General features: G+C 31.9%; 1 protein-coding gene across 1 annotated transcript; it reads right to left on the bottom strand.

Annotated features, from left to right (window-relative positions):
- Window positions 1–17,266: 17,266 nt before the first annotated feature.
- On the bottom strand, window positions 17,267–61,285 carry LOC139510325 (ceramide synthase 6-like). The gene is made up of 10 exons (XM_071296843.1): window positions 61,089–61,285; window positions 54,776–54,902; window positions 41,638–41,744; window positions 40,833–40,890; window positions 40,175–40,225; window positions 39,718–39,810; window positions 38,622–38,750; window positions 38,010–38,116; window positions 37,241–37,400; window positions 17,267–20,851 (listed from the first exon to the last, which is right to left on the bottom strand). The coding sequence occupies exons 1-10, from the start codon at window positions 61,250–61,252 to the stop codon at window positions 20,639–20,641; spliced, it is 1,209 nt and encodes a 402-aa protein (XP_071152944.1). The 5' UTR covers window positions 61,253–61,285; the 3' UTR covers window positions 17,267–20,638.
- Between the last annotated feature and the right edge of the window lie 10,804 nt (window positions 61,286–72,089).

Here is a 72,089-nt window from a genome sequence, read left to right as displayed (position 1 = left end):
ATGGCTAAAAATAGAATACAGGGGTAAAATGCAGTTTTTGGCTTATAACTCAAAAACCAAAGCATTTAGAGCAAATTTGACGGGGTAAATTGTTTATCAGGTCAAGATCTCTCTGCCCTCGAATTTTCAGATGAATCCGACAACCCGTTGTTGGGTTGCTGCCCCTGAATTGGTAATTTTAGGGATTTTTTGCTGTTTTTGGTAATTGTCTTGAATATTATTATAGATAGAGATAAACTGTAAACAGCAATAATGTTCAGCAAAGTTAGATTTACAAATAAGTCAACAGGACCAAAATGGTCAGTTGACGCCTTTAGGAGTAATTGACCTTTATAGTCAATTTTTAACCATTTTTCGTAAATCTTAGAAATCTTTTACAAAAATCTTTTCCTCTGAAACTACTGGGCAAAATTAATCCAAACTTGGCCACAATCATCATTGGGGTGTCTAGTTTAACACATGTGTGGCGTGACTTGGCCAACCAACCAAGATGGCCGCCATGGCTAAAAATAGAACATAGGGGTAAAATGCAGTTTTTGGCTTATAACTCAAAAACCAAAGCATTTAGAGCAAATCTGACAGGGTTAAAAGTGTTTATCAGGTCAAGATCTATTTGTCCTGAAATTTTCAGATGAATCGGACAAACTGTTGTTGGGTTGCTGCCCCTGAATTGGTATTTTTAAGGAAATTTTGCTGTTTTTGGTTATTATCTTGAGTATTATTATAGATAGAGATAAACTGTAAACAGCAATAATGTTCAGAAAAGTAAGATTTACAAATACGTCAACCAGAACGAAATGGTCAGTTGACCCCTTTAGGAGTTATTGCTCTTTATAGTCAAATTTTAAACATTTTTTCGTAAATCTTAGTAATCTTTTACAAAAATCTTCTCCTCTGAAACTACTGGGCCAAATTGAACCAAACTTGGCCACAATCATCATTGGGGTATCTAGTTTAACAAATGTGTGGCATGACCCGGCCAACCAATCAAGATGGCCGCCATGGCTAAAAATAGAAAACAGGGGTAAAATGCAGTTTTTGGCTTATAACTCAAAAACCAAAGCATTTAGAGCAAATTTGACGGGGTAAATTGTTTATCAGGTCAAGATCTTTCTGCCCTCGAATTTTCAGATGAATCCGACAACCCGTTGTTGGGTTGCTGCCCCTGAATTGGTAATTTTAGGGATTTTTTGCTGTTTTTGGTAATTGTCTTGAATATTATTATAGATAGAGATAAACTGTAAACAGCAATAATGTTCAGCAAAGTTAGATTTACAAATAAGTCAACAGGACCAAAATGGTCAGTTGACCCCTTTAGGAGTAATTGACCTTTATAGTCAATTTTTAACCATTTTTCGTAAATCTTAGAAATCTTTTACAAAAATCTTTTCCTCTGAAACTACTGGGCAAAATTAATCCAAACTTGGCCACAATCATCATTGGGGTGTCTAGTTTAACAAATGTGTGGCGTGACTTGGCCAACCAACCAAGATGACCGCCATGGCTAAAAATAGAACATAGGGGTAAAATGCAGTTTTTGGCTTATAACTCAAAAACCAAAGCATTTAGAGCAAATCTGACATGGTTAAAATTGTTTATCAGGTCAAGATCTTTCTGCCCTCGAATTTTCAGATGAATCCGACAACCCGTTGTTGGGTTGCTGCCCCTGAATTGGTAATTTTAGGGAATTTTTGCTGTTTTTGGTTATTATCTTGAATATTATTATAGATAGAGATAAACTGTAAACAGCAATAATGTTCATCAAAGCTAGATTTACAAATAAGTCAACATGACCAAAATGGTCAGTTGACCCCTTTAGGAGTTATTGACCTTTATAGTCAATTTTTAACCATTTTTCGTAAATCTTAGAAAAAATCTTTTACAAAAATCTTCTCCTATGAAACTACTGGGCCAAATTAATCCAAACTTGGCCATAATCATCTTTGGGCTATTTAACTTGAATTATCTTGAATATTATAATAGATAAACCCACTGTGTCTAAACCACACCGGCAAAATTTGCTCGGACTCGATGGTATCTAACATCCGGCACAATGACGGAACACCAATAGACAAAAGAAAGGTAGGTTTCTCCTTATTTTTTTACTTTTTTTTATGATATCGAAGAATATATATACATATACAACTATTTTCTATTGTGAGATGCAATATTTTCTACAACCGTTCTATATTAACGGAGAAATAAGTCAAAATGCATGTCAAAATGACGAATTGAGTGAACCTTGCCTCGAAATTGTTTAATTTCTCGTTAAATTGTTCACATTGTACGGAAAGAAAGGTACGGGAAGATAGATATTGACACGGAGATTGCAAATTTAGTTATTATGAGCATCTCCGTAATTGTATCTCTGTGTATGGAACGAAAGAAATGGGTCATGTCAAAATGAAACTGGCCGGTTTCGTCAATGTATACAACCCGGTTTCGTCATAGATTTCAAAATGCATAACCCGGTTTGGTCAAATAAAAAAAATCATAATCGCATTACATTATAATTGATTATTTAACTTCAGCGTTCAAAAGGAGTGTTGTGGGTCGTTGGAAATCAAGTTTGTTCACCGGACAACGGCTTATTATTTATATGAGTCTCAGATTCAAATAAATAATAAGCAAACACTTGAATTCCTACTCTTATAGAACACAAATATTTTAATTTACTTTGCATTCCGAAATTTTTTAACAGCATATTGAGATTAAAGCTCTCTAAATATGCGTTTTCTATATGAGTTATGGGAAAATATGTTGAACATGTTTAAACTTGAAATTAAAGTTTACGGTCTTAAAAATCGAAACACACAACTTTGATATGTGATTTTCTCGCACAAAAGGATGGACACCTTTATAAGTAATCTAATCATTCTATGTATGTAATCTTTTCTACAATCGTTAAGGGATAATTTTAACTATGATACATGTACATCGCGCATTTACTATACAGGCTCTGTCATCGGACGAGTTACTCATTTTTTTATTATTTGTACTTTTGTTGTACTGTTTGTGTCAGCGACAACACTTTGACTCAGTCCATTCCCGAATCACACGCTTGTAATTCCATGGTTGTCTTTGGTTGCTTTATACCATAGGCGTTTTGAACATAAAATAGGCAGGTAGTTTTCTTGTTTGAATTGTTTTACATTTATAATTTAGGGCCCTGTTATAGCTTGCTTTCATGCAGTTTGTGTGTTTTTCTCATTGTTTAAGGCATACGCTGACCTAAACTTGATTAATTCAACATAATTGTTGTGTCTAAAAGAACGTTGTCTCATTGTCAATGTTTATGGGATAAGTGGTTATAGTCACTTCTTCTTAATAAGACCTAGATATAAATGACGGTCATGTTTTGCAAACCAACTTTTATTCACATTGAAAATACAAAACTGTCAGATATTGTTTTCGAAAGTTATCTTGAAGTTTCAATTGAATTTGAACTGTACAAAAAATGAATTTGAACTGTAAAAATAATGTGAAAAACATGCCTATGAAAATAAATGTGCCTACCAGAAACGGGGAGAAAGTTACAAATCTCACTGCTATGTTATGGATGCTTAAGTGTGAAAACTCGCTTTAGTGCGCAAGTAACACAGTATATATAGTACCAGAAAATCTGGCAGGACTGCATGCATGATTAATTTGTGCAGAACAGTATAGACTATATAGTCGGTTTGGGACTGTTCGTCAATGATTGAATGCATAAATGTATTAATAATTGATAGTAAATATTGTAAACTAAGTGTATATATTATACATCATGTAGTATAGTAAATTAAAATTATGGCACAATCAAAACACATCCTTTTATTTTTCATCTTTACATACTACTATTATAAACAAAGAAAATATAATAATGCTACAAAATAATTAGATACCAGTGTTTGCTATTCAGTATTTATATTCCATTTAAAATTAGTTTGAAGTTAAGTGAAATAAGGGATACGCCTTTCATTAGGAAAATGTGTATTATCATAATTAACTATGTCCAAAAGTGCCCGTTTAAAATAGATTTTAACACGCCAAGTTTACTTTACAATAAATATATATTTAAATTCTCGAAAGACAATGTTATCCATGCCAAAGTTTCTTTTCATAAATTGTTTGTTAAAAAAAACAAAAAAAAACCGGGTGATATATATAGACGAAACCGGGTGATTGTGTAGTAACAACATTGACGAAACCGGCCAGTTTCATTTTGACATGACCCATTTCTTTCGTTCCATACACAGAGATACAATTATGGAGATGCTCATCTATAATACTAAAATGACGAGGTCCAATTTATCAGCCGTCATCGGGTAAAAACGACAAATCAAAGAATTAAACTTTATATATAGCTAATATAGGACAATGGTGTAGATTAAAAATTACACCACTCCAGACCCTTTTGTTTTCCACATAATTAATAATGCCAATAATTAACAAGTTCCGGGGCGAATCCGATACCGATACCAATAGTATATTCACCTGTTACCTATTACCTTATCTGTAAGTTCTGCATCTGACAGGCGCACCACCAAACGGTGTATTTGTTTTTGCTATATACACGGGTCATAATCACAGGGTTGACACTCCTACATTCAGTCAAATTGTTACCTATTGTAGTATTTTAATCAGTAAGACTTTACTAAAAATCTGGACTTAAAATAAGGCGTATAGGTACAGTTTTCAATTTGTTAGCGGGCATGACGTAAAAAAGCGAATCAAAGAATTCAACTTTATTGGACAAAGCTGTTGATTAAAAAATACTCAATTCCAGGACCTGAATATCACCAATAATTGATAAGTTCCAGGTCGACGGGTTCAAACAGAAAGATTTGAAAGCAGAGAAAACTGTGTATCTTATAATCGGCACGACTTTATCCGACAATACCAATACTAATACTATTACCAATAATTGATAAGTTCCAGTTCGACGGGTTCAAACAGAAAGATTTGAAAGCAGAGACAACTGTGTTATCTTATAATTGGCACGACTTTATCAGATGACAATACCAATACTAAAATAAGGCTTACGCATAGTTATATACTTTAATTCAGTCACGGACCCGCGATATCACGGGTGTGTTCTAGTAATAACTAAATTTGCAATCTCCGTGTCAATATATATCTTCCCGTACCTTTCTTTCCGTACAATGTGAACAATTTAACGAGAAATTAAACAATTTCGAGGCAAGGTTCACTCAATTCGTCATTTTGACTTATTTCTCCGTTAATATAGAACGGTTGTAGAAAATATTGCATCTCACAATAGAAAATAGTTGTATATGTATATATATTCTTCGATATCATAAAAAAAAAATAAAAAATAAGGAGAAACCTACCTTTCTTTTGTCTATTGGTGTTCCGTCATTGTGCCGGATGTTAGATACCATCGAGTCCGAGCAAATTTTGCCGGTGTGGTTTAGACACAGTGAAACTGTAAACAACAATAATGTTCAGCAAAGTAAGATCTACAAATAAGTCAAATGAATTTTTAGCATTTTTCATAAATTTTTGTAAATTTTTAGAAAATATTTTCCACTGTAATTACTGGGCCAAGTTCATTATAGATAGAGATAATTGTAGCAACAAGAATGTTCAGTAAAGTAAGATCTACAAACACATCACCATCACCAAAACACAATTATGTCATGAATTTATCTGTGTCCATTGTTTAATATGCACATAGACCAAAGTGAGCGACACAGGCTCTTGAGAGCCTCTAGTTTTACTCATGAGCTAAAATGTTCATTTGGTATCTTTTTTCTCCATCTTTCAAATGCTGTTTTGGCATATTTGTTCATACAACATACCTGCCAACTTTTCAAAATATACATTGGGAATATTAAGCGCAATCTATGATCCTCTTTTATTGTCATAAGCATTTTAAATCTACTACTATTTTGTTTGAATGAGTATGTATTTGCTTTTTTTTTTTAATTGAGAAGTTTAATAAATGAAGATTTCTATTCCCCCATAAATCTGGATAGTTGGCAGGTCTGCTACTGTCTTTTTATAGTTATACTTATACAAATTTTGAATGAAGATGGAAGTAATTTCTTTGGAAGTTTTGACATTCCATCAATCTAAATTTGAACATTAGTTTAAATTTTATCAGTATACAGTTACATGTATCTGTTCTTACTACAAGAATATATGAAGATGACTTACAGAATGAGTTAGCCATTTGTCATAGCTGGGGAATTCGAGCCCAAGGACTTATTTGAATTTCTTTCTGATTATTTGGTCCATTCAGATATGATGATTTTTTTAAGTTGACCGATTTTGTGGAGACTAAAATTTTCAAATTATTTTGTAATGCCTACAGATCTGGAGTGCATCTTTAATGCATTTTTGTAAAATCTACATATCTATAGTACATTTTAAGTGGATATTTGTAAAATGATGACTTGCATATCAAATTTGTATTTTATTTCTGTTGACAGGTTTTGTACTGATAGGGAAACAGATGGGGCATTATTATTTTACCTACAATTTGATCTGGACTCTTACAGTAGTTGGTATTGATGTCAGATCAATGATAGCATTTAAATTTATTACCTTTTCCCAAGTTTCTATTATATACAGTATTTGACATATTCCATAGACACTAGACTATATTCTGACCCCTTGGAGTCTTTAAGTTTGTGCCACTTTGAGTTGCGGTCACATCCTATAAACCCCACTTTTTATTTTATGAATTTAAACTAGAGGCTCTAAAGAGCCTGTGTCGCTCACCTGTATTTACTGATGCATTGGAAATCATGTAAAATAAGGTCAAAAACATAATTTATAGTATAAGATATCATTAGATATTATAAAAATATCTAAGATAATAGCAAACCAGATGCTCCGCAGGGCACAGCTTTATACGACCCCAGAGGTTGAACCCTGAACGGTTGGGGCAAGTATGGACACAACATTCAAGCTGGATTCAGCTCTAAATTTGGAATGTGATTAAATAGTTGACACAGTATAGGTTTCTGACACAGAACGAATGTGGTCTAATAAACTTAAAATTTGTTTTTTGCCTTTGAGCAATTCACTATGCTGTTGAATATTAATCCTCTCAAAAAAATGTTTGAAGAAATTTTCTTTTTATGTTTGTTATCACTGAATGGTAAAGATTGTTTTAATTTATCAATTGGTAGTAAAAGTGAATATACATTGTATATTGTATCAAACAATGATTTAAGTTGATTGAACTACTATTCTGGACAAAGAAAGATAACTTCAATTGAAAATATCTTGCTATTGCGCAATATTGTGCAATTAGATATTTCTTGCAATTGTGCAATACTGTGCAATTGAAAATACTTGCTATTGCACAGTATTGTGCAATTGAAGATTTCTTGCTATTGCGCAATACTGTGCAATTGAAAATTTCTTGCTATTGCACAAAACTGTGCAATTGAAGATTTCTTGCTATTGCTGAATACTGTGCAATTGAAAATTTCTTGCTATTGCACAATACTTAATATAATAATTTTGGATCCTTATTTGGACCAACTTGAAAACTGGGCCCATAATCAAAAATCTAAGTACATGTTTAGATTCAGCATATAAAAGAAGCCCAAGAATTCAATTTTTGTTAAAATCAAACTTAGTTTAATTTTGGACCCTTTGGACTTTAATGTAGACCAATTTGAAAACAGGACCAAAAATTAAGAATCTACATACACAGTTAGATTTGGCATATCAAAGAATCCCAATTATTCAATTTTTGATCAAATCAAAAACAGTTTAATTTTGGACCCTTTGGGCCCCTTATTCCTAAACTGTTGGGACCAAAACTCCCAAAATCAATCCCACCTTCCTTTTATGGTCATAAACCTTTTGTTTAAATTTCATAGAAATCTATTTACTTATACTAAAGTTATGGTGCGAAAACCAAGAAAAATGCTTATTTGGGCCCCTAATTCCTAAACTGTTTGGACCTCAACTCCCAAAATCAATCCCCACCTTCCTTTTATGTTCATAAACCAAGAATAATGCTTATTTGGGACCTTTTTTGGCCCCTAATTCATAAACAGTTGGAACCAAAACTCCCAAAATAAATCCCAACCTTCCCTTTGGAGTCATAAACCTTGTGTCAAAATTTCATAGATTTCTTTTTACTTAAACTAAAGTTTAGTGCGAAAACCAAGAAAATGCTTATTTGGGCCCTTTTTGGCCCATAATTCCTAAACTGTTAGGACCAAAACTCCCAAAATCTTTCCAACCTTCCTTTTGTGGTCATAAACTTTGTGTTTAAATTTCATAGATTTCTGTTTACTTAAACTAAAGTTATAGTGCGAAAACCAAAAGTCTTCGGACTACGACGAAGACGACGCCAACGTGATTCCAATATACGACCAAAATTTTTTCAATTTTTGCGGTCGTATAAAAAATGCAAAATTTCCTTAAAATAACTTACTCAGGAGTAGCAATCCAACAACTGGTTGTCCGATTTGTCTGAAAATTTCAGGTCAGATATATCTAAATATGATGAACATTTTTGCCACCGGTCAAATTTGCTTCAGTTTCAGAGATATAAACTCAAAACTGCATTTCACCCTCTGTACTTTTTTTTGCCATGTCTGCACTCTTGGTTCGAGGGCAGGGTCATCTGACACATTTTTTAAACTGGATACTCTTATGATGACTGTACAAGTTTGGTAACATTTTGTCTTAGAAGTTTCAGAGGAGAAGATTTTTGTAAAAGATTAGAAAAATTTACGAAAAATTGATAAAATTGACTATAAAGGACAATAACTCCTGAAGGGGTCAACTGACCATTTTAGTCATTTGACTTATTTGTAGATCTTACTTTGCTTAACATCATTGCTGTTTACAGTTTATCTCTATCTATAATGATATTCAAGATAATAACCAAAAACTGCAAAATTTCCTTAAAATTACCAATTCAGGGGCAGCAACCCAACAACCAGTTGTCTGATTCATCTGAAAATTTCAGAGCAGATAGATATTGACCTGATAAACAATTTTACCCCATGTCAGATTTGCTCTCAATGCTTTGGTTTTTGAGTTATAAGCCAAAAACAGCATTTTACCCCTATGTTCTATTTTTAGCCATGGTGGCCATCTTGGTTGGTTGGCCAAGTCACGCCACACGTTTTTTTAACTAGATACCCCAAAGATCATTGTGGCCAAGTTTGGATTAATTTGGCCCAGTAGTTTCAGAGGAAAAGATTTTTGTAAAAGATTACTAAGATTTACGAAAAATGGTTAAAAATTGACTATAAAGGTCAATAACTCCTAAAGGGGTCAACTGACCATTTTGGTCATGTTGACTTATTTGTAAATCTAACTTTGCTGAACATTATTGCTGTTTACAGTTTATCTCTATCTATAATGATATTCAAGATAATAAATAACCAAAAACTGCAAAATTTCCTTAAAATTACCAATTCAGGGGCAGCAACCCAATAACAAGTTGTTCGATTTGTCTGAAAATTTCAGGGCAGATAGATCTTGACCTAATAGATTATTTTACTGAGTCAGATTTGCTCTTTATGCTTTGGTTTTAGAGTTATAAGCCAAAATCTACATTTTACCCCTATGTTCTATTTTTAGCCATGGCGGCCATCTTTGTTGGTTGGCAGGGTCACGCCACACATAATTTAAACTAGATACCCCAATGATGATTGTGGCCAAGTTTAGTTTAATTTGGCCCAGTAGTTTCAGAGGAGAAGATTTTTGTAAAAGTTAACGACAACGGACGACGACGGACGCCTAGTGATGGGAAAAGCTCACTTGGCCCTGTGGGCCAGGTGAGCTGAAAACAGCAAAATTTCATTAAAATTACCAATTAAGGGGCAGTAACCCAACAAAGGGTTGTCTGATTCATCTAAAAATTTCAGAGCAGATAGATATTGACCTGATAAACAATTTTACCCCTGTCAAATTTGCTCTAAATGCTTTGGTTTCAGAGATATAAGCCAAAATCTACATTTTACCCCTATGTTCTATTTTTAGCCATGGCGGCCTTCTTGGTTAGTTGGCCAGGTCACTGGAAACATTTTATACACTAGATACCCCAATGATGATTGCGGCCAAGTTTGGTTTAATTTAGCCCAGTAGTTTCAGAGAAGATTTTTTGTAACAACGATGGACAAGGCCGGACGCAAAGTGATGAGAAAAGCTCACTTGGCCCCGAAAGGTGAGCTAAAAAAAATAAATCAATTAAAATGATGTGCACAGTTTATTTACTATTCTTTTTGCATAATGAAGCATTTACAAACAAAGTAAAAATGCAAAAATCACAAATATGAACTACACTTCATTTGAATAAAAGGTATGTACATAAAAAAAATAGCACTTAACACACAAACTAATATGACATAATGATGACGTGCTAACAAAAGTTAAATTTAAATCATCTTTCTAAAAAAAGAATAATTTATCTCAAACTTCAAGCATGCTCCAAGTATCCTCTCATTCAAGTTCTTACCAATGTATTGAACATGTTTTAATAAAAAGAGCTTTCATGATGAGAGTTCTTGAGATATGCTTTAAGCTTACTTTCCAGTAAAAATTACAAAGAATTACTGGTTAAAATCATGAAGTTCATAAATTAAACTGTATATTATACCAGTTATAAATTAAATAGCGGCCACTCCAAGTCTTTTAAATAATCATTAAATATGTTCTTGATAAAATAGTGATTTCAAAATAATGATTTTAAAGCTTAATTAACTATTGTTATTCAATTTACTATTTTAAGTGTTTGAAGAATTATTGACATATTATTTATTCTGATTGGTGTTTCATATAAATTCTGAATATTTAAAGTGTACTTCATCTATAATTGGAACATCTTTAATAATATCAAATTCATTATTTTATTATTTCATGCTTCTGTCATTAATACACTTTAACTGTGAATTTAAGTTTGTGATATTATTTTACCAATAATTTCTAAAGTTTTATTCTGATTATATTTTAGAAATGTCTTGACCCTGGTTACAAAAATCTACGCTATTTATAATTTAGAATATTTTAAAACCAAACTCTGAACACATAATGCAGTAATATACATATAAATAATGCTAGTCTTGTCTTAATATAAAATTCAATGATTAACATACATGTTAAGGAAATTATTGGTATTTGGAAATATTTCTACATCTGAGTTATTTGTAAATTAAATGACCTTTAAAGAAAAATAAATGTATTTTCTGTTAATGAAAGCAATACTATCACAAAAGAAAAGACATATATACTAATAACCCAAGAAATTCTAAACTTAACATTTTTTTCTCAAACGGTTAGACATGACAAAGTCCACATACAAAATACAACAGAGAGATATTGATACATGAAATAAACAATTTGATATATAGCAAAATATTTATATCCTCTTTACTGCAAAATAGATATGATGTCTGAAAACAAAGTTAGAATTATTTTAGCTACATAACACTTTTATCATTTCTTTTGACACCACAAAAACTTTTAAAACCAAGTTCATGTAAAGACGATCTCCTTGTAAATAAATTGATTTGGGAATTCATGTATTTCTTCCTTCTATAGTAATATTGTTAATATATGGGTTTAATGAACAGATAGACATACAGGAGGTTTAGAATTATTTTCCCTGACAAAGATGAATATGTCATTAATATTGTGAAGTTGTATAAAGGCTTTAATGAAAGAAAAAAAAAAATATGGGTTCAAATAACTTTACTTTGTCTTTTTAAGTGACATAATAGGCTTTTTTTTTAGAAACACATTGTCTAAATTAAAGATGACAACCAGATGCTCCGCAGGGTGCAGCTTTATATGACTGCAGAAGTCGAACCCTGAACAGTTGGGGCAAGTATGGACACAACATTTATAGAACCCCAAGAATTCAATTTTTGATGAAATCAAATAATGTTCAATTTTAGACCCTTTAGACCTCAATGTGGACCAATTTGATGACCGGGCCCAAATATTAAAAATCTAAATACATGGTTAGATTCAGCATATTGAAGAACCCCATATATTCAATTTTTGTTCAAATCAAACAAAGTTAAATTTTGGACCCCGATTTGTACCAACTTGAAAACTGGGCCTATAATAAAAAAATCTAAGTACATGTTAGATTCAGCATATCAAAGAACCCTGAGAATTCAATTTTTGTTAAAATCAAACTAAGTCTAATTTTGGACCCTTTGGGCCTTATCTAGATCAATTTGAAAACAGGACCAAAAATTAAGAATCTAAATACAAGGTTAGATTTGGCATATCAAAGTACCCCAATAATTCATTTTTTGATGAAATCAAACAAAGTTTAATTTTGGACCCTTTTGGCCCCTAATTCCTAAACAGTTGGGACTAAATCTCCGAAAATCAATCCCAATCTTCCTTTTGTGGTAATAAACCTTATGTTAAAACCAAGGAAAATGCTTATTTGGGACCTTTTTTTGGCCCCTTATTCCTAAACTGTTGGGACCAAAACTCCCAAAATCAATCCCAACCTTCCTTTTGTGGTCATAAACCTTATATTAAAATTTCATAGATTTCTGTTTACTTATACTAAAGTTATTGTGCGAAAACCAAGAAAAATGCTTATTTGGGCCCTTTTTGGCCCCCAATTCCTAAACTGTTGGGACCAAAACTCCCAAAATCAATCCCAACCTTCCTTTTGTGGTCATAAACCTTGTGTTTAAATTTCATAGATTTCTATTTACTTATACTAAAGTTAGACGACGCCAACGTCATACCAATATACTACCAAAAAATTTTCAATTTTTGACGTCTTATAAAAACCATTGTCTTGAACAATTGTTGCATCAAGAAATTTCAGACTAGAAATGATTGCACATTGATAACGGTTTCTAAGTTATAACACTACTACTTTAATAAATTTAAACAAAAATATCCAAACAATTTGCATTGTTTACATTGCATGAGATTAGGGACCTACTATTATACTATATTGTTGAATAATATAATTATTTTACAAATGAAAATAATGTCTCAACATCTGAAGAAAAAGACTGAAAAATAGCTTATGTATTTTTACTGATAAAAATCGTTATATTAAACCTGCTTTAACCTGTCAAAAACTGAACAATCTGCTTAATGTCAACATATTACAGTATAAGCATGGATATCATTAATAATCTGCTTCTTTTTAATTTGTTTTTGTTCTGAAATTGCATAAGATAATTTTCACTAAATGTAAAGCAAACAACAATCAATCAATCTATCCAAATAAAATATCGGGAAAAACATTTAAACAATGTCAAAAGTCACCGGCACTTGATTATGGGACTGCGTTTCATGTTATTATTAATACTCCTTTCTAAACCTGGCTAATTAGAAACTTCACATTTCTTTTAGTTACTGGTGTAGGCATGTAATATTGTACTGCATACAAACAATTAGATCTGCATATGTTAATGGCAATTTATTTTGAAATTAACCTTATAAAGATAGTTGACAGTAGATGTTGTTAACTATGCAGAAAAGAAACACCAATGTACATGTATACATTATGGCTATTTCCCTAAAAGAAAATAACCAATTTTAAGTCCAAAACAGGAGAATTACATAGACACACATATTGAATAATTATACAGCAAATTTTACCTTTCATCTATATGTGATGTACCATATATATTTATATCAACTAAAATACTTAAACCCTGAATTGAAACATAGTTTATACACAAAAAATGCAGATGAGCAAATATAAATGTTCTCGCTACAACATTATACACAATGTACTGTGAAATAAGAAAAAATACATGTATTCAGATGACAGGGTCAATATATGACCAGCATACTGAAACTTATGAACTCTGAATCAGAATACAAATCATCATTAGAATCCACTCAATTTTACATATCATGTATGTGTTGAACTGGATCCATGTCCGACTGTGAATTCTGGAAACAGAATAAAGTAATGTAGGAATGTGACATCAATTACAATCACACTTAGAGATATTTACAACAGGTGGGTTAACTCAATGACTATCTGTTTTGAAAAAAAGCTTGTAGTGTAAACAAATCACAATGAATGGAACAAATTGCAGAAAAATAAGTGAACTGAGCATTTAACCTTCTGAATATATAATGTCAACAAGCAGATAAATAACAACAATTAGTACAACAAGGTTTAAAATGTCCTACAATTATCTTACAAACTAAGAACACAACAATAACAATTAAATAGTAAAACAATACATCTGTGTAGGATAATACTGTACAATAGTAAGTCTGCCAAGTAGTAGGCATTTCAAAGTTATTATAATATCATAAATGGCATTCCTAACGGATCACATGATCACTCAATGACCAGCATTGCCATAAAAACATGATGACACCACATTAATAAACTTTGTGTTTTGTAGTAAACTTTTCTACTAAAGACAACTTTACACTTTTCCTATGTAATAGGACCTATCAGATATACATATAACTGCATTTATCATAGATTTTTTTGGTAAATAAGTGATATTGCAATTTGATTCAAGTTGCATCACGTATAATAAATGCATTACTCATTCAATATTTATATTAAAATATCACTTTGTTTGTTGAACTTATACATGCAAGTTTTAAGATCAAGTACACTTATCTTTAGTATTATACATAATTGCAGAGATCATTAGTTAAAAGACTGATAATGATAACAACAGCATCATAACCCAAATAACTCATGATAATGGTGTTACAACTATATGTCAAGTTTTCGCAATTACTTATCTGGTTTAATGCCAGCAGCATGTAACAAGTGGTGACACTACTATCATAACAATTCAACTTAAATTTGCACTCATCTTAATCTTCCCACCAGTATAAAGATTTGATCTACTCATTCATTTTAATTTTCACTTTAAAAAAAAATACTATTGTACTTAAATTAACATATTACAAAACCACCTGCCAAACCACATATATAATATCATACTACGAGAGCCTACATTTTCAGTCAGTGATCAAACCACATTTACATAACTTACAACCAGATGCTCCGCAGGGCGTAGCTTTATACGACCGCAGAGGTTGAACCCTGAACGGTTGGGGCAAGTATGGACACAACATTCAAGCTGGATTCAGCTCTAAATTTGGATTGTGATTAAATAGTTGACACAGCATAGGTTTCTGACACAGAATGAATGTGTTCTAATGAACTTAAAATTTTTGTTTTCTCTTAGAGCAATTCACTATGCTGTTGAATATTAATCCTCTCAAAAAAATGTTTGAAGAAATTTTCTTTTTTATTTATGAAATTTCAAATGAGAAAAATTGAACCCAATTTTTTTAATCACATCCCCCTTTCCCTTATTCCAAAACTAATCTCAATTAAAATTTCTAATGGAGTTTGCAACAATAACTACTCATTTAAATACATCATAAAATATTAAGATGTAAAAAAGAACCCCAATTATTCAATTTTGATGAAATCAAACAAAGTTTAATTTTGGACCCTTTGGGCCCCTTATTATGTTGGGACCAAAACTCCCAAAATCAATACCAACCTTCCTTTTATGGTCATAAACCTTGTGTTTAAATTTCATAGATTTCTATTAACTTATACTAACGTGATGGTGCGAAAACCAAGAAAAATGCTTATTTGGGTCCCTTTTTGGCCCCTAATTCCTAAACTGTTGGGACCTAAACTCCCAAAATCAATACCAACCTTCCTTTTGTAGTCATTAACATTGTGTTTAAATTTCATTGATTTCTATTTACTTAAACTAAAGTTATTGTGCGAAAACCAAGAATAATGCTTATTTGGGCCCTTTTTTGGCCCCTAATTCTTAACTGTTGAAACCAAAACTCCCAAAATCAATCCCAACCGTTCTTTTGTGGTCATAAACCTCGTGTCAAAATTTCATAGATTTCTATTAACTTAAACTAAAGTTATAGTGCGAAAACCAAGAAAATGCTTATTTGGGCCCTTTTTGGCCCCTAATTCCTAAAATGTTGGGACCAAAACTCCCAAAATCAATACCAACCTTCCTTTTGTGGTCATAAACCTTGTGTTAAAATTTCATAGATTTCCATTCACTTTTACTAAAGTTAGAGTGCGAAAACTAAAAGTATTCGGACGACGACGACGACGCCAACGTGATAGCAATATACGACGAAAATTTTTTCAAATTTTGCGGTCGTATAAAAATGCATCTTCTAGAGATGGATGACCCTCTATCAAGGAGTTACCATTTTGGATCTTTGAGATATAGGCCTCACACTAACAATTTAAACATGTCCCAAATGTTACAGATCTATGTTATACTACAGAAAACACTTATACCATACTGGGTTTCTTACTAATGTCAACTAAGAGTGACAAGCAGGCCATATTGAAACTTTACTGAACTATGTTGTTGTATCTTAGTAATTACCGGTATTGATCACTTTGTTTCTGAAGGACCAAATTTATTTCAAAACTAAATTGTTTGTATCCTCCTTCTCCACCTATACTGCTTATACCATATACCATTAAATAAATATCTCTGTTAAGATTTTCCACCCAAAAAGTGGTCATATGAGTCTACACTTTGTCTTATTGAACTCATTGGCCAAGCAATAAAATGCTTTAAAAGTTTAAATTGGTTTCAGATAGAAGAGTTATTTTGTTATTCAAATATTACAATAGGGTTTGTCTTCTACTGAACACTTGTAGATTTAAATACAGTTTTACAAATTCCATAATATATGAAATTTCTTATTCTTTTGTGCATAGCACAAATAATGCAAAATATTATTAGATTTCCTTTTGATATTTTATCCCCATTTTATTAAAACAAATTCAGATATTCTAGTGAAAGTCAACAAAATATTAAAAATCAATATTTTAAAAAACCCAACAAAACTTCAAAATGTTTGGACATCTATAAACGAACAAAACTTTTCCTAACAAGTAAAGAAAAATCTATTTAGACATTTATTTTTCCATTGCATCCTGTTCAAGTCTTTTTCGCATGAAAAATTAATTTTAAATGAAAAATGCTATGTTACCTTAATTAACAACTTTATGTTAACCTTGGTCGTATTTGTAACAATTGTACACCAAATATCAGTTTTGTGTTAACACTACCTATAACCTTAGAAATACTAAAATGGTAACATATAAATAAAGGCAAGTTATGAAATCATAGCACATATGATGCATTAGTGTTAAAACAATAGTTATTAGGAATGATTATCAAAATAAAAAAAGATGAAAACAAAAATGACATATTAAGTTAAATAGATGCACATATAGCTATACAATATCAATTTTAATGAAAAATGAATGTATTTTTAAACAAGTTCTATGATATAAGGATTTCTTTTTTTTAAGAATTTATTTATAGTTATGCCAAATCATGGCAATACATCAGTTTTTTGTCAAGGTTGTAACATTCAAAAATTTACTCTCAGGTTCAACAGGACCATTAAGATTTTAATTTGTTAAATAATGTTTAAGACCTTTAATTGTAGTAAGCTTACTCTAAGCAGCAGAGAACAATTGATAAAGATTGGATGCAAGAACAGAACTTAATAATGCCCACAGTTTTATAAATGCCAGGTCTTATAATGCTGGTACTATTTTTCTGCAGCAGTAAGGTTGTAAGTTGTTTTAAAAAGTAACTGTGCCCTCTTGTTTACAAAATTTCAATATTATTTGACTTGATTTTTCCTGTTTTAACACCACTTTTAAGCACTGCTTTTTGGCCTTTTTGTGGTGACCAGTTTTTATTGGTGGAGTAGCAGGGGCGGATCCAGCCATTTTAAAAAGGGGGGTTCCCAACCCAGAGTAAGGGGGGGGGGGGGGGGGGGTCAGGGCCGTAATTAGGGTTCGAATTCAGGGGAGGCAGGGTTTGGGGCCGCCGATTGAGCATATTTTTTTCTCTCAGTCATTGGCTAAAAATGACCTGTTTCCCTTCGATTTCCTTACTTTAGGAAACATCAGTATTGCTTGAACCTGGAAGCAACTTTTATGCAAAAACAAGCTGAGATTGCTGTTCGGGTCGAGCCAAGGCTCCGTCTTGAAGGCTGTACTTTGACCTATAATTGTTAACATTACATAATTTTTTCTCAAATGATATGGCTAAAAATGACCCGTTTTCCTTCGATTACTTTAAGAAAGATCAGTTTTGCTGGATCCTGGGAACAATTTTCATGCAAGCAATTATTATCTGTATTTAAAGATATTTTTTATAGAAACTGGTAAGTTCAAAAAAATATATAAAGCAAGATTATAGACCGTAAATTTTTTGTTTATTGAGGACCTTGAATTCCAATATTTTTGAAAGCTGAACAGACATGTATATAACTATATAACTACAACCAGGGACTTTCTATACTTTTTTATATATAGTTTTCCCGTTCGAATGGTTTTATACTTGGTTTGGGACCCTTTATAGCTTTTTGTTCAGTGTGAGTCAAGGCTCAATGTTGAAGGCCGTACATTGACCTATAATGGTTTACTTTTATAAATTGTTATTTGGATGTAGAGTTGTCTCATTGGCACTCACACCACATCTCCCTATATCTAGTCTAGTATATGCTTAGTATAGAAAGTCCCTGCTACCATGAATGGGAGTGTTTACCTACTAAGGCATTGACCATAATGTTCTCGTACGATCGGGAGACGTTAAAAAAAATGATCTAACAGCTGATTCAGCCGGAAACGAATTTCCGATATCTTAAAAGATTCACAATACAAAAGGAACTCCTCTGCTTAATTGAACCCCCACATAAATGTGAATAGTTAAGTTTGGATTCAAAATTGCTGAAAGCAAAGTTTCATATGTGTTCTCGTACGAATACTGACCCCCTCAATACAGTGAATAACAGACTGACGGCCACACGAAAAAAAATATATACTGAAACGGTTCACTTTCGATCTCAAATACGGATAATGACAGACATATCACGTAACATGATAACTGCACTGTTATAACTGTAAACTTGTGTTGTTTATAATATAAATTCAAATTCTTCGTGTACATATTGTCAATATTTTATTTTATTACTTCAAAAAAAAATTTTGGTGTAGAAAATTCAGGGGAGGCAACACTCCCCTGCCTCATAGGTAGTTACGGCCCTGCGGGGTTCCAGCTATATGCTCCCATACAAATGCATTGATCGGCCAAAAAAAAGGGGGGTTCCAACCCCGGAACCCCCCCTCTGGATCCGCGCCTGAGTAGCTGGAGAAAACCACCAACCTTCAATAGAATTTTTTTTTAGCAAATCCAAAATTTTACACTAAAATGCGTCTAGTTTTATGGTCAAAACTGATGTTTGCAGAGATGACAACTTAACATGAGGTAGTACTGTGTTTTCAGGATTAATTGTTCTTAAAGGCTGCAACAACGGCAATAAATTATGTTCATGCTTACAAGTATTCAAAGATCTAATAAATGAAAGTAAAAGAAAAAAATAAAATAATTTATCAAAAATGTATAAAATCTAAATTGAAATAAGAGGTTCACATGTGCCTGTATTGCCTTCCTTGCCTAAAGCTATCAAAATGAATTACTGTACAAGATCTCCTAGATTCCTAAAATTTTCAAATCTATTTCACCTTGTCGTTTCAGACTTAACACAGTATAAAAGGGAAATATATGTGCCCAAAGCAGCAAAGCATTAATCCTATTAGCAAGTAATCTTCAATTTTGGTACAGGTTGTACTAATCAAAACATTTTTAAAGAAAACAATTTTCCTTGCAGTTTCACAGAATAAACTGAATAATTATCCATTTGAACAAACGTCAACACTGGAAGCCATGGTTCATACCTGGTGTGAACTAAACGATCAATTTCTATTATAGATTTACCTTCAATATGCCAGAACAGTTTGATGTGAATTTTTTAAAATGTGATCTCTTAACAGTTTTCAATTGGAAACTATGTGGATAAAAGGATATGTGAAGAAAGGTTATAATGAGTCAATCAAAGAAAAATACCCACAAACATACAAAAATCAACATCAGGATATGAGGTGCCATTACCACAAGTGACATCACATCAGCTTGCATGGAATTGAGGATTTTCTCAAAAGCATCATTCCTTTAATGTTTGAAAATATATAGCTTCTTGTGTCCATGTTTACCTTTATTTGCCTAATGAAGTGATTTTAAAACAAACTTATGCACTTTTCTACCTATTAATGTTCATATGAAATAGATATTTTAGAGGAATCTTTATAAATATTAACACTTGAATTGTCATAAATTAAAGCTCATGCTGTTTCTTTAAACAAAGGGGACTATAATAGACTTATGTGACGGTGTTTCACTTAATCTATCAAACAATTTGGGATTTGTTTTTTGTTTTTAAGATTTAATATAGCCTAAAAAACAATTTACTAAAGCAGTAATGCTGATTTCATGAAAGTAAAGAAGCATTAAGGCAATATAAAACAGGTATACATCATGATAAAAAATTATTTCTTCACAATCTTAAAATAATAAAAGACAATGTTTCTTAAATTAAATGACATTAGTGCTGTTTCAAATGACTAATCTGAAGATATTTACAATGTAGCAATCTCATTATTATTATATACAAATTTGTCGTTGGATATTCTATGATTATAACATTGGATATTTTTTTCCAGCTGGAATTAAACTTGACGTTCAGACTCATATTTGTTATGATGTCATCGAGTCTTTGACAAGGTTTTTCACAACCTTTATTTAGGCACTGAGTATCACTTATCAGTATGATTACAGGCTGATGATTGGTCGGTGGGTAAACAGTCATCAACTGATGCCTTTGAAGTTGTATTTCTGGACAAAATGTTGGAAGCTTTTTTCCCATCATAATGATTGGCTATATGATTAGAGGAAGCTGTATTATTACTATCAGCTTCTGCTTCTTCACTCACTTCTTCTTCTGTAGAGCTCCGTATATCTGTGATTTCCTGTAAACAGAAATTATACACAGAATTAAAAAAAAGGATTTGGCTAATATCTATTACTAACTGTACTAAAATTGACCATGCTTGAATTGATTCCTAGCTATTGGAATTTTTGGTTGACTCATGTATATCTTCACAATATGTTTTTGAGATATAATCTCTTTGATGATATTGTATGGCTTAACTTAAGATTAAAAGTTAGCATAATTTTGTCTATTATTATATTAAAGAGCCTTCTGAAATGGTCACATCTTCAATTTGTCTGATCTATACAGTATTCTTGGTAAAGTGCAAATGATGACAAACAATATGAAATCTTTCAAGCAACTGGTCTTAAAAAAGCAGATTCTAATGGACAGACAATAGAGACTGTTCAAATTAGGTGGTGTACACAAATCATTCCTTTAAATCATCTATATCATAATGAGAAATGTCTGGACAACTTGGAAATTTTGAATAACAGACATATGTGGTTATCCTATTACTCAGTGAGAAATTCAGTGGTCACTGATAATGAGGTTAAGGATATGTGAGTGCTTACAATGCAATGTTAAAAACAATTGACATTTTAAAAGGACACAATTCATATAAAACATTTACTATGCAATTTGCAATATAATTTATTGCCAAGGGTCATAACTCCTTAAAAATAGTTAATCAATGATTTTCTAAAGGTCCTTGATGGATGAATGGTCTCAGTAGTTCAACAACTGTATCCTGATTCTGTCAACAAAAAGGCAATGATTTCAAAAACTAATTAACTACAATATTAATAAGACTACCGGTATATCATAGAATTGTCAGTTTTCTGATGAAGTCAGTTGTTCTCTACAGCTTCTTTCACCAATTAAACTGGCTGCCATAAAATAGCAGAAACAAGAATGTGTCCTCAGTACACAAATGCCCCACTCGCACTATGATTTTCTATGTTCGTGGACCGTGAAATTGGGGTAAAATCTCTAATTTGGCATTAAAATTAGAAAGATCATATCATAGGGAACATGTGTACCAAGTTTGAAGTCGATTGGACTTCAACTTCATCAAAAACTACCTCGACCAAAAACTTTAACCTGAAGTGGGACAGACGGACGAATGGACGAACGGACGAACGAACAGACGGACGGACGAACGGACGCACAGACCAGAAAACATAATGCCCCTCTACTATCGTAGGTAGGGCATAAAAATAAGAAGCAAAAAATTTGACAAGAATTGTACATGAAATATGGTTTACAAGACTAAAGGGCAGAAAAACCTCTAGTATTTCTATGTCATTCTACACCTTAGCCGGGGAAAAATGTTTACAGAAACAATTGCCTCATTCTGCAACAATTGTCAGTGATGCACTAACAGATCATGGGTATCACATTTTTACATACAAACCAGTGTAAATGAATAGAGAAAAGCATCAGAGGTCAGTTTCAGGAGGCACACAAATAAATTCTAGCCAAATAATGGTGGAATGAATCACATAAGGATACAACTACATGCCTGTCAAATCAAAAAGCCATATTTCCATAAAAATTAAGTTAATTGGAGTGAAAATCATTTCAAGCCCTAACACCTATCTATCCACACAAACAAATTTAAGGTAGCACTACAGTCAAAATTTTCTGACTCCAATCAACAGTCTTTAAAGATTAATTTCTTCAAAACTACTCAATGGATTTTTAAAATCTTTAACTCATTTTAAAGCTGAAATATAACTCTTTCTTAATCTATATTTAATTTTATTTTTAGTTTGAATAATTTCAAAATATAACACATTAATTGCCCAAAACATGGTCTTCCAACTTGGATTAAAATGGCACATTCATGTCAAATGGTAGTAAAAATTTGTTTTCATCCCTTAAATGAGACAATGATTCCCTATGTTTTATTGTTGGAAGGAATTCATGCAATTACTAACTAAATCAAAACTAACCTAAACTATCACTAAAATTATCTATGTTATTTGTAATGTTAAAATCAGACAAGACAAAAGCTGTGTCTGGATCTGCATAGCTGCAAACAATTGATTGAGGTAACATATATACTGAAGCACAAGAGATCATTCCCTTTCACTGAAGGCAAGAAACTATATGTAAACACATATTGGATGAACGGTAAAAACTTTGATGTAAGTTTTCAAATCTGTCAATAGGATGGAATAGCAAACTGAGTGGAACAGTTTCAAGACCTGCTTTTGGGATTGGCAATAATTCAAAATGCAAGAACCATTCTTAAATCCAAGGGGTTTCGTATTAATTTTGGTCAAATGTTTCATCATATCTAAAATTATAAAGTATTTACAACTACATACACAAATAAACAATAATCTTGTTATGTCATTTGTTTTCGACTTCTGGTCTTGGCATGGTTCAAGATTTACGTTTCTTGCATGAATAGTCATACTTTTTTTTAAATACCTCTAGGTCAGTACATCTACTTATGGTCTATCGTCCATGAGGTTTTTAACATGAAAAAATACTAACATTCTGACTGTAAAAGGTTAAGGTGTTATTATCTTTATGAACCGTTCATGTCCAAATCTGGTTAAGCATGCACTCTCAATATTTCTGACTCCAAAATATATGTTAAAATCAACATTTATGTTTAATTTGAAAGAAAATCAGATGTATAGTAATTTTCTGCCTCAAAATTTCGGTCAACATTCATATTTCCTTGTGATTCAAAATTTCGACATACTTAATAATGATCTAAATACAACATATACAGGTTATACTTATAATTAGGTCAATTAAGACCCTCAGCATACAACTCCTTTGAAAGTTAAAGGTTCATGATTAGTAAAAAAAATCCAGTTGGGACCAGGGATGGGGTAATTAAAAATGTAATAGTAATTAATGCATTACAATTTTCCATGTAATTGAATGTAATGTGTAATTGAGCATTTTTTTAATTACATGTAATGGTAATTTAATTAATTAAATTGAAAAAAGCATGTAATGCTCAATTACTTTTGAATTACATTTCAATTACATGTTCTTTTATGGTGTTACAGTTAAGGATTTGTGTTTTATAATATAAATTGTAAAATTATATATATTTTTCAAATATTAATATCAATGCTTTTTTAATATATGAAGTCTGTAATATATTCTTAAGTTTTTATATATTTTATTTGACCTACAGATTTTTCTGAATAGTCTTATAATTTGAAAAATGTGATAATCATATATAAGGGTTGTTCAATTTTTAAGAAAGATCTTTAACTAAATAGATTGATAAGTAATAAACAACTTGTTAAACAAAAACAATAAAATGTGTTACTGTGAAACATCTGTCTGAGACAGTTCATTTAGAATTTAAAATCACTGCATACAATCATTTTGTTAAATTAGTATACACAAAAGGATTATAGAAATAAAAATTAACAGCTGTAAAAACAAACAGCAATTAATCAGATTAAAATGTCCAGGGGCAATGCCACTATTACAGATATTTTATCTAATTAGCAAAATATTGCTAATATTGAGACATTATATACATATATTGTTTGTACTAAAATTATTTTCAATATTGTGACAAGCACTTTTTTATATGTTTAAAGTAAAATAAAAAAATATTTTAAATTCATTTGTAATTTCCTTATTCATATTATGTTTAATTCAAATGAGTTCATTTCTGAGATGTCAAAATACCCCTTGATGTATTGGCAAGTTAATAGGAACAAATTCCCTCTCCTATCAATATAATGATCTTCTAATCAAAAAATTTCCATGTCCTGATCAAACAATATCTTGTACCATATTAGCTCCTGTCCAAAGACTATTTAATTTACAATTGCTGTTTTCAGACCAGAAAGATTCAGAATAATTGACAAAACATTAAAATAACTATATTAAATGATTATCAAATGCAATGCTTAAACTCTGCTTACATGAAAAGGAGTAGGTCCGGTAAGGACCGATTTTGGCCTCAAATTTCAGTTTAATCTGACGAAAGATTTTGACCACTTTTTAAACACTTAAGTGTCTATTTCATATGATTCAATTAATTTATGTGCAAGATTTTAACTTATTAAGTCATTAAAAACGATCCGATTCAAGCTCAAATATGAAAAATCTACCAAATATCCGAAAAAATGTCACTTTTAAGATGGTTTTTGTCAAAAACGAAAGTGGCCGCATCCGTGTTCATCCTCAATCTTTACATATGTTATGTATTTCCATCAAATACAACTTCCATTTCAATATTTTGGATGAACACGAATGCGGCCACTTTCGTTTCACCCGGAAACCGTCTAAAATTTAACTAAAATGCGGGACTTGTGAAGATTTCAGTAATTTAGCACGACTTCATGGTGCTAGTACCCAATATATGTGCATTGTATTGTCAAAAACAGCACATATTTATGTAGCAGAACCATTCTACTATCCAATAACTAAGTAAAAGTTTACATTTTAACAATTTTGTAAAACCGCTATATTTTGGGGCCAAAAAGAGGTCTTACCGGACCTACTCCTTTTACACATGCATTATATAAACATGTAAATTATTGTTAAAAAATATCATGATGAAATGTAATGTGTAATTTAATTAATTACTTTAGTAAAGTAATTGTAATTTAATTAATTACATTTCAAAAACTGTGTAATGTGTAATTAGTGTAATTGACCATTTTTGCAATGTAATGTGTAATTTAATTAATTACATTCCAATGTAATTGACCCCAAGTCTGGTTGGGACAAAACTCATATATTAGATTTGTTAATATTCATTACACTATAACAGACAAAACACCAGCACAATATCCAGAAGAATGTATCATTCACTCACCAAGCATTATTGAATAAAAATGATACAGTGCACTAAGAAAATAGGTGTAACATAGACACTGTTTTAGTGGAATTCTTGTCTTGCTAATTATATTTGCTATACAAAGGTTATGTCTATCCATGAAAGTTTTCTTAAGATAAACAAATGGAAAAAAATGTGTTCCAATTGTAATTTAGGCAATTACAATTGACTTATTTGTAAATCTTGTGTTACTGACTATTGTTGCTGTTTGAAGTTTTAGTCTACCTATTGTATTTTTTCAGATACGGTTTTGGGTAAAAAAACTAAAATAGGTAAACAATAATCTGATTGTCTCACTTTATGACGCCATCTAGGCAAGACAAAAAGACAACTTTTGTTTTTTGAAATTACAGATTCAGCCATGGCTTAAAATATGTATCCCATTTAGTGGGACAAACATCCAATTCTATCAGGATCCATAGTAAGGTTAACCATAAATAATCTGAGATATTTACTGGTAGGTATAACTTATTTATATATAGAACAATACAAATATGAAACATGGCAAATTCTCTCTTATCAAAAATACCATTTGTATATTCAAACTGAGCCACTGAGAGTAGAGGAAGAAGAAGAGAAAGGTATCATTTGTATACTGTAAATCCATACGAGTTTGCAATATAGTTTGACACCTGAAAAATGCAATGTTTTGCATATTCAAAGAAATTGTTTTTTGCAAATAGATAGTGAAGAATGACCTTTTGTTGATTTATGAATCATGCTCATTGACGAAGGTGGCCCTTGAAATTCTGTCAACTTGAACTTCATTTAATGCATTTTGCATTAATAGGCCCAGATCTAAAGAACTAGATATCTTATAGTAATGACCTTTTGTGTTTTGTGACAAAGGTCAATACAAATATGATCAACTTAAAATTCCTTTAACAAAAGAATGACATTGATTTAAGGTCCAGATCTAAGTAATTGCCTTCAAAGAGACTACACCAAGATTGATCTGATGCCTACCAGCCTTTTTAGACCTGCTGGGGTTCATACAAATCCCCAAATCAAAGAGCTGAAAGCTCTCAGGAAAAATGACGCCACTGCCTCTAATATTGGGATATTTTTTATGCAAGTCTTGATTTTCACATACTGTTATAAGTTTAACATTGCAACATGTCTCGTAAGCATATAATTGATATTCGTTTATGTGTGTGTGAAGTGAAGATGACAACTGACTGGTGTTTTTTTTAAATACAAATGAACAGGTCAAGACTACCTAAATGATCTACAGTATCCAATGACTATACTGGTGGTTTTTTTTGTACAAATAAATAGGTCAAGAATACTGGAATTATCTACAACATCCTATGATTACTAGCTGTTTTTTTGTACTAATAAATATGTCACAACTATTTAAATGATCTACAATATCCAATGACTACAGGCTGTTCTTTTATACATACTAAATAAAGACTACCTGAATGATCTAAAGTATTCTAAGTAAATAAATGTGTAATTGTTTTCTTGCAATTACATTTTTCTAAATCAAGAATACAGACTACTAGTATCCTTTCAAACCAAATAATTATGAAGAGCCTGTTGTAACAAGCTCTTATACCCCACAAGTCCTATAACATATCACTTCGCATTCTTATTCAATTTTTAACGTTTGAATACTGATATTTTCATTTTTTTTAGTAAATAGAAATAGTAAATAATGCTCCTGAGGTATATGTTATAGGACTAATTACCCACATACTCATTACATAAGTTACTAGTAACATAGTTATTTCTGTTACTTGAAGCAAATTCTATTTCTGTAGATTTATACAATAGCATAATATTGTTATACTTGTTTTATTTCACCTTGAAGATTAGACAAATAGGGATACTCCTTTGATTTTTTATTTCATGTCAGTCAGGTCCCTTTATATGAAACTTGAAACCACTTCCCTGCCATATTGATATTATATAACAACTCTGCCCATGACCCATATAATTTGATATTCATTCTTTAACCGTATATCATAGTAAGCTAGTTTTTTTTATTTTACACTAATCCACAATCTTTCATGTCAAATTTCTGTCTCCATTTAAGTTTATGCCATTGAACCATCATGGTATAAAACACAAGTCCAAGTAATTATGCTGTTATAGTGGGTCACCATATATTCAACTTGGGTGGCATTTTAGTTATTGAAATTTGTGTCAGATTGGATAATGAACTAGACCTGTAGGAATTGATCTCATAATTTAATATGGAGCCATAGTATGTGACCCCTACCCGGTAACAAAAATAAACATGTCAAGCGGCCAAATTTATCATCAGAGATTACAAGTGAAGAGAGGAGGGATAAGTCTCCAAAATGCTTGTCAAACTGGAACTACAACAAGATCTCCAGACAAGGACGAACAAAGCGTTGAAGCCAAAGTTAGTATTTATGTAAAAAGTAGTTCAGGGGCTGATTCACGCTATTGAACCAGACGAATTTCTCTAAAAAGCATGTACAAAGAGAACCATAACTGCCGAGAAATTCAAAGAATACCACGCAAGAATCATTGTGAAAAAGCAAGTAAAGAATAACTCTAATTGTGAGTGTATTGACATGATATTTTCTTATAAAAAAAGCAGTTGTTTGTAAAACGAAAAGACTATCAAGTTTTCCCTGATTAATTATATATCTTTAATGTTTTAACAATGTTTTAGTTTTACTTCACATAATCAATAAAGGTATAAAAATAGATTTATGAGTATCTTAACAACATTGGTTGGTACACTTCGATCTTTTTGGTAATAAGAAGGACCGGAGGTATGTAAACTGGTTCACGGTTGATTACTACACAAAAATGTAATACAGCAGATTCCAGTTTGTATGTAAAATAGTAAATACGAAACCAAGCACGGTAGACGGAGAAATGTAATAGAAAGTAAATACGAACCAAGGGCGGTAGGCAGAGAAATGTAATGGAAGTTCAGGTCAATAGTATCGGAACAAGACGCTGAAGCGTCATTTTCCAAAAATGGCTGGCAGATATTCCAGTATCTCCTACTAGTACAGGAATCATCTGTTGTCAGTTGTTCCATATTTGGTGAACTAAATTATGTACATTGACCTTCATCAATAATAATAAAAAAAAGCAAATAAAAAAATTATGGATGTGGGGATAAGAAGTTGTTAAAGATAGCTCCATTTCTTTCCACAGTTACCCATTATTTTTGATGCAGAGTTATACATTTCCAGACACAATATACTAGTGATTAATAATTATTATAGAAGGAGAGTTAAATTAAAATGGGTCATGACTGTTCCTTCTTCACATATTAATTTATATTATTAGTATTCAATGCCACGGAAAATACAAACTAAGATATTTTGTATCAAGACTATCGAAATCTCTTACATTCATATACTGTGGATTCATTATCATTTGAGGGATACCAGTTTTGGTAAAGGCTAACCAAGATATCAAACAAATGTTCATTTTGTTTTTAGAAGCTTGTATGCAGACTTTTCCAAAACTGTGAAATCAAATATCCACAAAAATACCATTTTTTCTAAATCCATAAAACTGGTACCCATGAAAATAAATGAATCCACAGTAATTGTCTAAGATAATACACAATAATGTAAAACATATCTTTATCCATCTCTTTCATAAAAATATTGACACAACGTATTACATGTATAGATGAATTGAGGTTTAATGTCCAGTGGCCAATATTACTTGCATATATGAACAAGAACATGTTGATTTAATATGAATATGGACTGATATGCTGTGTTCACCAGTCTTTACTTTAGTTCTTACAAATAAATTTCCATGTTGTTTGCGGAAAAGCACCAAATACCAATAATTTATAGTATTAGAATTTACTTGCAGATTAATTCAGAACACCAAGAAATTCTTTTTACATGATAGAAATAGATTTTTTTTTTTGTATTCTGTATGATTAGTTTATATATCAAAAGCAGTCTGAAGTGTAAAAAATGTGATTTTGTTAAAAAATGTAATAAATTTCTAGAATAAGTCAATACAAAAATAATGAGTAACTTAACATGCCATATGATTTCAATGTATGAATGATCCCTTAAATATCTTCTCACCCATAATTTAAAAACTTTTTACTAAATTTACTAAATTTTAAATTATAAAAAGACTTATATAATATTAAAGCTATTGTAAATATGCAAAAAGACTTGATTAATTCAATATGACACTGCAATCCATTATTATTTAGAATTTTGAGTGCTCAGTTTAAATGTGGGTGAGTGAGATAGGTAGGTAAATTACTCTCTATCTCACCTGATTGTCCTGCAAATAAAAATAACAATCAATTATCAACTGATCAAAACAAACATTAGTAGTACCTCAACTAAACATTTAGTTCTAACACACACTTTTACACTGACATAAACAGTTCTTATATTAACTGATCATATCATATGTTTTAACAAACGATTGTACACATTAACATTCCCAAATGCTGACTTAGAGGGCACATGGCAAATATTTCATTGATTTCAATATAAAAAGATTTTTAATATTAAGGAGATGAAGGTGATTTATTTGTTAGACTTTTCAAGTAAATACAGAAAATGACATGTTTAATGATATTTAAAAATGTATATTTCAAAAAAAAATTTCAACTTTGCCATATAAGGGGAGACAACTCAAATGCAAAGGGAGATAATTCAAATAAGGTATATATTTTTTTTTACAAAAGAATGTATTAGGAAATATATGCTATTTTATCATGTACCATGAAAATGAGTCCGGTGACCCAATTTTTTCTTATATTTAAAAAAAAAGCATGGATTTTAATTTAAACACCTAGCAACATTAAAATACAGCAAGGGGAGTTTATTGAACCAATCTCAAGATTTTTTTTTATGAATGAGTTACAATGTTTGACCCGATGTCAATTAGCATAAAACAACATCATCAAACAATCAATTCTTACTGTGACATAACAACATGAGCATTGCGACACAGTAAATTTACGGAAAAGTTACTAACGCATTAGCTTTCGATGAAAAAGAAGATATCTTTCAAGGCAGACATACATGTCTTTTCTATAAGGTTTCCTAATACCATAAGCAGAATTGGTGAAGTCTACATTTTGGTATAGAAACCTAAAAATTCACTCAGATAAAATATCACAATATCAAGTGCACAACTTCAAATAGATAAGAAAATCTAGACAATTTTCCACCATGTCCAGTAGAAGATTCTTTGCAATAATGGTTTAATTCTAGCCGTTTTATAGTTATGGCAAATCAAACTGATATAAGAAGAAATTGTAAAGTCTGAGTTTAATAGGATTAGAAACAAAAAGATAACTTAAAAATAAATTAAAATAGCTGCTTCACACTTTCAAGTTCATGAGTTTTGGACTAATTCTGTTCAGGCATTTTCAATGAGCTGTGGATTAACATAGTGTAACTCAGACACCAAAGTTGCAACAAGACAGAAGTCATTGCCATGCATCACTACAGCATGGCTGTCAAACAAACATGTTTTTACAGACAAAACCAGTTCACAGATCTTCAGTGATCTACATTAATATAACTTTGTGTTACAATGTATCTAAGGATATAAAAGATCCATTACCAAAAGTAAATCATTTTTGTGGATTTCAAGTTTCAGTAAACCACAAATTTAAAATTAAAAAATCTACAAAGGAGTAGGTCCAGTAAGACCCCTTTTTGGCCCCAAAATATAGCAGTTTTACAAAATTGTTAAAATGTAGACTTTCAGTTATTTATTGGAAAGTAGAATGCTTCTGCTACATAAATATGGGCTGGGTTTTTTTACAATAAAATGCACATATATCGGGTACTAGCATCATTAAGTCATGATAAATTACTGAAATCTTCACAATTTTAGCATTCTAGTTAAATTTTAGACGGTTTCCGTCTTAAATGAAAGTGGCCCCATTTGTGTTCATTCTTAATATTGAAATGTAAGTTGTATTGATGATAATACATAACATATATAAAGGTTGAGGATGAACACGGATGCGGCCACTTTCATTTTTGACAAAATCCATCTGAAAAGTGACATTTTTTGGCATATATGATAGATATTTCATATTTAAGATTGATTCAGAGCATTTTTAATGAGTAAATCTGTTAAATCTTTCACATAAATTAATTGAAGCAACTGATATAGACACTTAAGTTTTTAAAAAGTGTCCAAAATCTCTTGTCAGATGAATTTGAAATTTGAGGCCAAAATCAGCACTTACCGGACCTACTCCTTTTTCTAACAGCTTATATTATATGCAGACTATGTAAAAACCATGAAATCAAATCTCCAAAAAAGTACAATTTATCCTCAATCCCAGAAAAATAAAGAATCCACAGTAATAGCCTCTCTCCAAAATAAGGTCACTCTAAAGAGTTTGTTTTTATCCTTCAGTAACCTTGGTCAAGTCTATAGCCTCTCTCCAAAATAAGGTCACTCTAAAGAGTTTGTTTTTATCCTTCAGTAACCTTGGTCAAGTCTATAGCCTCTCTCCAAAATAAGGTCACTCTAAAGAGTTTGTTTTTATCCTTCAGTAACCTTGGTCAGGTCTATAGCCTCTCTCCAAAATAAGGTCACTCTAAAGAGTTTGTTTTCATCCTTCAGTAACCTTGGTCAAGTCTATAGCCTCTCTCCAAAATAAGGTCACTCTAAAGAGTTTGTTTTTATCCTTCAGTAACCTTGGTCAGGTCTATAGCCTCTCTCCAAAATAAGGTCACTCTAAAGAGTTTGTTTTTATCCTTCAGTAACCTTGGTCAAGTCTATAGCCTCTCTCCAAAACAAGGTCACTCTAAAGAGTTTGTTTTTATCCTTCAGTAACCTTGGTCAAGTCTATAGCCTCTCTCCAAAATAAGGTCACTCTAAAGAGTTTGTTTTCATCCTTCAGTAACCTTGGTCAAGTCTATAGCCTCTCTCCAAAATAAGGTCACTCTAAAGAGTTTGTTTTTTTGCTTCAGTCAAGTCTTTAACGTCTGATCTTAGATTTTAGATATCAAGCACATGATAATCTTACAACTTGGTATTGGGGTTGACCTTTAGGAGCATAAAATCATCTTCCTACAACAGTTTATAATCCTTTTGCAATTAAGATTATTACTGAGATAACTTAAGTATATGAAATTGTTGCTCTGCCACATTTTGGTTACAATGACTTTCATTTTATGCTTTTGATAAAGCCACTTAAGGTGCACTTCCCAGAAACAAATAGTTATATATACACAGATTTCATTGTATCACTATACGACACATACATTGCACATAGTAAAATGTTGTTTGGCAACATATTAATCAACATGCTTAGTCACTCTAGTAAAGTGTTGCATTGAAGTCCCATTTAAAAACAAGTGAAACTGCGAGCTACTGCTCACTGATGATACCCCCGCCGCAAGTGGATAATATTAATAGTGTAAAAATATGCAAGTGTTCGGTAAACAGGAAGTTGTCGAGTGATGAATCTGAAAACGCATCACATGGTATAGCTGACTTATAAAAATCCTGAAACCAAATTTCAGAAATCCTTGTATTGTAGTTCCTGTGAAAAATGTGACGAAAATTTTTAACTTGGTTATCATGTGTAAAATCATACAAGTGTTCGGTAAACAGGAAGTTGTCAAGTGATGAATCTGAAAACGCATCACACGGTATAGCTGACTGATATAAATCCTGAAACCAAATTTCAGAAATCCTTGTATTGTAGTTCCTGAGAAAAATGTGACGAAAATTTTCAACTTGGCTATCATATGTAAAATCATACAAGTGTTCGGTAAACAGGAAGTTGTCGAGTGATGAATCTGAAAACGCATCACACGGTATAGCTGACTTATATAAATCCTGAAACCAAATTTCAGAAATCCTTGTATTGTAGTTCCTGAGAAAAATGTGACGAAAATTTTCAACTTGGCTATCATGTGTAAAATCAGACAAGTGTTCGGTAAACAGGAAGTTGTCAAGTGATGAATCTGAAAACGCATCACACGGTATGGCTGACATATATAAATGTTGATACCAAATTACAGAAAAGGTGGATGTGTATTTCCTGAGAAAAATGTGACAAAAGTTTCATGGGACGGACTGACTGACGGACTGACGGACGGACGGACGGACGGACGGACGGACGGACAGACTGATGGACGGACTGACAGACAGAGGTAAAACAGTATACCCCCCCTTTTTTAAAGCGGGGGTATAATAAACTGTTGAAAAAGACATATGTCTTGCCTTTCTGTAACTTGTATAATATAATGGAATTGTTGAAGTAAAAATGGCAATACTTGAGTAATCTGCAAAACATTCAAAGTTAATGCACCATGACTAAGGTGAAGGTGTTAATGTCGTAATAGGACATTTCATTTTATCAATTTTTTGTCAGATATTGAGGATCAATTAAATTAATTACTGAGGGTAAAGAGTGATCATACAGCAATTTTAAACAAATATTGACAAAAGTTGGTAATCAACTAAGTGGTTTATGTCACATGCTTGAATTGTTAAAAGTGAAATATGACAGTGGAAGTAGTAATGTAATCAGCAAGTTTGCAATCTTTGATCATGTTGAAATATTGGAACTCAGCGTAAAAAAAAAATGGCATACTGTTTTGGTTGAAAGGTGAAGTAACCACTCTTCTACTTACATAGAATGAACTGTTATTTCGACTCCCTTCCTTTTAGAAATAATATCAAAATTAATAACTGCTGATTTACCTCAGGAGAATACATTAAATGACTTCACTTAGCAGCTTAGTTGAACAACATATTGTAGACTAATGTGTGTTACCTGAGGCTTAGGTTACCATGTTAATATTTGTTTCTTTGAATTTTCAAACACAGTTGGAAGATATTTCGAGTTACTTCCCCTTTTTTAATCTTCTATTATGGTATATTTCAAACCTAATCATGTTTAATGGAACACTTTCTATGAAAGAGTTATTTCCCCTAACACTGTATTTCTTGACTCTTATACTATCTCCTTTATAAAAGTGAAAGATTAAGCAGTCAACAGTCAATCAATTAAAAGTGAAATATGTCAGCAAATTTAATTTTTTTATTAGTTTGTTATATCCTCAGGATGCTTCAGTCATCTCGACAGAAGCAATCTGCAGAAATATAAAAGAAGTTATTTCCCCTTAGCTATTTCAGTTAGCAATAATGTTTGTGTAACTCTTAAACTGTAACTCAAGTTACACTGTACATGTAAGCCATACAGACACAAGGCCATAACCCAGAAATTGAAATTGTTATCCTGTCTCCTCTGAAAGATCAAAAGATAGCTTTAAAAAATTAGTGAACAAAGTTTGGGCTATTTGGGATGTTGACGAAGGATTGCTGTTTAATGTTTAGCTGCAAATAAAATGCATATTCAGGAGAATATTTATATGCAACATAGTATTCACCTTGTTTTGTACAAGACCAACCCCTAAGGCTATGTAGGATTTTAATAGTATGTACAAGGAAACAATCAACAGGAAAGCATGGCAACCCACAACAACACTTTATTCTGACCAGTCATTCATTGCTCATATTCCTTAATGTGGCATGCTTAGCACAGAAGCATCAAATACCAATTTTAAGTCTTAAGATTTACCTGGCCCGGATTTAAACACATGACCAATATTTACGGAATTAGCGTAAGTAAACAATATTATAAAGCAAAAAGGAACCTTTGTAAACTGAGAATACCTAATTATCTCCCTTCTTTCAAAAATGAACTAGCTTCTATGAAAATTTGGAATCAGTGTATAATAAGCTGAAGAGATCTCCATAAGTGTAAATTTAATGATGGAAGAACTCTTACAAGGAAAAAACCCTGCATGTCATGATCAAAAGTATTTCTTTCCTACATTTAATTGTAAAGAATAGTAAATGGACCTATATATCATTAATTGTCATTTTCAACAATTCTAATGTCAAGCCTGCATAGCTCATCTTAGTCTATGTAACATCAATGCAGCTGTCCTGTTAACCTAGTCAAATGTTTTTTCCTGTCAGAATATTTCCAGTCATTTTCTTACTATTTTGGTAATATTGTCACAAACCAGGATCAAAGACTGGCAACATCAACAAAAAGTTATGTAATTGTTTTTGTAAAACAAGGAATACAGATAAGCTTACAACTTAATGGTTTCAATGACTTAAAATTGCAAATTTCACAGTAGAGAGCATTTGAGCATGTGAGATGCATTTTCCTATTCTGAATTTACCCCAGATTGTAAACTATCAAATTTCTTCAGAATAACGAAAAAGAATTTTCTTCAAATTATCAAGTTGGGAGTAAATATTTCCGTATTTACTTTTTAACTACTGAAGTGAATCTTCTTGATTGGTATTGTTGTTGTTATTTGGTATGAAATAATGTTCTGTTTTATGATTCAGAGAATATTGTTCAATAATAATGTTGCAAATATGGGGAAATAGTTCCCTAAAAAATCACTCATATATTTGGTCTAAACTCCAGCTTGAAATGTTAAAATATCCAGTTGTGACTAGAAGACTCTGTCACAGGTCTTTGATCCTTACATTAAAATTGCAAGCAGTTTATATATCCTTGTCCCATTCAAATTTCAAATGCTGTATTAGCTTGAACTTAACACAGTTCAATATAAAAGAAATCAACCCAAATTAAATATCAAACATGTTTTACATTAATAAGAAATGTGTCCATGGGACACAGATGGTGCCCCTGCATACATATAATATTATAAAGGGTCATAACTCAAGTTTAGTAAAAGTGATGCAACCCAAATTTGAACCTGATCTGAGTTTTGTGGTACATGTAATAGACATTTTGTAGAAGTTTCATAACATTTGCCTTGAGGAAAAGTGATCTGTGTTTTGTTGTAACATTTGGTTGAGGCACACTAAGTAAGGGAATGGAAGAAAAAAATCATATTTTTTTTAATTTGAAAAAGACATAACTCTAGAAAGCTAAAAGTAACGCCACCCAAATTCATCCTTGATCTGTTTTTAGTGGTAAAAAGTATTGTGTGTATGTTTCATAACATTTGGTTGAGCAAACTTGAGTAAAAGAATTGAAACCTATTTTGTCACATTTTATTAACTATTTATTAGCTTTCCTTAAATCTAGCACAATATGGTTCAACAAAAACTAGGTTTTTTCCTCAATTTTTTTACAGTTGCCAAAAAATCCACAAATTGAAAAAGGAATTCAATTTGGAATTCAAATCATAACAATATGAAAATTGTGTAATTTTATTTTTCAAAAACAATATTTTAATCACAATTTTTCTCTTTCTCCTAATTTTTTTTAGATACCTCCAGTATAGGTACATGTATAGGCAAAACAAATATTGAAATTTAAGACAATCTTGACATATGATCAAAATAGAAGTGCTGATGGATAGATAGACAAAGTCATTGGTATAGGGCACTATTGACTTGTTGAAAGGCCCTAAACACTGAAAAGATTGCATTTTGAATAAATGGGGAATGGGTCCATAGGACACAGATGATGCTCCCACTTGCAAATAATGTAAGAAAGGGACATAACTCAAGAACTGTAAAAGTGATGCTACCCAAATTTGTACTTGATCTGATTTATGTGCTACAGCAGGGGCATAAAAAGTGCAACCAAAAAAAGCTTAAGGAAAAATAATAAATATTTACCTCATGACTTTTAAATATAGCTCTGTGTGCTACAATCACTATCAGCTTGAACCAGTATACATGCAGTATAAGTAGAACCAGCAACATTGCATTAAAAACGTATAATGACGGATAAATTCCAACGATTTCCTTGCACTCAAACCAAGATGTCTTTAACACCCTATAAAGAAAGATCAATAATAATAGTCTTTAATAGCATAAAAATGGTAAACTCAAAATAATTATAGTATATTAAAGCACTCTATCTGGAATAAGGTCAGAATGATGCAGTGACAAATCACCTTCTATTAGCAGATACAAAATATAAAGCTAATTCCTGCAGACAGAAAATAAGATGTGAGGAAGAAGTTGCAATGAAACTGAATCATTTGCAGGGGCGGATCCAGCCATTTTAAAGGGGGGGGTTCACAACCCAGTACAAAGGGGGGGGTTCCAACTATATTACCCCATTCAAATGCATTGATCGGCCAAAAAAAAAGGGGGGTTTCAAACCCCCGGACCCCCCCCCCCCCCCCCTGGATCCGCCAATGATTTGTCCAGTAAAAATATACCTTAATGATATTAACACAAATAACAGGACTAAAAGGATGATTTTAAAAAATTTCGATTTTCCATGCAGATGATGGTGGCTATCTTGACAAAATGTAAAAGATAGAAAAGCAGACTGACAGACAAAGTTATCACAAAAGGCACCCACAGAATTGTCAAAGGGGGTATTATAATATGTTAAAAGGAAATTCCAGATAATTCCTAAAGGGTATTAACTTACTTGAAAGGGTATATAACTAATCTTGTGACAAACCAAACTATACCCATGATTGCAAAACCAGCATCACATAATTTCTGGAATCCAGCATACTTTGCACACTTTGCAATCTGAAAATATATAAACATATAAATACTTTATTCTCATAGGGGCTTGTATATTCATGGTAAATGTTTGCTTAAGTAATCAGAATTTAAAACATATGGATTGATAATTCAGAAAATATTGCACACATTTAACAATGCAAAAGTTGTAAACTGGATGAACAAAAATATTTCAGGCTGATATAATCTTTTTTTTTTTCAAAATCAATTCACATCATTCTGATAAATGCTTGCTGTTTCCAATAATAAAACACAAAAAAAGTCTCTGTGAGAGGCTCTTAACACATAAACTAGGCCCTGCAGTACAGATACTAACATCTCACAAATCTATACACACTATCTTTCATTGTATAGATGTGACAAACTTCATGTTTTTCTGTGTAAACCACATTTTATTCAAATGAAAGAATATAATAACATATGCACAATGACTTTATTTATCTTTTTTATTTTTAATAAGCCTCAAGTATTACATTTTATATCTAAAAATGGAACTAAAAAGCAAACTTACCTCTAACCAAAAGTCTACTGCATCATGTATCACTAAAACTAGAGTTCCAACTCGTGTAAAATTTAAACTCCATGAAAAAGTCAGTAAAAATATGGTAGCTAGATGGTGAAAAAACATTTCCCAAAAATCCTGAAATCACAAATTTAATTATAACCAATATACACGTGATATCTATCAAAATTTCCTGTTGTTTCAAATATTGATCGACTGAAATCAAACGCATTTGCAAGCAATTACAAAGGCATCAATACATAACAAACCTTTTGCAAAGGAGTAGGTTCACTAAGACCCCTTTTTGGCCCCAAAATATAGCAGTTTTAGAAAATTGTGAAAAATGCTTCTGCTACATAAATATGAGCTGTTCTTGATGACACAATGCACAAATATTGCGTTTTAGCATCATTTTAAAAAGTGTCCTAAACTTTTGTTAGATGAACTTGAAATTTGAGGCCAAAATCAGCCCTCACCGGACCTACTCCTTTATAATGCAGTGTGTTTTTATATTTAGAAGATATGTATATTTATGTTAATTAAAAAGTAAAATAAGGTGTTGGATTTGCATTAATGAGTTATTTTTTAAACGACATAATCAATTAAATATATATATCAAGATAAAAAAGAGATTCTAATCCTATTCTTAATCCTTCCCATTCTAGACATGTTGTGAATGTACTCCTCATATATCATTACAAAAACAGCTAAGGACGTTGTGTACATTTATACCTATCAATGTAAGGTGAAAAAAATCCTTGTTATTTATCACTATAATGGATTGATTGATTGCTTTGCTGGTTTTAAATGCCACTTTCAGCACTATTGACTATATAGTGGCGATCAGTTTTTATTTGAGGAGGGAAGCCAGTATGACCCAAGAAAACCAGCTAACTTTAGCAGTAGGGGCCAGTTGAGGTCACTGATTTTCTCACTGCGTTGAAGACCCATTGGTGGCCTTCAGCTGTTATCTGCTCTTTGGTCGGGTTGTTGTCTCTTTGACATATTTCCATTCTCGATTTTAACACTATGAGGATATTAAGTTACTGATAAAAATGTAAAAGACGGCTGTATTTATGTCTTATTTATACAATAGAATACTTACTTTTCTCTGTATATCAAAAAACTGTGAAAACAGTAATGACCAGTAAAAGGACATCTCTATTTGATAATACCAATATATTCCAGAGGACAGATACTGAAATTGTAAATACAATTGATATTAATAACAATACTACAGAGTATGAAAGTTTTCTGTCAAATCTTCCAATAAGAGTCTTTTTTACAAGGAATCATTGTGTTGAACTTGTAACAAAAATGCTTCTGATGCTGTGCTAACCATGCACCTGCTCATAATTTAGAGTATCAGAAAACAGGATGTAGGTTTCTCAATGTAATATCAGAAATTTATGCAAACTCTTAATAAATATAAATCAGTCAACAAAGTTTACTGAAAGTCAAAGCACTTTAAAGATATTGTCTGAAAATTGGAAAATCACCTCTTTTTTATGAATAAAATCCTATAACTTAATAAGCTATGGCGTTGGCATAACAATACTTACATGATAAGGATATCCTTTCCAGCAATAAGTAGAATCTGCAAACCATTCTTTCTGGAAAATATCATCAATTTTGTACATGAGTATCCCCATTTTTATGACAAATTTGATTAATTAATTGCTTGGTATGGCCTTTAATAGACTCTAAATAATGTTCTTATCACTACACTAATATTGAGGTACTCACAAAATACAGGTTGAGAATAGTTTGAAATGTATGCATAATTAACTGGACAGTGCATGCATATCAAGATTTTACAGCACCTACTGCCTTGAATTTTTTTGAAACATAGAAACTTGAGGCATCACATTACAAACACACAATATAACAAATATAAAACATCAACAAGTTAAACATATGTCTATCTATGTACAGAATTATTCAGGAGGTAAATATCATTCAAATATTGTCACTATAATTGTCTTTGAATTTGATTCAGCATTTATTCTTGTAATACATGTTCATATCTCTGCAACTCTTTTGACAAAAAATCCTATCAGTAAAACACTCCTAAGTCATGAATTAGAAACATTTCAGTAATATATGATCAATTCTAGTGATAAGATTTTTTGTGTGAAAAGAGCCTCATGCTTTTTATTTCCTAGTGGTTGTTTCATGAACCTGTTGTTTTAAATATTTTTATTTTTATGTCATACTTACATTCCATAAAACACATAAACCATACATAAAGATACTAAAATAGAAGGTAAACCTCCATCTACAAGAGAAATTTATGAAAATATTAATATATATAAATTGACTAATGGCTGCTGTCTTTTTTATTTGTTTGTCATTAATTGTTTAAAGCATGAAATCAAACTTGATCTATGTTTTGTGGAAATAAGCATTGTGAATAAGTTTTATAACATTTGGTTGAGGCAAACCAAAGTTAAAGAAAGGAAAACAATTTTGGGATGACAGACGTACAGACAGACAACGATTAAACTTAATGCTGATGGCAGGAGCATTAAAAATAAGCTATTTTTCGTTTGTTTCTGTATAAGAATGATTATTTGTGCGACAAAAGCAGGGGTAACCAGTCTATGGCTAATGGGATAAATTGAAGGTTACATAAAAATGGATTCAATGAGGTCGAAATGTTCACTGGCAAGTTGATAATTCATCAACAGTTTTTCTTCGCTTAGTTTTATAAAATTGAATCAAATTGGCTACTAAGAGTGAATTATTATTTCATTATTTCACTCTAATTAATGATTGAACCAAACTTTGTAATGTTCTACTTTTTTCATACCGTGTAGCTAATGCCCCTTAAAAATACAGGATTGCTATTCTCAGTTGCCAGTACTGTGAATACAACACGTCTGTTCCCTTAAACCTTTATTCCAATTTGACAGTAACTCAGAAATCTGAATCTAAACAGGACTAGAAGAGATAACTTTACATTGTAGATTTGCAACCAGTTATTTGAAATGCAAGAATAGTTATAAAATATATTACAACTTACGCTGCCTCTGTGAAGCGACACATCATACTGGGACGGTCTTGATTTCTTCGAACACGAAACCATCTTTCTATCTGTCTTACCGACAAATCTGTTTGTTTAGATAATTGCTGAAAGAAACAAACAATATTGCAGAACTCTTATGTAAGCTAATACAAAAATCAAAGAGTCCACACACTAAAATGTCTTGTAACTCTTGGGACTAACAACTGGAGTTATCAGACTGATATGTACACCCTAAAATAACTTTACACATGTGAAGCCTGACTTCATTTTTGGCTAGGAGATCAGATGGTTACAGTTTGCTCTCTTGTTGTCAAGTGTGGTAAAGCATTATATTTTTCATACCATGAAATAATACACTTTGTCACTTAAACTCACTTCTCTTCCAATTAAATAACATGTAGAACTAAAAAACATGAGAATTGGCAAAATAAAAGTGAAGTAGAACAAAACATACACTGGATCTGTAACTCATCATTGTAAACTCACATACTAGAAATCAGCTCAAAATGTTAAAGCTTAGAAAAAAGGTCAGTATATCTTTTTGTTGTGGAATGGCAGAATGACAGAGAAGAGTAATACTTTAGTCTATAATACCATAAAAATAAAAAGTTAGAATCCACATGAATACTGTTGCATGTTTGAGGGTAACATTAAAGTAACCTAAGGAAACACATTATTTTAAGATTGTCTTCTGGTTTCATACCTAAAGAGATTAAGTTTGATCATAATATACTGGATCGATATAGTCTACTCATATAAAAGTAAAACAAGAAGCCTTAGATTATAAATGTTTGTAGACTGAACATAGGAAATAAAATAACCAGATTTTTTGCTTGAAGTACAATTTTTTTTATATTTTTAAACAAATGAAAGCATTGTGCACTGTAGGAATCATGTTTGTCATTAAAAATTGTCAGCAAATTAACCTGTTAAGTTTTACCATCTTCTAAGTGACAATAGAAATTATAATAAAAAAACACATTCACAAATATCAAAATTATGCAAAACTTAAATGCATTTGTTCATTCAATTCTGCCTAATCTATTAATCAAATTAACAAATATGTGTACAATGTAGTTCTTTGCATGTCTTCAAAAATGGCTCAATATTGAAGACAGCTGGCTATCGAGAGACAAAAAAATATAATTGAATTTCTGACAAAATAGTTCTGACTAACTACATATTATTGTTCATAAAAGCAAACTATTTCCGCAAGAGACTATACTTAATTTGTGTGGATACTTCTCACACAACAATTATATATTTTTATTCAGAAGCACTATATTCAACGAAAGGAGTAATTTGCATGTTGAACTCTCATGTTTGTATCCAATTAATAAATTTCTACCAATTATAAAGAGCAATGCTTTTATGAAGAATAGCACTTAAAAAGATTCATTATTGTATGTGTGGGAAATACATCAACAAACAACTGTCAATATAAAGCATTAATACAGAGAGATACATTTTCAATATAACTGGTCAGCATGGTTTGTCATCTACTTAACCCCAATATTATATTTATAATTAGTATATCTCTGCTATGAACCGAGAAATTGGCCAGATGAGATTTAAATAATACTTCATAGGGATAATCTGCCCTAGTTATCCTATTTATTCATGACAATTAAATAAACAAGACCAAATTTGTCTACTTAGTTAAGCTTGGTATTTAACCTTGAACTTGGTCAGGAATAACCTTTTGGAACAAAAACATTCAACACTTTTCCTGGATTAAATGATCATTGACTTTATTTACTGTAAACATTTAGAGTGTATAAGCTCATTAGTAAACCAAGATTAAATATAATGTTTAAAAGACCATGCAATTTATTTATATAGTTCATGACTTTTAATAAGTTTTAGTTGTTGTCTCATTTATAAATTCACATGATCTCCTAATTTCTATATTGCAAGCACTGTGGCATATTTGCCTTAATGTGTTACCATAAATGATAACCTTTATTAGGCTTTAAAGAAAATAAAGCATTTAAAACGTCTGGTCTACTTGTCTAAATTGAAGGACTTTGCAAAAAAATGTGAAAAAACTTTGTTTTTGGAAAGAAAATTCCAATGAAAATTTGTAAAATAGTTTTTTTAAGCTTCTTAGATCATGTCGATCTACCCTTCTCAATTCGTCCAATATAAATGCATTATGTGCAGCAATCAAATGTCTCTGCTTTGTCAAACATAATCTAACTTTTCCCTATTCTATTCAAAATAACAGATACATGTACTATAAAACTACTTCAATTTCTAATGTTGAAACTGTTCAGATGGGGAAAAAGCTTGAGGAATATCAATATTTGTTTACAATCAGATAAGATAAAATTGACACGTGTACAAGAGAATCTAATAATACACATCTTATTGTGTGTACCAGCCTTTAGAAACAACTGAACCGTATAATATCACAAATGAGAAAAGACCTAGTTATATATAACTTACTGTATTTTATCCCTCGACCCCTTATCACATGTGTAGATATGGAATTCTTGACCTCTTTACCTATTTATAAAACTGATGTTATCTGAGTACCGATTTATATTCATGAATTTGACACAAATTTTTACATATGGTGACAGTTAACCCATAGTTACATCCAATATAAAATAAATGTTGATTTGAAAGCTTCATGCACAACACAAGCACTTGCTTTAGAAGTTACTTTATTTTACAAATGTTTTCTCAGGTTTCACAAACGGAAAGATACTATTTGGCTTTTAAAGTTTAATGCAAGACATTGAAAGACTTGACTACAAAAATTTTATCTAAAGGTTAATTTTAATTTGTAAAATAAATTCAAGCATAAAATATTGAACATTTTTTATTATTTTTTAAAATACAACTTTGAATAATGAAGAGCTAAATATTCCTTCCATTGTAACTATCCCGGATATCTGAGACAGGAAAGTGTCTGTTCTCCATTAAAAATTCTAAAATATAGGATGTTAATACTATTTTATACTTTAAATTAAGAATTAAAATTAAATGAGCAAGTCAAATTAATGGCCTTTTTCACCCTTCATCAACACTGTATCCTCTTACATATATTCTTAACAAACTTTTGTCATGATTTATCTGCCTTTATTGTCATCACATCACACCATTCCCTAAATAACTTTTTATGTATCAAGTTGAATTGATCTACTTTTGAACAACAGAAGTCAAATGTGCATCTACAGGATGGGATCTATATTCAATATTTATCTATTGCTGCTACATTGTATTTCAGAATAATGGATTTATTCTAATACAAATTTCAAGTCGTAATCCCAATAACAGTCCCAAATATACTAACAATTCTAGTGAAAGAAAATGTAGGGCATTTGTTAATGAGACAGCAACCAATCATCACAAATTTAAAACCAGGTGCTCCGCAGGGCGCAGCTTTATACGACCACAGAGGTCGAACCCTGAACAGTTGGGCAAGTACAAATCAATTAAAGATTTCTTCTTCAAACTTTTTAAATCTAAAATTAAATAGTTGACACAGCATAGGTTTCTGACACAGGTGAATGTGGTCTAATGAACTTAAAAGGTTTTTTTTGCCTTTGAGCAATTCACTATGCTGTTGAATATTAATCCTCTGAAAAAAATGTTTGAAGAAATTTTCTTTTTATTTATGAAATCTGAAATGAGAAAAATTTAAACCCCCCCCCCCCCCCTTTTTTTCACATCCCCGTTTCCCTTTTTCCAAAACTGATATCAATTCAAATTTCTAATGGAGTTTGCAACAATAACTACTCTTTTAAATACATCATAAAATATTAAAATGTAAAATAAAGTGCTTGTTATCACTGAATGGTAAAGATTGGTTGGTAGTAAAAGTGAATATACATTGTTTATTGTATAAAACAATAAAAAAAACTTCATCAGCAACATTTTATATTGGCAAATTTCCAATGAAGTTATTTACATAAAGTTATTGGCAAATAAAAATAGAAAATGACATCATAGTCATGTCTGGCAAATGTCCAACATACATTATCTAAAAACATTTTAGATAAGATAAGGAAAAAAAGCTTCATCAGCAACATTTTATATTGGCAAATTTCCAATGAAGTTATTTACATAAAGTTATTGGCAAATAAAAATAGAAAATGACATCATAGTCATGTCTGGCAAATTTCCAACATATATTATCAACTACTATTCTATACAAAGAAAGATAACTCCAATTGAAAATTAATTGCTATTGCACAATATTGTGCAATTAGATATTTCTTGCTATTGTGCAATACTGTGCAATTGAAAATTTCTTGCTATTGCACAATACTTGATATGGAATCCTGATTTGGACCAACTTGAAAACTGGGCCCATAATCAAAAATCAAAGTACATATTTAGATAAAGCATATCAAATAAGCCAAAGAATTTAATTTTTGTTAAAATCAAACTTAGTTTAATTTTGGACCCTTTGGACCTTAATGTAGACCAATTTGAAAACTGGACCAAAAATTAAGAATCTACATACACAGTTAGATTTGGCATATCAAAGAACCCATTTATTCAATTTTTGATGAAATCAAACAAAGTTTAATTTTGGACCGCCATTTGGACCAACTTGAAAACTAGGCCAATAATTAAAAATCTAAGTACATTTTTAAATTCAGCATATCAAAGAACCCCAAGGATTCAATTTTTGTTAAAATCAAACTAAGTTTAATTTTGGACCCTTTGGACCTTAATGTAGACCAATTTGAAAACGGGACCAAAAATTAAGAATCTACATACATAGCTAGATTTGGCATATCAAAGAACCCCAATTATTCAATTTTTGATGAAATCACACAAAGTTCAATTTTGGACCCTTTGGGCCCCTTATTACTAAACTGTTAGGACCAAAACTCCCAAAATCAAACCCAACCTTCCTTTTATGGTCATAAACCTTGTGTTTAAATTTCATAGATTTCTATTTACTTATACTAAAGTTATGGTGCAAAAAACAAAAATAATGCTTATTTGGGCCCCTTTTTGGCCCTTAATTCATAAACTGTTGTGACCTCAACTCCAAAAATCAATCCCAACCTTCCTTTTGTGGTCATAAACCTTGTGTTAAATTTTCATTGATTTCTATTTACTTGTACTAAAGTTATTGTGCGAAAACCAAGAATAATGCTTATTTGGGCCCTTTTTTGGCCCTTAATTCCTAAACTGTTGGAACCAAAACTCCCAAAATCAATCCAAACCTTCCTTTTGTGGTCATAAACCTTGTGTTAAAATTTCGTTGATTTCTATTCACTTTTACTAAAGTTAGAGTGCGAAAACTAAAAGTATTCGGACGACGACGACGACGCCAACGTGATAGCAATATACGACCAAAAAATTAAAATTTCTGCGGTCGTATAAAAACAAACAAACAAGAGTCAAAGGCTGAAATGTCTCGCCTTCTTTACTAATCAATGATATTATGTTGATTGTCCTAAATATAAAGCTTTATTACAACCGTCAAATGAACTTAACATTAACCAAGAAAACTAAACATTGACCAATGAACCATGAAAATGAGGTCAAGGTCAGATGAACCATGTACAGCCAACAATTCTGCCATACAACAAATATAGTTGACCTATTGCTTATAGTTTAAGAAAAACAGAGTAAAACACAAAAACTTAACACTGAGCAATGAACCATGAAAATTGCGTCAAGGTCAAATAAAACCTGCACGACTGACATATAGATCATAAAATATTTCCATACAACAAATATAGTTGACCTATTGCATATAGTATTAGAAAAATAGATCAAAACTAAAAAACTTAAAGGGCCAAGTGAGCTAAAAATCTTAACTTTTTTTCATGTAGTCACTGAACCATGAAAATGAGGTGAAAGACATTGGACATATGACTAACGGAAACTTCATAACATGAGGCATCCATATACAAAGTATGAAGCATCCAGGTCTTCCACCTTCTAAAATATAAAGCTTTTAGGAAGTTAGCTAAGCTGCCACCGCCTCCGGATCACTTTTATGACAAAAGTCACAGACTCGACAAAAACCTAACACATTTCGAGTACAATAGTTCTGTCCAGATACATAAGGGGCTGAAGGATAAAAGATGGACTAGACAATTTCATTTTAATATTATACAAATAAACAATGCACAATATCATTTTTATCTGATATTGGTAAAGGACAGTAATTACTTCAATTTCAACATATGTTTATGTGGGTTTCATTATTTTAAATTAAATGTTTTTATAGTAATTTTATATAGAAGTAGGACCCTTTGATTCTTAAGCTTGGAGTCTGAACCTTAATCTTCATATGTTGTAATATTACTGCTACTGTAAAGTCTGTTTCCAAAAAATACATTTATGTACCTTATATATAACTTTGATCAAGACCAATATTTTAATAATCATTTGTATACAGTATCTTTCAGAAATAATAATGAAGTCATGCACTATCCACATTTCTAGTTGTTAAGTAAGAAGATGAAGTAAACAGATCAATAAGTTTATTTTCTATAATGAAAACCATTCCAACATGAAGTCATGCAGGATTCCCATTTTCAAAATTGTTGTCAAGATACTTAATGCCTTCCTTCTGTGTACAAACATGCAGTAAACCAATCAATACCATATTCAAGGGGAACTTTTTCTATAATTAAACTAATCAATTAAAAGACAAGTTTCCACATTTGATACACATATAGATGTCCAATAACTGTAGCCTGTTAAACAATATGTATGCTTTTTATAAATGCATAGGTTACATGATATAACCAGAAATATGACAATTTCAAGACTTGATCAAGTTTACTAGTCCATGTGAGCTTGCATAAATTGTTAAAACTCTATTGTTAAAACTGTACATTCATAACAGTAAATTTAACACAAAAACATTTTCAGATTCTAATCAAGATATTGATTGATTTTTATCTGGATCTAGTATCATCGGTCTGTGGTCCATTTAAAAGTTCTAGAATATATAAAGATCTCTAAAGCATTGGCTTCCGGGTATCATGTGAGAAGTGCTTTACATTAAGTGGCAAATATTACATGCATATTAAGAGTGAAGATGTATACAATGAAACACAAATTTTCAAATGTATTTCTTTTATGCAACTTGTAAACAAGCCTGTAAGTATGTACTGTACATATTAAACTTAAAGTACTTAGAATCTCACACTGGGTACAAATAAAATATGAATTATACTTGTTTCATGGTGATCGTTAATGTTTCTTTATTTTGTCTATCTTAACATGACTGCTTTCCAAAACAAAGACTTTTTAATTGCTATTTCTTACTTCCAATTGCTATTTAAAGACAAAGATGAACCTGATTTTTCTCTGCACTTACTTTTTTGTCTATGAGAATTGACAATTATTGCAGTTGAAACAACCTCATTCATAAAAAAATACAGCAAAACTTTGCAATTGTGACACTACATCATAATGTTTTCATGTACATATTATCATTCTCTTATTCTTACAAAATTTATCCTTTTTCTGACCTGTTGATTATTTTTATTTAATGAATTTGTGGTTTCGTTTGATATCAGTTTTTTATTGGTAAAAATTCTATTATAATGTCATATTTTTCTTGCTTTCATAGGAATTTCCTATTGTGACTCCATGAAAAAATGCGACCATGCCTGATGAAAGAATACATCTTTTAGCAGATCATTTTAAGGGAAGGATTGAATGTCTGTATATTGTTTAATAATTATTAGGGAAACAGATTCCACCAACAAGTCTTGTGCAATACAATCATCCTTGTTTTAAAAATTCCAATAGGGAACATACATGTACTTGACATTATTGTAGTATTAAACCAATTTTTAAGACGTTTCCGCCATTGGACTTCTTCAGTTTCTTCATTTTTCTTCTCAACTACATTTTGTACATGTACATGGCAGACATTTTTACTTTAACAGTCATTACAATATTCATCAAATCAACAATTAAATCTTAAATATATATAAAACTCTGCAAGCCTCACGAACTGAATTACAAAATTAACCATCACAAGTGGATAAATATAGAATCACACTCGATACAGTGGATAAATCTATATTTATCTGCTATTTATAATATACATATACGGTGTGAATATAGGCTCCATTCATATTATTTACCTGAGGCAAAATAAAGTTAAAGCACAGAAACCAATTTTGGGCTGTACAGACACAAAGATAAAACAAAAATGTGGAAAATTAATTATCTGCCTGAATTTTTTAAGTCCAAGGAACATAGCTCTGCACAAAATCATCAGACCTGAACAAAACTCACATTTGATCTGTCTCTGGTCATGATAAAACTATAAATGTATATACAAAATATCAAATCAATATCTTCAAGCACAAAGAAAAAGTTATATAAACTGATTTGCCAACAGACAGACAGACAACCTAAAGTCCCATTCAACTTAGTAGGTAGTGGACTAATAATAAGGCTAGAAAAAAGCAGGTCAGTATCATATTACATAAACCTGTTCTGATATGCATGTAGTATTTGCAACTGGTAATGAAACACATATTCATCAACGTCATCACATGTCCAAGGGTTATTTTCATAGAAATGGCCCAAGCAGAACAAAACTCAGACTTGAGCTGTCGTCTAAATACAATATACAGATAATCTAATATGATTCAGGTATTGCAAAAATTAATGTGCAAAACAAATAATTTCAGATTTTTGTTATGTCCAATATTGAATAGCCATAATTTCTTCAGCACTCTTGGAAACTGTTAAAACCTCAAAATCATTCTGTAACTTCATATGTTTAGACTATAAACCGAATATTTTATCACAAATTAGAGAGAACAGTTATCAAGATTTCTTTAACAGCTTGAAAGACTCAGTTGTAATCAATAGTCCCCTTCAGTTGGTTTGGGGACTACGAACATTATTGGTTGGATAAATGCTTTGTAAAATCTAAGACTAAGTTGAAGTCTACCTACATTAAAAGTAATCATTAATATTATACATGTAATTAAGTTACTGCAAAGTAAGTGTCATCAAAATTTAAATGTGCAATTATAAAATTTCAATTGCAAGTGTGAATTTAAATACTTGAACAGTTACAAACCTTATTTGAAGATTTTTTATAATTATCTCTATTAAGAATATGATCATGATGATGGCCTAGAATAAAAGTACAAATGAATCTTGTATAGAAAACTTCATATTCACAAGAATATTTGAATGTCACATAATTTCATTAGATTGATGTCTCACAGCCTGTTTAAAGACCTTTTGGGTCATATCAGTAGCGGAACGGGTCACAAGTCTCAGTTTTCAAGAACACACACAACAATTTCTAAAATCGATTTATTTAGAAAGGTCTGTGCGGTATTTAATCTTCTTGTGATTTGTACGAAGTATTGTCTAGACGTTAGCCACTAATGACTTTATAGGAAATAAGTAAAAAAAAAAAATTACATTGTATCCCAAAAAAGAGATATGAATTTGGATTCAAATATTAACGGTTATGAAAGGGGTTGGAGATATCAGATTTTTTTTTAACCTAAATCCAATTATAAATCAAATCTAACAAAACTTTAATTTCTGCAAAACCAAATTCAAGAATTTTCAGCAATTCTTTTAGAAACATTTCCTACAGACTAGCTATCTGTCACATGGTCTAACACCAGCAGCAATTAACTACTTAATATCTTCAGGACTACTGTTTTTTTAAACAGTGTTTACACTTATATAATTACAAGACCCTAGCAGCCTTGACTAGGCATTTTTGTAACAGGGTCTTACATTGCAGTAAATCTAGTTCTACTACAACTGTAATGTAACATTCTTAAACAGATACCTTGACATAAAATTAAACCTATCTAAACTACATGTAGGAGTTATGTATGTACATGAACAAAGAATAACAGCTTTCTGATTTTTGATATTTAACTACCTTTACGACTAACAAGATCCGTAAGATAATGTTAAATCCTGTGCAAACTAATCAAATATTGGACACTGGCTATCTTATTAAAACTTGACCAGTCACACCTTAAGTTATCAGGTCAAAATATCTGTGTAGAAAAACAGGAAATGATATGGTTTATTTATGAAATTGTTGTTATAACATATAATAATATTATTTCTTAACATACATCTATGAGTCACTTTATGAAGTTGTTTGTCCAATATGAAGTAGTTTGTCAGGTCAAGCACCCCCTACAAGTCATATGTGTTGTTTCAGTAAAAATACTTAAAAATTTGAATTGATGAAATACAAAAAGTAAAAAACCTATAATAAACAAATTGAAATTGGTTCTACAGAGAGAAAGAGAGAGATCTAGATAGAGAGAGAGAAATAAAGGTCAGCAATCCACTATCAATTAATGAATTTCTCACATGAATAAAGTAAGGGTGTGTAGAGTATTTGAAATATCAGTAAAAGATAACTTCTATTTCTTTAATAATTTTTTCTTCATAGAATCATATATATATATATTGTGTATAAATTCCAAATAGAACCATTTAAAAACCAGATGCTCCGCAGGGCGTAGCTTTATACGACCGCAGAGGTTGAACCCTGAACGGTTGGGGCAAGTATGGACACAACATTCAAGCTGGATTCAGCTTTAAATTTGGATTGTGATTAAATAGTTGACACAGCATAGGTTTCTGACACAGAATGAATGTGTTCTAATGAACTTAAAATTTTTGTTTTCTCTTAGAGCAATTCACTATGCTGTTGAATATTAATCCTCTCAAAAAAATGTTTGAAGAAATTTTCTTTTTTATTTATGAAATTTCCAATGAGAAAAATTGAACCCAATTTTTTTAATCACATCCCCCTTTCCCTTATTCCAAAACTAATCTCAATTAAAATTTCTAATGGAGTTTGCAACAATAACTACTCATTTAAATACATCATAAAATATTAAGATGTAAAAAAACTGCTTGTTATCACTGAATGGTAAAGATTATTTTAATTTATCAGTTGGTAGTAAAAAGTGAATATACATTGTATATTGTATATAACAAAGATTTAAGTTGATTCTGGACAAAGAAAGATAACTCCAATTAAAAAAAAATCTTGCTATTGCACAATATTTTGCAATTAGATATTTCTTGCTTACTATTCTGGACAAAGAAAGATAACTCTAATTAAAAAAAATTTGCTATTTCACAATATTGTGCAATTAGATATTTCTTGCCATTGCGCAATACTGTGCAATTGAAAAGACTTGCTATTGCACAATACTTAATATAATAATTTTAGATCCTGATTTGGACCAACTTGAAAACTGGGCACATAATAAAAAATCTAAGTACATTTTTGGATTCAGCATATCAAAGAACCCCAAGATTTCAATTTTTGTTAAAATCAGACTAAGTTTAATTTTGGACCCTTTGGACTTTAGTGTAGACCAATTTGAAAACAGGACCAAAAATGAAGACTCTACATACACAGTTAGATTTGGTATATCAAAGAACCCCATTTATTCAATTTTTGATGAAATCAAACAAAGTTTAATTTTGGCCCCCGATTTGGACCAACTTGAAAACTGGGCCAATAATCAAGAATCTAAGTACATTTTTAGATTCAGCATATCAAAGAACCTAACTGATTCATTTTTTGTCAAAATCAAACTAAGTTTAATTTTGGACCCTTTGGACCTTAATGTAGACCAATTTGAAAACGGGACCAAAAGTTAAGAATCTACATACACAGTCATGACAGTTAGATTCGGCATATCAAAGAACCCCAATTATTCAATTTGGATGAAATCAAACAAAGTTTAATTTTGGACCCTTTGGGCCCCTTATTCTGTTGGGACCAAAACTCCCAAAATCAATACCAACCTTCTTTTTATGGTCATAAACCTTGTGTTTAAATCTCATAGATTTCTATTTACTTATACTAACGTTATGGTGCGAAAACCAAGAAAAATGCTTATTTGGGTCCCTTTTTGGCCCCTAATTCCTAAACTGTTGGGACCTAAACTCCCAAAATCAATACCAACCTTCCTTTTGTAGTCATTAACATTGTGTTTAAATTTCATTGATTTCTATTTACTTAAACTAAAGTTATTGTGCGAAAACCAAGAATAATGCTTATTTGGGCCCTTTTTTGGCCCCTAATTTCTAAACTATTGAAACCAAAACTCCCAAAATCAATCCCAACCGTTCTTTTGTGGTCATAAACCTTGTGTCAATATTTCATAGATTTCTATTAACTTAAACTAAAGTTATAGTGCGAAAACCAAGAAAATGCTTATTTGGGCCCTTTTTGGCCCCTAATTCCTAAAATGTTGGGACCAAAACTCCCAAAATCAATACCAACCTTCCTTTTGCGGTCATAAACCTTGTGTTAAAATTTCATAGATTTCCATTCACTTTTACTAAAGTTAGAGTGCGAAAACTAAAAGTATTCGGACGACGACGACGCCAACGTGATAGCAATATACGACGAAAATTTTTTCAAATTTTGCGGTCGTATAAAAACTTGAGTTATGTCAAGGATCTTATCTAGATGGATATACAGTGACACACAGACAAACAAGGATATATCTTTGTCATTGATAAAACTTCTGGTCATTTAATTATGACAATGTAAAATCCAGTCGTTTGAAAATCAATTAGGATAAACATTACATGTATTAAAATGGTCCAAAATCAGCCTTATAAAAAATATGTAAAAAATATAGTCAAATTCGAGAAAAGTATATAAAAAAGTATTATTGGGGAAATCCTTCTACATACAAACTTATCCATTTGTTATCTGTCAGAAATATTAAAGAATTGAATAACTTAGGTATATTTTTAAAATCTGCAGAAAAACTTAGAATTTAATTGCAGTAAATAATATTTTGTTCTCACTTTATTTAAGTATTATATCATTCTCCGCTCGTATTTCGTATTTTGTATTATGTATTATGTATTATGTATTATGTATTATGTATTATGTATAATATGTCCTTTCATGCACACCTTATATTTATATATATTATTATCTCTTGTAAAATTCTTATATTGGTGTAAAATTGTGTATATGTATCCTATAAGCTGTATTGCTTTCGGAATAAAGTATTATTATAATAAATAATTGGGTTATAGGCAATTCTAACTGCTTTACAACTCTTCAAGTTCAATTGTTTTCAATAAAACCTTTATGGTGTTGTACCCATGTTTCACATATATATGTCCTTTAATCTTTACTTACCAGTAATGCATCCTCTTTAGGAAATTTACGTATTTTATAACTTTCCTCACATATAGTATTTTTTGGTGCTTTTTTGGGAACTCTGTCTCTAATACAAAAATATTCTCCTATCTTTGTAAACAAAAATCTGAAAATAAAAGAAAATGAAACTGTAGTTTAAAGAAATTTCAATTCTCAATACTAATTTTTGCATCTAAAAATAAATCAATAAAAGATTTATGATAAATATCAATGAGGTGCAAAAAATCTATTCTTGTTCTTACAGTATTTGTTATATATTTCAGATTTGTCAATATTGTAAAGAGTAGGTAAAGAGTTCAAAATTGAAATACTCCTGTGTCAAGTTTTGGAGTTCAGTGTCCTTATGCTCAATAAAAATTTAAAAATAGTCTATTGACCTTTATATTGATAATGTGTTGAATGAAATTAAACAGCAAATTTCAGAGACAGATTTAGGGGCCTTCTCCCCCTTTTTCAAAATCCTGGATCTGCATCTGAATTTTGAGGCAGAAATCCAATTCAATTGTAATACTTTTGATTTCAAAGACAAAACTTATGTGATTTATAATTTTCCAACATGTCCAATATATAAATTTTAGCAAGAATACTATATAATAGCAATTATAGGCACATTTTTGGTTTTATTTTACGATATTAGAAAATATTTCATCATTCCAACAAATCTTTGAGAATAAGAATGCAAATTAGCAAAACTGACAAACACTGGCATATTTTAAACTGCCAATTGCTCACAAAGATAACCTTATGGGCAATGGAAGCAGCTCAAATAAACTACATTTGAACTACATGTAACAACATAATAATAGACATTGCAACTTATCAAAATAAATACATCTCGATTAACAATTTTCTCCTTTGTTACTACAATAGAACATTCATACACTGTCATTTGATAATACAAAACTGCAAGTCACTAAAAAAATAAGTACATCATTCTTATACATTTATCCTTCAATTCTTTGCCAAAACATTTGTCTAGTTAAATATCCAGACAACCACCACAATGTTCACACACTAAAACTTTATAAGGATTAAGTTTATAAGTTTAAAAATATTTGAACAAGAGATGTTTTCTTTCAACAATAGAAAATAAGACCATAATAAATTAAAGTCCTGGTGGTAAAACACTTGATGAGGTTCTAAGAATTCTAATTCAAATTATATCTTTATATGCTGATAAAATTAAATAACCTTACAATAGTTTCATTTACATCACATATACAATGTTTGAACACACTAGAAGTCGTCACTACAAAATAAAGTAAGATTTAAAGGGGCACTAGCTACGATATATATAAAAAAAATAAAGTATGATTTTTTTTAGATCAATCATTAATCAAATTGGAATAATGAAATAATAATTTGCTTTTAGCAATCAATTTCCTTTAATTTTGTTGAAATAAGCAATTAAACATAATTTTTGACTGATTCACTTGCAAGTGAAAACGTCATCATCATTCTAACCGGTATTCATGTGAACTTCAAATTAACCCCTAGCTAGAGATTGACAACGCATGCATTGTACGTGTACTGGTTATTTAAAGAAAAAGAATGTCAACAATGAAAGTGAAACTACGGTAAATCATTTGATTACTAATTCGATGCACATAAAATCATTCTTATATGGTTAAAAACAATGAGAAACATCTATTTTTAATCTATAAAATAAAATCAAACAGACCTATAAAAATGCAATTGCACGTGTTGGTTTAATCTATTCGTATCTTTATTTTTGTTTACATCGCTTATATGGTCATCTGAGGTCAAATCGATAGTTAATTAGATGGCGTCTGGACTAAAATACACACGAAACGAACCTATATATTATCTACCCCATGCTCTGTAAACTGTTTATTTTAGACTTTTGATAGTTTGGATAAATGTTTTACATTGTTATAAACCAAATATGAGAATTTGAGTCAAATCGGTTACAATGAATTTGACAGCTAGTGCCCCTTTAAAACAAAATTGAGACGAAAAACACCTAATATGTTGCACTTTGCAAATACAGCTGTTTGAAAAATCTGAAATCACACCTCTTTTGGGAGATATACATAAATATAACATTCAAAGATATTTTGTTTTGTTTACCTACTGGTTCCCAGATATGATCTCTATGCTTCATCTTATAGAGATACAACTTGGGAATTTTACCAGTACAAATACAATTGAATTCTGAAGAAAAGCACAAGTGGAAGGGAGACATAATACAGAAATTTAGTATAAGTTTAACTCATAGAATTTCAGGACATACAAGTGATGAAAATATGCTGCACAGCCTTATGTTATGACCTTTGAAAAAAAAAGTTTAAAACGTAGGATAGAATTTTAACGAAACTTTAAAGTTAAAGTGGCACAGTTTATAATTAAGCCTTAGAAGGAGTTCCTAAGGAATTTGCATTGTCTATATTTACTTAATTAATTGCAAACCTATAAATTATAACAAAAAAACTTAACACAAAGACAAAATATGGAAAAAATAGGCTAATGAATAACAATGTGTTTCAAGAGACTGTGTAAATGTCTTGAATTGTTAAACATTAATCAAATTTTAAATAATTCCAAAACCACTCAAAACTGGTGTAATGACAACTGATTGACTATGCATTCTGTTATTGGGTATATACATATGATACATTATATATGCATATATATATGATTGATAAATTGTTATACTAAGATATTTGTCACTGATGTACAAAAGGTTTTAAATTGTTTAGGTTAACTATTTACAAATCTGACAGGCCCTTTCAAAGCTTTGATCTACTAATAGATGTTACTATTTAAAAATCATTTAAATGACAAACTGCTGCATGTATTTCAAATTTGACACTATTTACTATTTGGACAATTAATACTTATAATATTTATATTTGTGAATGGAATTTAAATTCTGGGAATATAATAATTCATGAGACATAATCCACCTAATGTTCAAATGAAATGGATGTAAGCAACCATACAGCCCTCAACAATGAGCAAAACTCAAACCATATAGTAAGATATGCATGATATGAAAGGCCCCAGAATGAAAAATATGAAACAATTCAATTGACAAAACTTTTAAAGGGCCTTATTACAATTTTTTTTTAATGAAAAACTAATATTACAGATCTAGACACGAACCAATGACAAACACTGAACTACAGGATCCTGACTTGGGACATAAAGTATGTGACAGGGTTAACAGATATAAGAAGATGTTGTTTGAGTGCCAATGAGACAACTCTCCATCCAATTCACAATTTGTACACGCATATGAAGGTGGTATCAAATGGAAAGCATGTCCCTATTTTGCAGATTATTTTCATTTACAATAGATTCTTTTAACTAAAATTCACACGCTGAAATGTCTCGCCTTGTTTAATTATTAACCATTGATATTATGTTGATCGTCCTATATAGCTTTTCTACAACCATCACATACAATGTATACTTAAAATGGTCCATAAAATTAGGTCAAGGTTATATAAACCTGACAAGAAATACATGTACAGGGTCACCTTACAATCATTCAATACACTAAATATAGTTGACTTATATACATTTGTAGCTTATAGTTTCTAAGAAACAGACTTAATCAAGAAAACTAAACATTGACCAATAGACCACGAAAATGAGGTCAAGGACAGATAAACCATGTTAGACAGACATGTACAGCTTAAAATTCTTCTATACAACAAATATAGTTGACCTATTGCTAAAAGTTTAAGAAAATAGTCCAAAACACAAAAACTTAAAACTGAGCAATGAACTGTGAAAATGAGGTCATGGTAAAATAAAACCTGTACGTGAGACTGACATGTACATCATAAATTATTTCCATACACCAAATATACTAAGTTGACCAATTGCATAGAGTACTTAATAGAAAAAAAGACCAAAACTCAAAAAGTTAACTTTGACCACTGATTACCATGAAAATGAGGTCAAGGTCAGATTACACCTGCCAGTTGGACATGTACACCTTACAATTGCAATCATTCCATTCACCACAAATAGTAGACCTACATGTATTGCATACAGTACATACAGTATAAGTAAAACAAACATAAACATAAAAACTAAACTATAACCACAGAACCATGAAAATGAGGTCAAGGTCAGATGCCACCTGACAGTTAGACATGTACACCTTACAGTCCTTCCATACACCAAATATAGTACCTATTGCTTATAGTATCTGAGATATGGACTTGACCACCAAAATTTAACCTTGCTCACTGATCCATGAAATGAGGTCAAGTGAAAACTGTCTGACGGGCATGAGGATCTTGCAAGGTATACACATACTTAATATAGTTATCCTAGAGAATTAAACATTACAAAAAATCTTAACTTTTTTTTCAAGTAGTCACTGAGCCAAGAAAATGAGGTCAAGGACATTGGACATATGACTGACGGAAACTTCGTAACATGAGGCACATATATACAAAGTATAGAGCATCCAGGTTTCCACCCTCTAAAGTATAAAGCTTTTCAGAAGTTAGCTTACGCTGCCGCTGTAGCCGCCACCATAGCCGGATCACTATCCCTATGTCAAGCTTCCTGCGACAAATTGCAAGCTCGACAAAATTAAGGTAACAGACCTAGCTAGGGCGAACAGAATTAAGGTGAATGAGAATCAGGGCATTAATTCAGAATTCTGATGAATCTGGGTCTTTTGGCCCACTTCCACTCCTATTCACTTTCAAACCCTACACATTTGCTGCTGAATTGTTTTGAAGTAAGTGTATTGCTGTGAATCAGGTTTTTTTTAATTGTTTCATAAAAAAGTAACATCATAAAAACATAAACATGTTTCCTTGAGTGTTTAATTAAGTATTTTGACGAAATAAATCATGAATATGAAAATTGACAAGATGATCTGGGACCCGCCTCCTACGCAGTATTTTTCTAGCTGCATAGAAGACCCATTAGTGGCTTTCAGGTGTTTTCTGCTCTTTAAATTTTGATCGGGTTGTTGTTGTCTCTTTGACATATTCCCCCATTTCCATTCTCAATTTTATTATTATTTGATATATATTGTCCCAAAGTCAATGTTCATTCATCTTAGAAAAGGAAAGCTGGATGTACACAAATGTACCAAATCTTCATTGAATTTACTCATACAAAGTTAACTACATGCAGTATATATTAACATCTAACATGTCTATCAGCTCAAAACAACAATCTTGATTTTCAAACAAAGAATAATAATACCAAATTTGGCTGTAAATATCAATTAACAGTAATCATATACATGTATTATCAAAATTTTATAATGATTCATCTAGCATGTCTATAAATCACGAAAATGAATAGCATATATATATATATATATTTCATTTAAATAGTTATCAAAATGCAAAGGTACCAGGATTATAATTCAGTATGCCAGACGCGTGTTTCGTCTACATAAGACTCATCAGCGACGCTGATATCAAAATATTTATAAAGCCAAACAAGTACAAAAGTGAAGAGCATTGAGGATCCCAAATTCCAAAATGTTGTGCCAAATACGGGTAAGGTAATCTATGCCTGGGAAAAGAAAGTCCTTAGTTTTTTTTCGAAAATTCAAAGTTTAGTAAACAGGAAATTTATAAAAATGACCACATTATTGATATTCATGTCAACACTGAAGTGTTGACTACTGGGCTGGTGATACCCTTGGGGATGAAACGTGGCATGGACCCAGTGGTTTAAATAGTTATCAAAGGTACAAATTGCAAATTTGCCATTCATGAAAATTTAAATATTTTGATAAATATATATACAACTTGTATTTAAATAATAATAATATGCGAACAATTACTGGGGGTGAACATATGGGGTACAAACCTATAGGGCGCAAACAGACCCGATACCGATCCAGTTGAAGACTAATGAGAAAATTGCTCCATTCCACAACATATATATATAAACAAAATCAAGGAGAAATCAATTGTTTACAAAACCAAGAGGATGTGACAAATACCTGTGACCTATGGATTAATTGATAAAACCTTTATCCAAAAACATTTGCACTCTTTGTTTCAGATCCAAATATACATGTACATGACATGTAGGTGTTTTTGATCTTTTCTTTATCATGTTTATATCTATTTTCTTTTCTGATACATATATATGAGCCATTTTTTGTTGGCATTTTCTCCTTTTACCCGTGTTCAAAAACCCCATTAAAGTGCAATTTTATACAGAGCCTTGTATTTACTTTTTACAACTGAAAAAAGTATGTATGAATGATAATTTCATTCAACAAAAGATGCAGACATTGGACTTGCGCTGTGCAACCGAAGATCACGCCACTTACCGTTCGAGTATTTTTCGTATTAAGAACACAAAAATGGCTAGATATAGAACTAATCTTAAATCTTTCACTTGTGGTTGATATTTATCACTCTCTTCACTTTTTAGATCATCCCACGTTACTCCTTCTGGGAGCCAAAACCATTCACTCCAAAAAGTAGATGCCATTTTGTACAATGACTAATTGTGGGAGCGGTGACGGAACTAACTCAAACTCGGAATCTGTTACGGTCAGTGACCTGCAGTTCGCGATGTATACTATTGGTCGTAGGCTAGCATTTCATTACTTTTTAAATACAATCTTCAAAAGAATAGTATAAATCATCACAAAATGATGAAAACAACTGAAATAAATATTTTGAGGCTTCAGAAACAAGTCAGTGAAATTTGCTTTTACAAATCTGCAGTCTCCTTTTACTGTGTCAAGTAATCAGGTAATAGGTCCGAGACCACAATTGGCGTTCCTTGATTTTTGTTGTCCACGAATATAGTCCCTAGTGTTCTCCATGTTCTATACCTCAAATTGCAAGTAGTGTGTGTGGGGGGGGGGGGGGTGAAATTACACTGTAAAAAAAATTGGGTCCAGAATTTTAAAGGAAAATAGTGATTTGGTCCAGCTGAAAAATTAGGCTGGTGAAGTTTTCTATAATTTTGATATAATTTGTTCCAAAAGTACGTAGTACAACACACTGTAAAAAAAAATATTGAGAAAGCGCAGGTCGGATTTTTTAAATTTACATTTATGTTCTAAAATATTTTTTTGTCTCGGACCAATATACTATAAATTAAACAATACATCAGTGTCCGACCGTGCGAGGGCTGTATAGCCAGTCAAGGTCGTTAAACACTTCCATATGTGTAAATGTAAAAACTCAGTGGAATGCTCTGTAATAGCAGAGACATATGTCTCTGGTAATGAGATATACAAATATGAGACAGGTGGAAAATACATTAGAGAAGAAGAAAAAAAAAAACACGAATCTAACGTAAAACTTGACGTGATTGAAAAGAACACAAAGACTCAGATTGAAAATAACACAAAGACTCAGATTGGAGCACCCATAATATTGTAAGTACCGTTAGTATAAGATACATTATCATCAACCGAAATGTTTTATTATACTGTATTTATGCTTACACTTATTCTTTGGACAAGACAAGCTTTTACTGTTCACCAAGTAATACTTACCCCACAACATAAATACAAACCAACACATCAGGACTGCATCTATAAAAACAATGCTCTAGAAGGGGTAAATATATACCTATCTGAACACCATCTAAGCCCAGTAACATCATCTGTACAAACTTACTACTGGATAAAAAGCTGTAAAAAACATATTCAATTGACTCAACAAAAATTTAAAACTGTCCGAGAGAGGAGTACACAAAGACTCATCTTACTCTTACTGAGTGGCATAGAGACAAACCCAGGACCAAGACGACCAAGATTCCCTTGCACGATATGCCAAAAAGCATGTAAAATAGAATCCATAGCGTGTGACGACTGCGATAAGTGGACACATAGAAACTGCATTGGTATGTCAACATCAGAATACAGCAACCTAGGCAAAAGTGAAGACACATGGACTTGCCCATCTTGCTGCAAACCAAACAATTCTTCAACCAAAATATATTTTATACCAAATGGAGATGACAGCAAGCACTCAACACAAAATATATCGACCAATCCATTAATGATGGACAGTATATACCAGAAGCATCAATACCATCAACATCAGGTTCCAGCATTAATTCACCATCATTTAACACAACATCTTTCAGCACTGATATACCGATCATGACATCATCACCAAAACCAACTAAAACCAAACCAGCCACTAAAAAACAGTTAAGAATATTAAACATCAATTTTCAAAGTCTCAGAAAAAAAGGAAAACTACTCGAAGCAATCATTGAGTCAACTGAGCCAGATGTAATAATAGGCACGGAAACCTGGCTTGATCCAAACATCAAATCAAGCGAGATTATACCAGACTACTTCCATTATGACACGGAACGCCGAGATCGCCCAAAGGACCCCCATGGAGGGGTATTGATAGCAGCTAAACAAACATTACAGCTGGGTAACATCATAAAAAGCACTGAAATAGAACTACTGACTGGCACTATTAACTTAGAAGGAAAAAAGAAAATGCTCATAGGCGCTTTTTATCGACCACCTGATAAAACAGATGACACCTACTTGAATAAAATGAAAGACGAAATAAATAACATCAGATCAAAACATCAAAAAGACATATTCCTTATTGGTGGCGATTTCAACTTACCCGATATCAACTGGGCAGAACAAACTATAGACCATAGACAGTATCCTACCAGAACCAACCAGGCATTCTTGGAACTTGTAGCTGACAACGGGCTAGAACAAATTGTGGACTTTCCAACACGAAAAGAGAATACCCTAGATTTATTGCTTACATCTCATCCTTCATTTAAATTAAGATGCAAACCATTACCATCAATAGGAAACAGCGACCATGACATCGTCCTCCTAGATATGGCTTGTAAACCACTTAAACCTAAACCAGTCAGAAGAAAAATATTTCTATGGAAAAAAGCGGAAATACATAATATAAAGGAAGATCTACAAAACTTTATAACTACCTTCAAAAACATCAAAGATAGAAGCGTTGAGTCTTTATGGCAGGCATTTAAAACAGCTGTACAAATCACCATAGAGAAAAGAGTACCAACAAAAATGACCCTTGGAAGAAACACTCATCCATGGATTAATACAACCATTAGACGCAAAATAAACCAAAAGCAGAAAGCACACAAGAAGGCGAGAAAAACTAAAAAGAAAAGAGACAAGGATAGGTATAAAAGACTACAACAAGAAGTGCAGTGGGAGGTCCGTCAAGCCAACAAGAAGTATATGGAAGAGGTCAGTTCAGACTATAGAGATAATGCAAAGAAATTCTGGTCTTATATCAAGAGCAAAGGTCAGGAATGGACAGGAGTGGCACCGCTAAAAAACAAAATGGGATTTCTGCAAAGTGATAACAAGAGTAAAGCTGACATTTTAAACGACCAATTCCAGTCAGTATTTACCAAAGAAAACCTAAATAACTTTCCAGATAAAGGTAAAAGTCCATACTCCACCATGAAGGACATAAAAATTAGTACCAACGGAGTCCACAAATTATTAAAAAACCTGAAACCGCATAAAGCTACTGGTCCCGATTCAATACCAGCCTTTATACTGAAAGCAGCAGCAGAACAACTTGCTCCTATACTCACAGACCTATATCAAACATCATTGAACACTGGTGAAGTTCTGCAAGATTGGAGAGATGCCAATGTAGTTCCACTTTTTAAAAAAGACGAAAGGCACCTAGCATCTAACTACAGACCAGTATCTCTAACTTCCATCACATGTAAGGTCTTAGAACATATTGTACATAGCAACATCATGGACCACTTTGACAAAAATAAAATACTAACTGATGCACAACACGGATTCCGCAAAAGACGATCATGCGAATCCCAACTAATCGTAACCATCAACGACATTGCATCGAAATTAAAAAGTAGCGGCCAAGTAGACATCATCCTGCTTGACTTTGCAAAAGCATTTGACAAGGTACCACATCACCGCCTCCTACACAAGTTGGAATACTTTGGCGTCAACCCCAAAACCAATAAATGGATTCGCTCCTTCCTACATAACAGAAAGCAGAGCGTGATATTAGAGGGTGCCGTCTCTTCACAAGTACCAGTACTCTCTGGTGTACCCCAAGGCACAGTCCTTGGTCCATTACTGTTCCTGGCCTACATTAATGACATGCCAGAAACAGCATCTACATCAGAGACCAAATTGTTCGCGGATGACAGCCTTCTCTTTCGTACCATCACCAACCAAGCTGACAGTGAACTTCTACAAAAGGACTTAACAGCATTGGAAGACTGGGAAAACAAATGGCAGATGAGTTTTAATGCCAAAAAATGCCTTGTCATTAGAATATCCCCCAAAAATAGACCAGTGATACAAACATCGTACCATCTTCACGGTCATACTCTAGACACAGAGGAAGCAAGTAAATATCTTGGAGTAACCATCAGCAACAACCTAACATGGGATAAACACATAGACAATACAGTAGGCAAAGGAAACAGAACGTTGGGGTTTATACGTAGAAACCTCAAAGGCTGTACAAAACCTGTAAAAGCAGCTGCATATGTGTCCATGGTAAGACCTGCAGTGGAATATGCAAGCACAGTATGGGACCCAACCGCCCAAAATAAAATCAAGGCAATTGAACAGGTGCAGAAAAGAGCAGCACGATTTGTGAATAACAACTACACAGACCGAACACCTGGCTGTGTCACAAATATGGTTAAAAATCTAAAGTGGGAAAGCCTCGAAGAACGGAGGAAAACAAATAGATTGTGCATGCTATTCAAGATCCAGCATGAACTTATAGATATAGACCGTCACCAATATTTGACCCCGAATGATAACCGGACCAGAGGTAAAAACCGCTTCTTCCAAGAAAGAACAAGTACAGACACCTACGGCCAATCTTTTTTCCCGAGGACAATCAGGGACTGGAACAACCTACCAACAACAGTTACAGCGACCAACACCGTTGAGGGATTCAGAGCTGCCCTGAAGGCATGCTCTGAAAGGAAGTAGGAAAACCAGTTGTAAATAATTTTAATTGTATATTTTTTTTTGTGAACGTTTTAAATGTAATTTGTAAATAGCCAAGAGAAATCTTTCTGTGTTGCCCGACACTGCGTAAAGTTTTCGCGCGGAACCATTAACATTCAGCAATGAATCCGGTTCCTTACCTGGAAGAAGAAGAAGAAGAAACCAACAGTGTGAAATACTTGGGTTCCTATTGAATCGTGAAGCAGTGACATCAAGGACTCGAATCAAGGGCTAAAACGTTTACTTTTGATAATATGATATTTCTGGACCAAACTAACTAAATGACTATATCAAGTTATCTCAGCTGAGAGTACCGTTGATCCAAAAAGCAAAAGAATGAAATAACATTTAACAAACTTAATATATCTGAGAATTGATCCTCACTTTTTTTATTCAACACAAATATTAAGTAATAGGCATGAGTGTTAGCTTATTACATAATAAGTTATTACTACATGCGTAAGTCGTTCTTCTGTAACTTTCCAACATTTAAAAATCAAAACGGCTACTGAGCCCTTGAAAAAAAGAAAGTGAAAATCAAACAAACACAACATATAAATTTCAAAAGAATATACGCTGAACAATATAAAAAAGAAGATGTGGTATGGTTTCCATTGAGACTCTCGACAAGAGACCAAATGAAACAGAAACAAACAACTATAGGTCACCGTACGGCCTTGAAGGCTCTAAACAACGATCAATTAAAGCCCATACCGCCAGTCAGCTATAAAAAGGCCCCGAAATGACAAATGTTTAAAACAATTCAAACGAGAAAACTATAACAGCCTAATTTATGTACAAAAATGAACCAAAAAACATACAGAAAAAAATCCATGTGCCCTGTGATTAGGGACTTTCCGATTTGATTTTCCTCTGAGTTCAGTATTTTTGTGATTTTACTTTTTTGGATGTGTACTAATTGCATTGGATACTTAAGTTTGGGAGATCATGATTTATTTATAAGTTGTAGTTGTCTTTGGGCTAGCTTATAGCTTTCAGTAACTGTGAGACTCTTATTTCAGTGCTCTGTGTTGATTGGTTTTATATTATTTGTTTTTGTGCGGTACCGATCTTTTGAGTTAAGTTACGTGCAACTGATTTTTATAGTTTGTTCTTATGTTGTACTTTTACTCAATTGGCGGTGGTGGTGGTGGTGTGTGTGTGTGTGTGTTGGAAAAGGGGGGGGGGTAGCGCTTACAAACATGTTTAACCCCGTCACATGTATGTGCCTGTTATAAAACAGGGGACTGCTGTTCAGCGGTTGTCGTAAGTATGTATGTCATGTGTGTTTTTTTTTAATTGTTTTGTTATAGATTCGATCGTTAGTTTTTTCGTTTATTTTTTCACATTTTCATGTCGTGGTCTTTTATGTCCGACTATACGGTATTGGTTTTTCTCATTTTTTGAATGCCTTTAATTTACTTCATTTGAACTCTGGTGGATACATATTATTGTCTCAAAAGCAATCAGTGCATCGCGGATCCAGAGGGGAGCGTAGCACGGCCACCTTTGCTTAGACGTTGTTTTTTTTTGTAAAATGATTAATCAGACTATAGACTTCGTGAACTTTGTCATTTCCCGTGTATTTAATTTTTATACGACAATTCTTTACTTATAAAGATGTTTTTTGCTGGTATTTACTAATTATGTCAAAGTCATGTGATTCGCTATGGTCACGGGAGTTGACCAGTGCGTCAAAAAAACGCCACTCAGTCATTTTGAAATTCAAAAAGAAATTACAGAAACACATTGCTTAGGCTGAGGATGACAAGTTAACCATGATACACAGGCACTTGTCTCAGAAAACAATTTCCTATATACCTTAATATAACACGGTATATAGGGGGGGGGGGGGGGAATCTGAGACAAGTGCCTGTGCCATGATACCCGTTCAAAGCGACACAGGATTGAGCAAGAACGTAGTGACTTCTATTTCACATTTCAACCAAACAGAAAGTAATACTCTATTACACTCTCATGAAGAAAAAAAATCCACATCAATATTATTTACCTACGAAAAAATGTTTAACCCCAAACGACCCAGCCTATTTTAAAATAACATGGCCGTATCTTGATTGAAAACAATAATCTTGTCCACTTTTTTCCTATTAGAAACGAAAATTACCAACAGAATTGTTTAGCATTAAATGAACATGATGAAAAAAAACCAGGCGTATTTTTTTTTAGGCCGGGGTTTGCATGTCTGTCCGGAATAAAATTGAGAATGGAAATGGGGAATATGCCAAAGAGACAACAACCCGACCATAGAAAAAAAAAAACAACAGCAGAAGGTCACCAACAGGTCTTCAATGTAGCGAGAAATTCCCGCACCCGGAGGCGTCCTTCAGCTGGCCCCTAAACAAATATATGCTAGTTCAGTGATAATGAACGCCATACTAATTTCCAAATTGTACACAAGAAACTAAAATTAAAAATAATACAAGACTAACAAAGGCCAGAGGCTCCTGACTTGGGACAGGCGCAAAAATGCGGCGGGGTTAAACATGTTTGTGAGATCTCAACCCTCCCCTATACCTCTAGCCAATGTAGAAAAGTAAACACATAACAATACGCACATTAAAATTCAGTTCAAGAGAAGTCCGAGTCTGATGTCAGAAGATGTAACCAAAGAAAATAAACAAAATGACAATAATACATAAATAAAAACAGACTACTAGCAGTTAACTGACATGCCAGCTCCAGACTTCAATTAAACTGACTGAAAGATTATGATTTCATCATATGAACATCAGGCACAATCCTTCCCGTTAGGGGTTTAGTATCATACGATCATAACATATATGAGAAAATCATAACCCGTGTCATGCCAACAACTGTTTTTTTTAATAAATGTGTTTAGTTCCGATGCAAAGACCCTATAAGTGAATCAATATTAACGCCAAAATATGCAATCTTTAATGACCTGACAACAGTATCGTAACTATATCCATAAGTCTATTCAAAGGTTTTGTTAGTTTTTGAGGTGAATACTGACACCTTTGTGCTTTGTAAAGAATATTTCCATAAAAAATTGGATGTGAAATACCTGAACGTATAAGAAGTCTGCATGTTGAGCTATATTTACGAATGATGTCCTTATACCGATGATAAAATTTAGTAAATGTTTTAACTAGTTTGTGATATCGAAAACCCTGGTGTAATAATTTTTCAGTAATACATAAATTTCTCTCGTTAAAATCTAAAACATTGTTACATACACGAGCGAATCGTACAAGTTGAGATATAAAACACCGTAAGATGGTGACAAGGGAACGTCACCATCTAAAAATGTCTGTTTCGGCGAACTGGTATATTGATTACTTTTTTCAAGACCAGACTGCAACCTGACTGCTGAGTATGGCCTTTATGTCTCTATTTGTCGACCGTCATTCATAAATTCATTGTCATATCAGACTCATTCGTAGACTTTAGTTGATTTGGAACCCCTCACCTCCCTTAATTTTGTTGGGTGAAACATATCTACCAAACATTTGGATAAAAGTTGCTAGTTCGTGTCGGTCGTATTGTAAATTTCATCGAATAGCCCGGCGTATTTCTTGTTTACAACAAGAAATCTGTGAGGTTATGCTAACTTAACATACAACAAACGAGAATTTTCCATGTCTATTTTTTACTGACAAGTCCCACATCATATATATCAGTACATAGCTTTGGATCCATAGTATCATTTTATGATAGACAATCAATAGGGAGAATACAGCATAAATAATGTCCAACCCTTACACTTTACAGAAACTATAGAATATACATGCCCCACGCCAGGAACCGTTTAAAAAGTGCATTTTACACTTATTTTTATGGTTTTTTTTAGCTCAAAAAAGGTCCCACGCCTCGCTCTGCTCGGCGATCTTTAAAAACTTCGCCCCTTTCCAAATTCCTGGATCCGCCCCTAGCAATCATACCACATATACTTATATTTATTGAATACCGAATTTCCAGGAAAAATCTAAACGGAAAGTTCCTAAGCAAATTGCAAAATCAAAAGCTAAAACACATCACATGAGTCATATTCCTGACTTGGTATAGGCACTTTCTTAAGTGGAAAATAGTGGATTAAACCTGGCTTCATATAACTAGCTAAACCTCTCACACGGATATATGATAGCTGCATAACATTCCATTATATTGACAACGATGTGTGAACAGAACAAATAGACATAATACTAGTAGGTAAAAATGTAAAACATTAATGGTACAGCAGTCAACATTGTGACTGCTATGATCTTAATAACTATAAAAATAAACAAATATGTCAATAAAGAAAAACATAGACACAAGGACAGAGTATCTCAGCTTTACGAAAGACAAAAATACAAACATTTACCATAGCACAATAACATAATGTATAAGTTCTGAACCACGTCATATGGATATTACCAATAATATATTAAACAGTACCAAGTAATAATTTACAAAGACAAAAAAAGAATACAAACCACGTTATTTAGATGATAAACAACGTCTGTACCTTAAATCTATACTTCAAGACCACTGTAGTCGATATTCTTTGTGAAGTTCATAAGGAATATTTATCAACAAGGTCTTTATCTTCCGATGAACTTTTCTTGAGTGACCGGGTGAGTTGGGAAATGTGTATCCCATTTAAAGGTGAAGTTGGTTTATTGCTGCGAAGGTCATCATGATTTTGTCTTAATAAGATACGCTTTTCTTAAAATACTTCAACAGGATCACACACCCCAAAGAATCGGAATATGTATACTTACTTAAGAAACTATATGGAGCAAAGTCAATGAATTGAATATTCTAGCCGATCATTAGATGTTAGAGATTGTTAATGGTATTGGAAGTGTTTCTTCTTCTTCTCCAGGCTACCAAATAGTACAATGTATATATACATCAACTATATAGCCAGAATAAGAACTTGATCATAATTATACAGCGTGATAATATGTATCGTTATGTAATTTCGGTAACTAGTAAATAGTCGCAACATGAAATTCTACGAATGCATTGTCAGCATCCAATTAATGCTGCATAGCAATCCGAGCTGAAAACATACCCTTCTTTCTATACAAACCCTTGCCTTCACTTCCAAACATTTATATTTTTGCAATAACATATAATCAAAAATATACAAAGATACTATCACGGACAAAAATATTGAGAATCTGATTACCAACCTTGGATTTAATTTTATTATAAGTTAAAACTTGTTTGGAATTAAGATGCAGACTCTGTATACTAGTACTCAACATGTATAAAGCTAAAGATTCGACCCTTATATAGAAAGTCAAGTGAGTGATAACACTAAAAAGAGTGCACTTAGATTTAAAAAAAATGTTCATACAAACCAAATGAAAAGACTCCCGTATAGGGTATACATCTGCTAAGTACATGGGCATCACGCTACAATCAATCCTAAAATGGGACAAACATAAAGATGACAATATCTCGAAAGACAACAAAACACTCGGCTTCCAGAATCCTTCGAAAAAAACCTGAAAACATCAAATCAAAACATTAAGAGTTAGACATGTACATATAGCACCTGTCCGTTCCAAACTCGAGTACTTTTGCTCGATTTGGGACCCCTACACTACAGACACTATCTCGAAAATAGAGATGGTCCAAAGGAGAGCTGCTCGGTTTTCCTGCAACAGGTATAATAATGATATAATAATAGTGCACCAGTTATTAGTCATCTCGGATTCTGATGGCAGACTGGAAGAAGACAGCAACCCAACCATACCATTATAAAATGCTTTTAGTGATCTCTTTATTTAAGAAATAATTGATGCAAGCTATACTTTATTGTAGTTTTAACATGGCGGTAGGCATTATATTCGATATTGATGATTATTTTTGCCCGAGCGATAGTGATAAAACTACAATAAAGTAATAGCTTGCATCACTGAATTATTTCGATTCTGATTAGGACAATTAAGGTAATTTCTATGTCCGATGTGTATAAGGGTAAAGCGATTGTGTAGGCTCTTCCTTGTAGGCTCTTCCATGAACCGCCCTTTTTTGTTTGTAAAGAAGCAAACAGCTTTTTCAGAGAGAGAGGAGTTTTTGAACAGCCAGCATGAACGGTTGTCGTATATCTAGGTCAAATATGTCAATTTATTCTGCAGTAGTCAATATACCGGCATGTGCAAAAAAATATTGGATTTAGAGCATGGGTTTATTCATAAAACGAGACTGAGAAGCACGTAATATTACTAATTATTTTTTTTGTATTTCCTGTCTATATTTGTGTCAGATTATTAAAGTTTTTAACGTTGTCTTGACTTTTCTAGCAAAAATCAGTTTATTATTCATATCGGCTGATTTCAGTGTACATAG

The sequence above is a fragment of the Mytilus edulis genome, chromosome 2 (genome assembly GCF_963676685.1).
Source record: "Mytilus edulis chromosome 2, xbMytEdul2.2, whole genome shotgun sequence".
NCBI lineage: Eukaryota > Metazoa > Mollusca > Bivalvia > Mytilida > Mytilidae > Mytilus > Mytilus edulis.
This window is presented reverse-complemented; position numbering and strand designations above follow the sequence as displayed.

What these genes read in the sequence shown, in the direction of transcription:
- LOC139510325 (XM_071296843.1), bottom strand. Translation starts at nt 61,252, where the DNA reads ATGGCATCTACTTTTTGGAGTGAATGGTTTTGGCTCCCAGAAGGAGTA. An exon ending in GGAAAGGATATCCTTATCAT is followed by an intron (nt 39,811 to 40,174) that starts GTAAGTATTGTT and finishes TTACAATTTCAG; the next exon opens with TATCTGTCCTCTGGAATATA. An exon ending in TTAGTTATATACCCTTTCAA is followed by an intron (nt 37,401 to 38,009) that starts GTAAGTTAATAC and finishes CTTTCTTTATAG; the next exon opens with GGTGTTAAAGACATCTTGGT.